Source organism: Ambystoma mexicanum, chromosome 3p (genome assembly GCF_040938575.1).
Source record: "Ambystoma mexicanum isolate Mex_15411 chromosome 3p, UKY_AmexF1_1, whole genome shotgun sequence".
NCBI lineage: Eukaryota > Metazoa > Chordata > Amphibia > Caudata > Ambystomatidae > Ambystoma > Ambystoma mexicanum.
The window spans coordinates 668,389,658-668,461,746 of record NC_090925.1 but is presented as its reverse complement, the minus strand read 5'-3'; positions in this window follow the sequence as shown (position 1 = coordinate 668,461,746).

The window sequence follows — 72,089 nt, the reverse complement described above, 5'->3', positions numbered from 1 at the left end:
ACAGACTTGGGGTTACTTGTGTTTTAGGCTTTCCCCTTGGCGGCCAGGTAGGTGCACCCACACATGTGAGGTACCGTTTTCATCGGGACACCTGTGGGAACGCGGGACGGTAGGCCATGTGTTGTGGGGGGCGTGTTTCGATGGGTGCGGCGAGCGAAATGTGCGGAAAAAGCGTTTTTTTCCCCACATTTCCGAATTTGCAGGGCTGTCTGGGTAAAAAAATCTGGGGCGATGGGCGCAAATCACACCTCTGCGGATTCCCACGGGTGTCCTCTTTTCGAAAATGCATGGGGTTCCCTGTTTTCCTCGGTGGCTTGGACACCCGAGGCCCATATCTGTAAGTTGCGCCGGTCGGCAGAATGGACAACAGACTTGGGGTTACTTGTGTTTTAGGCTTTCCCCTTGGCGGCCAGGTAGGTGCACCCACACATGTGAGGTACCGTTTTCATCGGGACACCCGTGGGAACGCGGGACGGTAGGCCATGTGTTGTGGGGGGCGTGTTTCGATGGGTGCGGCGAACGAAATGTGCGGAAAAAGCGTTTTTTTCCCCACATTTCCGACTTTGCAGGGCTGTCTGGGTAAAAAAATCTGGGGCGATGGGCGCAAATCACACCTCTGCGGATTCCCACGGGTGTCCTCTTTTCGAAAATGCCTGGGGTTCCCTGTTTTCCTCGGTGGCTTGGACACCCGAGGCCCATATCTGTAAGTTGCGCCGGTCGGCAGAATGTCGGAGATTTCCCTCTGACAACAGACTTGGGGTTACTTGTGTTTTAGGCTTTCCCCTTGGCGGCCAGGTAGGTGCACCCACACATGTGAGGTACCGTTTTCATCGGGACACCTGTGGGAACGCGGGACGGTAGGCCATGTGTTGTGGGGGGCGTGTTTCGATGGGTGCGGCGAGCGAAATGTGCGGAAAAAGCGTATTTTTCCCCACATTTCCGACTTTGCAGGGCTGTCTGGGTAAAAAAATCTGGGGCGATGGGCGCAAATCACACCTCTGCGGATTCCCACGGGTGTCCTCTTTTCGAAAATGCCTGGGGTTCCCTGTTTTCCTCTGTGGCTTGGACACCCGAGGCCCATATCTGTAAGTTGCGCCGGTCGGCAGAATATCGGAGATTTCCCTCTGACAACAGACTTGGGGTTACTTGTGTTTTAGGCTTTCCCCTTGGCGGCCAGGTAGGTGCACCCACACATGTGAGGTACCGTTTTCATCGGGACACCTGTGGGAACGCGGGACGGTAGGCCATGTGTTGTGGGGGGCGTGTTTCGATGGGTGCGGCGAGCGAAATGTGCGGAAAAAGCGTTTTTTTCCCCACATTTCCGACTTTGCAGGGCTGTCTGGGTAAAAAAATCTGGGGCGATGGGCGCAAATCACACCTCTGCGGATTCCCACGGGTGTCCTCTTTTCGAAAATGCATGGGGTTCCCTGTTTTCCTCGGTGGCTTGGACACCCGAGGCCCATATCTGTAAGTTGCGCCGGTCGGCAGAATGTCGGAGATTTCCCTCTGACAACAGACTTGGGGTTACTTGTGTTTTAGGCTTTCCCCTTGGCGGCCAGGTAGGTGCACCCACACATGTGAGGTACCGTTTTCATCGGGACACCTGTGGGAACGCGGGACGGTAGGCCATGTGTTGTGGGGGGCGTGTTTCGATGGGTGCGGCGAGCAAAATGTGCGGAAAAAGCGTTTTTTTCCCCACATTTCCGACTTTGCAGGGCTGTCTGGGTAAAAAAATCTGGGGCGATGGGCGCAAATCACACCTCTGCGGATTCCCACGGGTGTCCTCTTTTCGAAAATGCATGGGGTTCCCTGTTTTCCTCGGTGGCTTGGACACCCGAGGCCCATATCTGTAAGTTGCGCCGGTCGGCAGAATGGACAACAGACTTGGGGTTACTTGTGTTTTAGGCTTTCCCCTTGGCGGCCAGGTAGGTGCACCCACACATGTGAGGTACCGTTTTCATCGGGACACCCGTGGGAACGCGGGACGGTAGGCCATGTGTTGTGGGGGGCGTGTTTCGATGGGTGCGGCGAGCGAAATGTGCGGAAAAAGCGTTTTTTTCCCCCACATTTCCGACTTTGCAGGGCTGTCTGGGTAAAAAAATCTGGGGCGATGGGCGCAAATCACACCTCTGCGGATTCCCACGGGTGTCCTCTTTTCGAAAATGCATGGGGTTCCCTGTTTTCCTCGGTGGCTTGGACACCCGAGGCCCATATCTGTAAGTTGCGCCGGTCGGCAGAATGGACAACAGACTTGGGGTTACTTGTGTTTTAGGCTTTCCCCTTGGCGGCCAGGTAGGTGCACCCACACATGTGAGGTACCGTTTTCATCGGGACACCCGTGGGAACGCGGGACGGTAGGCCATGTGTTGTGGGGGGCGTGTTTCGATGGGTGCGGCGAACGAAATGTGCGGAAAAAGCGTTTTTTTCCCCACATTTCCGACTTTGCAGGGCTGTCTGGGTAAAAAAATCTGGGGCGATGGGCGCAAATCACACCTCTGCGGATTCCCACGGGTGTCCTCTTTTCGAAAATGCCTGGGGTTCCCTGTTTTCCTCGGTGGCTTGGACACCCGAGGCCCATATCTGTAAGTTGCGCCGGTCGGCAGAATGTCGGAGATTTCCCTTTGACAACAGACTTGGGGTTACTTGTGTTTTAGGCTTTCCCCTTGGCGGCCAGGTAGGTGCACCCACACATGTGAGGTACCGTTTTCATCGGGACACCTGTGGGAACGCGGGACGGTAGGCCATGTGTTGTGGGGGGCGTGTTTCGATGGGTGCGGCGAGCGAAATGTGCGGAAAAAGCGTATTTTTCCCCACATTTCCGACTTTGCAGGGCTGTCTGGGTAAAAAAATCTGGGGCGATGGGCGCAAATCACACCTCTGCGGATTCCCACGGGTGTCCTCTTTTTGAAAATGCCTGGGGTTCCCTGTTTTCCTCGGTGGCTTGGACACCCGAGGCCCATATCTGTAAGTTGCGCCGGTCGGCAGAATGGACAACAGACTTGGGGTTACTTGTGTTTTAGGCTTTCCCCTTGGCGGCCAGGTAGGTGCACCCACACATGTGAGGTACCGTTTTCATCGGGACACCTGTGGGAACGCGGGACGGTAGGCCATGTGTTGTGGGGGGCGTGTTTCGATGAGTGCGGCGAGCGAAATGTGCGGAAAAAGCGTATTTTTCCCCACATTTCCGACTTTGCAGGGCTGTCTGGGTAAAAAAATCTGGGGCGATGGGCGCAAATCACACCTCTGCGGATTCCCACGGGTGTCCTCTTTTCGAAAATGCCTGGGGTTCCCTGTTTTCCTCGGTGGCTTGGACACCCGAGGCCCATATCTGTAAGTTGCGCCGGTCGGCAGAATGTCGGAGATTTCCCTCTGACAACAGACTTGGGGTTACTTGTGTTTTAGGCTTTCCCCTTGGCGGCCAGGTAGGTGCACCCACACATGTGAGGTACCGTTTTCATCGGGACACCTGTGGGAACGCGGGACGGTAGGCCATGTGTTGTGGGGGGCGTGTTTCGATGGGTGCGGCGAGCGAAATGTGCGGAAAAAGCGTTTTTTTCCCCACATTTCCGACTTTGCAGGGCTGTCTGGGTAAAAAAATCTGGGGCGATGGGCGCAAATCACACCTCTGCGGATTCCCACGGGTGTCCTCTTTTCGAAAATGCATGGGGTTCCCTGTTTTCCTCGGTGGCTTGGACACCTGAGGCCCATATCTGTAAGTTGCGCCGGTCGGCAGAATGTCGGAGATTTCCCTCTGACAACAGACTTGGGGTTACTTGTGTTTTAGGCTTTCCCCTTGGCGGCCAGGTAGGTGCACCCACACATGTGAGGTACCGTTTTCATCAGGACACCTGTGGGAACGCGGGACGGTAGGCCATGTGTTGTGGGGGGCGTGTTTCGATGGATGCGGCGAGCGAAATGTGCGGAAAAAGCGTGTTTTTCCCCACATTTCCGACTTTGCAGGGCTGTCTGGGTAAAAAAATCTGGGGCGATGGGCGCAAATCACACCTCTGCGGATTCCCACGGGTGTCCTCTTTTCGAAAATGCATGGGGTTCCCTGTTTTCCTCGGTGGCTTGGACACCCGAGGCCCATATCTGTAAGTTGCGCCGGTCGGCAGAATGGACAACAGACTTGGGGTTACTTGTGTTTTAGGCTTTCCCCTTGGCGGCCAGGTAGGTGCACCCACACATGTGAGGTACCGTTTTCATCGGGACACCCGTGGGAACGCGGGACGGTAGGCCATGTGTTGTGGGGGGCGTGTTTCGATGGGTGCGGCGAACGAAATGTGCGGAAAAAGCGTTTTTTTCCCCACATTTCCGACTTTGCAGGGCTGTCTGGGTAAAAAAATCTGGGGCGATGGGCGCAAATCACACCTCTGCGGATTCCCACGGGTGTCCTCTTTTCGAAAATGCCTGGGGTTCCCTGTTTTCCTCGGTGGCTTGGACACCCGAGGCCCATATCTGTAAGTTGCGCCGGTCGGCAGAATGTCGGAGATTTCCCTCTGACAACAGACTTGGGGTTACTTGTGTTTTAGGCTTTCCCCTTGGCGGCCAGGTAGGTGCACCCACACATGTGAGGTACCGTTTTCATCGGGACACCTGTGGGAACGCGGGACGGTAGGCCATGTGTTGTGGGGGGCGTGTTTCGATGGGTGCGGCGAGCGAAATGTGCGGAAAAAGCGTATTTTTCCCCACATTTCCGACTTTGCAGGCCTGTCTGGGTAAAAAAATCTGGGGCGATGGGCGCAAATCACACCTCTGCGGATTCCCACGGGTGTCCTCTTTTCGAAAATGCCTGGGGTTCCCTGTTTTCCTCGGTGGCTTGGACACCCGAGGCCCATATCTGTAAGTTGCGCCGGTCGGCAGAATGGACAACAGACTTGGGGTTACTTGTGTTTTAGGCTTTCCCCTTGGCGGCCAGGTAGGTGCACCCACACATGTGAGGTACCGTTTTCATCGGGACACCTGTGGGAACGCGGGACGGTAGGCCATGTGTTGTGGGGGGCGTGTTTCGATGGGTGCGGCGAGCGAAATGTGCGGAAAAAGCGTGTTTTTCCCCACATTTCCGACTTTGCAGGGCTGTCTGGGTAAAAAAATCTGGGGCGATGGGCGCAAATCACACCTCTGCGGATTCCCACGGGTGTCCTCTTTTCGAAAATGCATGGGGTTCCCTGTTTTCCTCGGTGGCTTGGACACCCGAGGCCCATATCTGTAAGTTGCGCCGGTCGGCAGAATGTCGGAGATTTCCCTCTGACAACAGACTTGGGGTTACTTGTGTTTTAGGCTTTCCCCTTGGCGGCCAGGTAGGTGCACCCACACATGTGAGGTACCGTTTTCATCGGGACACCTGTGGGAACGCGGGACGGTAGGCCATGTGTTGTGGGGGGCGTGTTTCGATGGGTGCGGCGAGCGAAATGTGCGGAAAAAGCGTTTTTTCCCCCCACATTTCCGACTTTGCAGGGCTGTCTGGGTAAAAAAATCTGGGGCGATGGGCGCAAATCACACCTCTGCGGATTCCCACGGGTGTCCTCTTTTCGAAAATGCATGGGGTTCCCTGTTTTCCTCGGTGGCTTGGACACCCGAGGCCCATATCTGTAAGTTGCGCCGGTCGGCAGAATGTCGGAGATTTCCCTCTGACAACAGACTTGGGGTTACTTGTGTTTTAGGCTTTCCCCTTGGCGGCCAGGTAGGTGCACCCACACATGTGAGGTACCGTTTTCATCGGGACACCTGTGGGAACGCGGGACGGTAGGCCATGTGTTGTGGGGGGCGTGTTTCGATGGGTGCGGCGAGCGAAATGTGCGGAAAAAGCGTTTTTTTCCCCACATTTCCGACTTTGCAGGGCTGTCTGGGTAAAAAAATCTGGGGCGATGGGCGCAAATCACACCTCTGCGGATTCCCACGGGTGTCCTCTTTTCGAAAATGCATGGGGTTCCCTGTTTTCCTCGGTGGCTTGGACACCCGAGGCCCATATCTGTAAGTTGCGCCGGTCGGCAGAATGGACAACAGACTTGGGGTTACTTGTGTTTTAGGCTTTCCCCTTGGCGGCCAGGTAGGTGCACCCACACATGTGAGGTACCGTTTTCATCGGGACACCTGTGGGAACGCGGGACGGTAGGCCATGTGTTGTGGGGGGCGTGTTTCGATGGGTGCGGCGAGCGAAATGTGCGGAAAAAGCGTGTTTTTCCCCACATTTCCGACTTTGCAGGGCTGTCTGGGTAAAAAAATCTGGGGCGATGGGCGCAAATCACACCTCTGCGGATTCCCACGGGTGTCCTCTTTTCGAAAATGCATGGGGTTCCCTGTTTTCCTCGGTGGCTTGGACACCCGAGGCCCATATCTGTAAGTTGCGCCGGTCGGCAGAATGTCGGAGATTTCCCTCTGACAACAGACTTGGGGTTACTTGTGTTTTAGGCTTTCCCCTTGGCGGCCAGGTAGGTGCACCCACACATGTGAGGTACCGTTTTCATCGGGACACCTGTGGGAACGCGGGACGGTAGGCCATGTGTTGTGGGGGGCGTGTTTCGATGGGTGCGGCGAGCGAAATGTGCGGAAAAAGCGTTTTTTTCCCCACATTTCCGACTTTGCAGGGCTGTCTGGGTAAAAAAATCTGGGGCGATGGGCGCAAATCACACCTCTGCGGATTCCCACGGGTGTCCTCTTTTCGAAAATGCATGGGGTTCCCTGTTTTCCTCGGTGGCTTGGACACCCGAGGCCCATATCTGTAAGTTGCGCCGGTCGGCAGAATGGACAACAGACTTGGGGTTACTTGTGTTTTAGGCTTTCCCCTTGGCGGCCAGGTAGGTGCACCCACACATGTGAGGTACTGTTTTCATCGGGACACCTGTGGGAACGCGGGACGGTAGGCCATGTGTTGTGGGGGGCGTGTTTCGATGGGTGCGGCGAGCGAAATGTGCGGAAAAAGCGTATTTTTCCCCACATTTCCGACTTTGCAGGGCTGTCTGGGTAAAAAAATCTGGGGCGATGGGCGCAAATCACACCTCTGCGGATTCCCACGGGTGTCCTCTTTTCGAAAATGCCTGGGGTTCCCTGTTTTCCTCGGTGGCTTGGACACCCGAGGCCCATATCTGTAAGTTGCGCCGGTCGGCAGAATGTCGGAGATTTCCCTCTGACAACAGACTTGGGGTTACTTGTGTTTTAGGCTTTCCCCTTGGCGGCCAGGTAGGTGCACCCACACATGTGAGGTACCGTTTTCATCGGGACACCTGTGGGAACGCGGGACGGTAGGCCATGTGTTGTGGGGGGCGTGTTTCGATGGGTGCGGCGAGCGAAATGTGCGGAAAAAGCGTATTTTTCCCCACATTTCCGACTTTGCAGGCCTGTCTGGGTAAAAAAATCTGGGGCGATGGGCGCAAATCACACCTCTGCGGATTCCCACGGGTGTCCTCTTTTCGAAAATGCCTGGGGTTCCCTGTTTTCCTCGGTGGCTTGGACACCCGAGGCCCATATCTGTAAGTTGCGCCGGTCGGCAGAATGGACAACAGACTTGGGGTTACTTGTGTTTTAGGCTTTCCCCTTGGCGGCCAGGTAGGTGCACCCACACATGTGAGGTACCGTTTTCATCGGGACACCTGTGGGAACGCGGGACGGTAGGCCATGTGTTGTGGGGGGCGTGTTTCGATGGGTGCGGCGAGCGAAATGTGCGGAAAAAGCGTGTTTTTCCCCACATTTCCGACTTTGCAGGGCTGTCTGGGTAAAAAAATCTGGGGCGATGGGCGCAAATCACACCTCTGCGGATTCCCACGGGTGTCCTCTTTTCGAAAATGCATGGGGTTCCCTGTTTTCCTCGGTGGCTTGGACACCCGAGGCCCATATCTGTAAGTTGCGCCGGTCGGCAGAATGTCGGAGATTTCCCTCTGACAACAGACTTGGGGTTACTTGTGTTTTAGGCTTTCCCCTTGGCGGCCAGGTAGGTGCACCCACACATGTGAGGTACCGTTTTCATCGGGACACCTGTGGGAACGCGGGACGGTAGGCCATGTGTTGTGGGGGGCGTGTTTCGATGGGTGCGGCGAGCGAAATGTGCGGAAAAAGCGTTTTTTCCCCCCACATTTCCGACTTTGCAGGGCTGTCTGGGTAAAAAAATCTGGGGCGATGGGCGCAAATCACACCTCTGCGGATTCCCACGGGTGTCCTCTTTTCGAAAATGCATGGGGTTCCCTGTTTTCCTCGGTGGCTTGGACACCCGAGGCCCATATCTGTAAGTTGCGCCGGTCGGCAGAATGTCGGAGATTTCCCTCTGACAACAGACTTGGGGTTACTTGTGTTTTAGGCTTTCCCCTTGGCGGCCAGGTAGGTGCACCCACACATGTGAGGTACCGTTTTCATCGGGACACCTGTGGGAACGCGGGACGGTAAGCCATGTGTTGTGGGGGGCGTGTTTCGATGGGTGCGGCGAGCGAAATGTGCGGAAAAAGCGTTTTTTTCCCCACATTTCCGACTTTGCAGGGCTGTCTGGGTAAAAAAATCTGGGGCGATGGGCGCAAATCACACCTCTGCGGATTCCCACGGGTGTCCTCTTTTCGAAAATGCATGGGGTTCCCTGTTTTCCTCGGTGGCTTGGACACCCGAGGCCCATATCTGTAAGTTGCGCCGGTCGGCAGAATGGACAACAGACTTGGGGTTACTTGTGTTTTAGGCTTTCCCCTTGGCGGCCAGGTAGGTGCACCCACACATGTGAGGTACCGTTTTCATCGGGACACCTGTGGGAACGCGGGACGGTAGGCCATGTGTTGTGGGGGGCGTGTTTCGATGGGTGCGGCGAGCGAAATGTGCGGAAAAAGCGTGTTTTTCCCCACATTTCCGACTTTGCAGGGCTGTCTGGGTAAAAAAATCTGGGGCGATGGGCGCAAATCACACCTCTGCGGATTCCCACGGGTGTCCTCTTTTCGAAAATGCATGGGGTTCCCTGTTTTCCTCGGTGGCTTGGACACCCGAGGCCCATATCTGTAAGTTGCGCCGGTCGGCAGAATGTCGGAGATTTCCCTCTGACAACAGACTTGGGGTTACTTGTGTTTTAGGCTTTCCCCTTGGCGGCCAGGTAGGTGCACCCACACATGTGAGGTACCGTTTTCATCGGGACACCTGTGGGAACGCGGGACGGTAGGCCATGTGTTGTGGGGGGCGTGTTTCGATGGGTGCGGCGAGCGAAATGTGCGGAAAAAGCGTTTTTTTCCCCACATTTCCGACTTTGCAGGGCTGTCTGGGTAAAAAAATCTGGGGCGATGGGCGCAAATCACACCTCTGCGGATTCCCACGGGTGTCCTCTTTTCGAAAATGCATGGGGTTCCCTGTTTTCCTCGGTGGCTTGGACACCCGAGGCCCATATCTGTAAGTTGCGCCGGTCGGCAGAATGGACAACAGACTTGGGGTTACTTGTGTTTTAGGCTTTCCCCTTGGCGGCCAGGTAGGTGCACCCACACATGTGAGGTACTGTTTTCATCGGGACACCTGTGGGAACGCGGGACGGTAGGCCATGTGTTGTGGGGGGCGTGTTTCGATGGGTGCGGCGAGCGAAATGTGCGGAAAAAGCGTATTTTTCCCCACATTTCCGACTTTGCAGGGCTGTCTGGGTAAAAAAATCTGGGGCGATGGGCGCAAATCACACCTCTGCGGATTCCCACGGGTGTCCTCTTTTCGAAAATGCCTGGGGTTCCCTGTTTTCCTCGGTGGCTTGGACACCCGAGGCCCATATCTGTAAGTTGCGCCGGTCGGCAGAATGTCGGAGATTTCCCTCTGACAACAGACTTGGGGTTACTTGTGTTTTAGGCTTTCCCCTTGGCGGCCAGGTAGGTGCACCCACACATGTGAGGTACCGTTTTCATCGGGACACCTGTGGGAACGCGGGACGGTAGGCCATGTGTTGTGGGGGGCGTGTTTCGATGGGTGCGGCGAGCGAAATGTGCGGAAAAAGCGTTTTTTTCCCCACATTTCCGACTTTGCAGGGCTGTCTGGGTAAAAAAATCTGGGGCGATGGGCGCAAATCACACCTCTGCGGATTCCCACGGGTGTCCTCTTTTCGAAAATGCATGGGGTTCCCTGTTTTCCTCGGTGGCTTGGACACCCGAGGCCCATATCTGTAAGTTGCGCCGGTCGGCAGAATGTCGGAGATTTCCCTCTGACAACAGACTTGGGGTTACTTGTGTTTTAGGCTTTCCCCTTGGCGGCCAGGTAGGTGCACCCACACATGTGAGGTACCGTTTTCATCGGGACACCTGTGGGAACGCGGGACGGTAGGCCATGTGTTGTGGGGGGCGTGTTTCGATGGGTGCGGCGAGCGAAATGTGCGGAAAAAGCGTTTTTTTCCCCACATTTCCGACTTTGCAGGGCTGTCTGGGTAAAAAAATCTGGGGCGATGGGCGCAAATCACACCTCTGCGGATTCCCACGGGTGTCCTCTTTTCGAAAATGCATGGGGTTCCCTGTTTTCCTCGGTGGCTTGGACACCCGAGGCCCATATCTGTAAGTTGCGCCGGTCGGCAGAATGGACAACAGACTTGGGGTTACTTGTGTTTTAGGCTTTCCCCTTGGCGGCCAGGTAGGTGCACCCACACATGTGAGGTACTGTTTTCATCGGGACACCCGTGGGAACGCGGGACGGTAGGCCATGTGTTGTGGGGGGCGTGTTTCGATGGGTGCGGCGAACGAAATGTGCGGAAAAAGCGTTTTTTTCCCCACATTTCCGACTTTGCATGGCAGTCTGGGTAAAAAAATCTGGGGCGATGGGCGCAAATCACACCTCTGCGGATTCCCACGGGTGTCCTCTTTTCGAAAATGCCTGGGGTTCCCTGTTTTCCTCGGTGGCTTGGACACCCGAGGCCCATATCTGTAATTTGCGCCGGTCGGCAGAATGTCGGAGATTTCCCTCTGACAACAGACTTGGGGTTACTTGTGTTTTAGGCTTTCCCCTTGGCGGCCAGGTAGGTGCACCCACACATGTGAGGTACCGTTTTCATCGGGACACCTGTGGGAACGCGGGACGGTAGGCCATGTGTTGTGGGGGGCGTGTTTCGATGGGTGCGGCGAGCGAAATGTGCGGAAAAAGCGTATTTTTCCCCACATTTCCGACTTTGCAGGGCTGTCTGGGTAAAAAAATCTGGGGCGATGGGCGCAAATCACACCTCTGCGGATTCCCACGGGTGTCCTCTTTTCGAAAATGCCTGGGGTTCCCTGTTTTCCTCGGTGGCTTGGACACCCGAGGCCCATATCTGTAAGTTGCGCCGGTCGGCAGAATGGACAACAGACTTGGGGTTACTTGTGTTTTAGGCTTTCCCCTTGGCGGCCAGGTAGGTGCACCCACACATGTGAGGTACCGTTTTCATCGGGACACCTGTGGGAACGCGGGACGGTAGGCCATGTGTTGTGGGGGGCGTGTTTCGATGGGTGCGGCGAGCGAAATGTGCGGGAAAAGCGTTTTTTTCCCCACATTTCCGACTTTGCAGGGCTGTCTGGGTAAAAAAATCTGGGGCGATGGGCGCAAATCACACCTCTGCGGATTCCCACGGGTGTCCTCTTTTCGAAAATGCCTGGGGTTCCCTGTTTTCCTCGGTGGCTTGGACACCCGAGGCCCATATCTGTAAGTTGCGCCGGTCGGCAGAATATCGGAGATTTCCCTCTGACAACAGACTTGGGGTTACTTGTGTTTTAGGCTTTCCCCTTGGCGGCCAGGTAGGTGCACCCACACATGTGAGGTACCGTTTTCATCGGGACACCTGTGGGAACGCGGGACGGTAGGCCATGTGTTGTGGGGGGCGTGTTTCGATGGGTGCGGCGAGCGAAATGTGCGGAAAAAGCGTTTTTTTCCCCACATTTCCGACTTTGCAGGGCTGTCTGGGTAAAAAAATCTGGGGCGATGGGCGCAAATCACACCTCTGCGGATTCCCACGGGTGTCCTCTTTTCGAAAATGCATGGGGTTCCCTGTTTTCCTCGGTGGCTTGGACACCCGAGGCCCATATCTGTAAGTTGCGCCGGTCGGCAGAATGTCGGAGATTTCCCTCTGACAACAGACTTGGGGTTACTTGTGTTTTAGGCTTTCCCCTTGGCGGCCAGGTAGGTGCACCCACACATGTGAGGTACCGTTTTCATCGGGACACCTGTGGGAACGCGGGACGGTAGGCCATGTGTTGTGGGGGGCTTGTTTCGATGGGTGCGGCGAGCAAAATGTGCGGAAAAAGCGTTTTTTTCCCCACATTTCCGACTTTGCAGGGCTGTCTGGGTAAAAAAATCTGGGGCGATGGGCGCAAATCACACCTCTGCGGATTCCCACGGGTGTCCTCTTTTCGAAAATGCATGGGGTTCCCTGTTTTCCTCGGTGGCTTGGACACCCGAGGCCCATATCTGTAAGTTGCGCCGGTCGGCAGAATGGACAACAGACTTGGGGTTACTTGTGTTTTAGGCTTTCCCCTTGGCGGCCAGGTAGGTGCACCCACACATGTGAGGTACCGTTTTCATCGGGACACCTGTGGGAACGCGGGACGGTAGGCCATGTGTTGTGGGGGGCGTGTTTCGATGGGTGCGGCGAGCGAAATGTGCGGAAAAAGCGTTTTTTTCCCCCACATTTCCGACTTTGCAGGGCTGTCTGGGTAAAAAAATCTGGGGCGATGGGCGCAAATCACACCTCTGCGGATTCCCACGGGTGTCCTCTTTTCGAAAATGCATGGGGTTCCCTGTTTTCCTCGGTGGCTTGGACACCCGAGGCCCATATCTGTAAGTTGCGCCGGTCGGCAGAATGGACAACAGACTTGGGGTTACTTGTGTTTTAGGCTTTCCCCTTGGCGGCCAGGTAGGTGCACCCACACATGTGAGGTACCGTTTTCATCGGGACACCTGTGGGAACGCGGGACGGTAGGCCATGTGTTGTGGGGGGCGTGTTTCGATGGGTGCGGCGAGCGAAATGTGCGGAAAAAGCGTATTTTTCCCCACATTTCCGACTTTGCAGGGCTGTCTGGGTAAAAAAATCTGGGGCGATGGGCGCAAATCACACCTCTGCGGATTCCCACGGGTGTCCTCTTTTCGAAAATGCCTGGGGTTCCCTGTTTTCCTCGGTGGCTTGGACACCCGAGGCCCATATCTGTAAGTTGCGCCGGTCGGCAGAATGGACAACAGACTTGGGGTTACTTGTGTTTTAGGCTTTCCCCTTGGCGGCCAGGTAGGTGCACCCACACATGTGAGGTACCGTTTTCATCGGGACACCTGTGGGAACGCGGGACGGTAGGCCATGTGTTGTGGGGGGCGTGTTTCGATGGGTGCGGCGAGCGAAATGTGCGGAAAAAGCGTATTTTTCCCCACATTTCCGACTTTGCAGGGCTGTCTGGGTAAAAAAATCTGGGGCGATGGGCGCAAATCACACCTCTGCGGATTCCCACGGGTGTCCTCTTTTCGAAAATGCCTGGGGTTCCCTGTTTTCCTCGGTGGCTTGGACACCCGAGGCCCATATCTGTAAGTTGCGCCGGTCGGCAGAATGTCGGAGATTTCCCTCTGACAACAGACTTGGGGTTACTTGTGTTTTAGGCTTTCCCCTTGGCGGCCAGGTAGGTGCACCCACACATGTGAGGTACCGTTTTCATCGGGACACCTGTGGGAACGCGGGACGGTAGGCCATGTGTTGTGGGGGGCGTGTTTCGATGGGTGCGGCGAGCGAAATGTGCGGAAAAAGCGTTTTTTTCCCCACATTTCCGACTTTGCAGGGCTGTCTGGGTAAAAAAATCTGGGGCGATGGGCGCAAATCACACCTCTGCGGATTCCCACGGGTGTCCTCTTTTCGAAAATGCATGGGGTTTCCTGTTTTCCTCGGTGGCTTGGACACCCGAGGCCCATATCTGTAAGTTGCGCCGGTCGGCAGAATGTCAGAGATTTCCCTCTGACAACAGACTTGGGGTTACTTGTGTTTTAGGCTTTCCCCTTGGCGGCCAGGTAGGTGCACCCACACATGTGAGGTACCGTTTTCATCAGGACACCTGTGGGAACGCGGGACGGTAGGCCATGTGTTGTGGGGGGCGTGTTTCGATGGGTGCGGCGAGCGAAATGTGCGGAAAAAGCGTGTTTTTCCCCACATTTCCGACTTTGCAGGGCTGTCTGGGTAAAAAAATCTGGGGCGATGGGCGCAAATCACACCTCTGCGGATTCCCACGGGTGTCCTCTTTTCGAAAATGCATGGGGTTCCCTGTTTTCCTCGGTGGCTTGGACACCCGAGGCCCATATCTGTAAGTTGCGCCGGTCGGCAGAATGGACAACAGACTTGGGGTTACTTGTGTTTTAGGTTTCCCCTTGGCGGCCAGGTAGGTGCACCCACACATGTGAGGTACCGTTTTCATCGGGACACCTGTGGGAACGCGGGACGGTAGGCCATGTGTTGTGGGGGGCGTGTTTCGATGGGTGCGGCGAGCGAAATGTGCGGAAAAAGCGTATTTTTCCCCACATTTCCGACTTTGCAGGGCTGTCTGGGTAAAAAAATCTGGGGCGATGGGCGCAAATCACACCTCTGCGGATTCCCACGGGTGTCCTCTTTTCGAAAATGCCTGGGGTTCCCTGTTTTCCTCGGTGGCTTGGACACCCGAGGCCCATATCTGTAAGTTGCGCCGGTCGGCAGAATGTCGGAGATTTCCCTCTGACAACAGACTTGGGGTTACTTGTGTTTTAGGCTTTCCCCTTGGCGGCCAGGTAGGTGCACCCACACATGTGAGGTACCGTTTTCATCGGGACACCTGTGGGAACGCGGGACGGTAGGCCATGTGTTGTGGGGGGCGTGTTTCGATGGGTGCGGCGAGCGAAATGTGCGGAAAAAGCGTTTTTTTCCCCACATTTCCGACTTTGCAGGGCTGTCTGGGTAAAAAAAATCTGGGGCGATGGGCGCAAATCACACCTCTGCGGATTCCCACGGGTGTCCTCTTTTCGAAAATGCATGGGGTTCCCTGTTTTCCTCGGTGGCTTGGACACCCGAGGCCCATATCTGTAAGTTGCGCCGGTCGGCAGAATGGACAACAGACTTGGGGTTACTTGTGTTTTAGGCTTTCCCCTTGGCGGCCAGGTAGGTGCACCCACACATGTGAGGTACTGTTTTCATCGGGACACCTGTGGGAACGCGGGACGGTAGGCCATGTGTTGTGGGGGGCGTGTTTCGATGGGTGCGGCGAGCGAAATGTGCGGAAAAAGCGTGTTTTTCCCCACATTTCCGACTTTGCAGGGCTGTCTGGGTAAAAAAATCTGGGGCGATGGGCGCAAATCACACCTCTGCGGATTCCCACGGGTGTCCTCTTTTCGAAAATGCATGGGGTTCCCTGTTTTCCTCGGTGGCTTGGACACCCGAGGCCCATATCTGTAAGTTGCGCCGGTCGGCAGAATGTCGGAGATTTCCCTCTGACAACAGACTTGGGGTTACTTGTGTTTTAGGCTTTCCCCTTGGCGGCCAGGTAGGTGCACCCACACATGTGAGGTACCGTTTTCATTGGGACACCTGTGGGAACGCGGGACGGTAGCCCATGTGTTGTGGGGGGCGTGTTTCGATGGGTGCGGCGAGCGAAATGTGCGGAAAAAGCGTTTTTTTCCCCACATTTCCGACTTTGCAGGGCTGTCTGGGTAAAAAAATCTGGGGCGATGGGCGCAAATCACACCTCTGCGGATTCCCACGGGTGTCCTCTTTTCGAAAATGCATGGGGTTCCCTGTTTTCCTCGGTGGCTTGGACACCCGAGGCCCATATCTGTAAGTTGCGCCGGTCGGCAGAATGGACAACAGACTTGGGGTTACTTGTGTTTTAGGCTTTCCCCTTGGCGGCCAGGTAGGTGCACCCACACATGTGAGGTACTGTTTTCATCGGGACACCTGTGGGAGCGCGGGACGGTAGGCCATGTGTTGTGGGGGGCGTGTTTCGATGGGTGCGGCGAGCGAAATGTGCGGAAAAAGCGTATTTTTCCCCACATTTCCGACTTTGCAGGGCTGTCTGGGTAAAAAAATCTGGGGCGATGGGCGCAAATCACACCTCTGCGGATTCCCACGGGTGTCCTCTTTTCGAAAATGCCTGGGGTTCCCTGTTTTCCTCGGTGGCTTGGACACCCGAGGCCCATATCTGTAAGTTGCGCCGGTCGGCAGAATGTCGGAGATTTCCCTCTGACAACAGACTTGGGGTTACTTGTGTTTTAGGCTTTCCCCTTGGCGGCCAGGTAGGTGCACCCACACATGTGAGGTACCGTTTTCATCGGGACACCTGTGGGAACGCGGGACGGTAGGCCATGTGTTGTGGGGGGCGTGTTTCGATGGGTGCGGCGAGCGAAATGTGCGGAAAAAGCGTTTTTTTCGCCACATTTCCGACTTTGCAGGGCTGTCTGGGTAAAATAATCTGGGGCGATGGGCGCAAATCACACCTCTTCGGATTCCCACGGGTGTCCTCTTTTCGAAAATGCATGGGGTTCCCTGTTTTCCTCGGTGGCTTGGACACCCGAGGCCCATATCTGTATGATGTGAGAGTGTGACATTTCCGGTGTGAAAACAGACTTGGGGTTACTTGTGTTTTAGGCTTTCCCCTTGGCGGCCAGGTAGGTGCACCCACACATGTGGGGTACCGTTTTCATCGGGACACCTGTGGGAACGCGGGACGGTAGGCCATGTGTTGTGGGGGGCGTGTTTCGATGGGTGCGGCGAGCGAAATGTGCGGAAAAAGCGTTTTTTTCCCCACATTTCGGACTTTGCAGGGGTGTCTGGGTAATAAATTCTGGGGCAATTTGGGCATATCATACCTCTGCGGATTCCCACGGGTGTCCTCTTTTCGGAAATGCATGGGTTTCCCTGTTTTCCTCGGTGGCTTGGACACCCGAGGCCCATATCTGTACATTGTGCCGGTCGGCAGAATGTCTGAGTTTTCCCTCTGAAAACAGACTTGGGGTTACTTGTGTTTTAGGCTTTCCCCTTGGCGGCCAGGTAGATGCACCCACACATGTGAGGTACCGTTTTCATCGGGACACCTGTGGGAACGCGGGACGGTAGGCCATGTGTTGTGGGGGGCGTGTTTCGATGGGTGAGTCGAGCGAAATGTGAGGAAAATGCATATTTTTTCCCACATTTCGGACTTTGCGGAGGTGTCTGGGTAATAAATTCTGGGGCGATTTGGGCATATCATACCTCTGCGGATTCCCACGGATGTCCTCTTTCCGGAAATGCATGGGGTTCCCTGTTTTCCTTGGTGGCTTGGACACCCGAGGCCCATATCTGTATGATGTGAGAGTGTGACATTTCCGGTGTGAAAACAGACTTGGGGTTACTTGTGTTTTAGGCTTTCCCCTTGGCGGCCAGGTAGGTGCACCCACACATGTGAGGTACCGTTTTCATCGGGACACCTGTGGGAACGCGGGACGGTAGGCCATGTGTTGTTGGGGGCGTGTTTCGATGGGTGCATCGAGCGAAATGTGCAGAAAAAGCGTTTTTTTCACCACATTTCGGACTTTGCAGGGGTGTCTGGGTAAAAAATTCTGGGGCAATTTGGGCATATCATACCTCTGCGGATTCCCACGGGTGTCCTCTTTTCGGAAATGCATGGGGTTCCCTGTTTTCCTCGGTGCCTTGGACACCCGAGGCCCATATCTGTACCTTGTGCCGGTCGGCAGAATGTCTGAGTTTTCCCTCTGAAAACAGACTTGGAGTTACTTGTGTTTTAGGCTTTCCCCTTGGCGGCCAGGTAGGTGCACCCACACATGTGAGGTACCGTTTTCATCGGGACACCTGTGGGAACGCGGGACGGTAGGCCATGTGTTGTTGGGGGCGTGTTTCGATGGGTGAGTCGAGCGAAATGTGAGGAAAAAGCGTATTTTTTCCCACATTTCGGACTTTGCGGGGGTGTCTGGGTAATAAATTCTGGGGCGATTTGGGCATATCATACCTCTGCGGATTCCCACGGGTGTCCTCTTTCCGGAAATGCATGGGGTTCCCTGTTTTCCTTGGTGGCTTGGACACCCGAGGCCCATATCTGTATGATGTGAGAGTGTGACATTTCCGGTGTGAAAACAGACTTGGGGTTACTTGTGTTTTAGGCTTTCCCCTTGGCGGCCAGGTAGGTGCACCCACACATGTGAGGTACCGTTTTCATCGGGACACCTGTGGGAACGCGTGACGGTAGGCCATGTGTTGTTGGGGGCGTGTTTCGATGGGTGCGTCGAGCGAAATGTGCGGAAAAAGCGTTTTTTTCCCCACATTTCGGACTTTGCAGGGGTGTCTGGGTAATAAATTCTGGGGCAATTTGGGCATATCATACCTCTGCGGATTCCCACGGGTGTCCTCTTTTCGGAAATGCATGGGGTTCCCTGTTTTCCTCGGTGGCTTGGACACCCGAGGCCCATATCTGTACCTTGTGCCGGTCGGCAGAATGTCTGAGTTTTCCCTCTGAAAACAGACTTGGGGTTACTTGTGTTTTAGGCTTTCCCCTTGGCGGCCAGGTAGGTGCACCCACACATGTGAGGTACCGTTTTCATCGGGACACCTGTGGGAACGCGGGACGGTAGGCCATGTGTTGTTGGGGGCGTGTTTCGATGGGTGAGTCGAGCGAAATGTGAGGAAAAAGCGTATTTTTTCCCACATTTCGGACTTTGCGGGGGTGTCTGGGTAATAAATTCTGGGGCGATTTGGGCATATAATACCTCTGCGGATTCCCACGGGTGTCCTCTTTCCGGAAATGCATGGGGTTCCCTGTTTTCCTTGGTGGCTTGGACACCCGAGGCCCATATCTGTATGATGTGAGAGTGTGACATTTCCGGTGTGAAAACAGACTTGGGGTTACTTGTGTTTTAGGCTTTCCCCTTGGCGGCCAGGTAGGTGCACCCACACATGTGAGGTACCGTTTTCATCGGGACACCTGTGGGAACGCGTGACGGTAGGCCATGTGTTGTGGGGGGCGTGTTTCGATGGGTGCGTCGAGCGAAATGTGCAGAAAAAGTGTTTTTTTCCCCACATTTCGGACTTTGCAGGGGTGTCTGGGTAATAAATTCTGGGGCAATTTGGGCATATCATACCTCTGCGGATTCCCACGGGTGTCCTCTTTTCGGAAATGCATGGGGTTCCCTGTTTTCCTCGGTGGCTTGGACACCCGAGGCCCATATCTGTACCTTGTGCCGGTCGGCAGAATGTCTGAGTTTTCCCTCTGAAAACAGACTTGGGGTTACTTGTGTTTTAGGCTTTCCCCTTGGCGGCCAGGTAGGTGCACCCACACATGTGAGGTACCGTTTTCATCGGGACACCTGTGGGAACGCGGGACGGTAGGCCATGTGTTGTTGGGGGCGTGTTTCGATGGGTGAGTCGAGCGAAATGTGAGGAAAAAGCGTATTTTTTCCCACATTTCGGACTTTGCGGGGGTGTCTGGGTAATAAATTCTGGGGCGATTTGGGCATATCATACCTCTGCGGATTCCCACGGGTGTCCTCTTTCCGGAAATGCATGGGGTTCCCTGTTTTCCTTGGTGGCTTGGACACCCGAGGCCCATATCTGTATGATGTGAGAGTGTGACATTTCCGGTGTGAAAACAGACTTGGGGTTACTTGTGTTTTAGGCTTTCCCCTTGGCGGCCAGGTAGGTGCACCCACACATGTGAGGTACCGTTTTCATCGGGACACCTGTGGGAACGCGTGACGGTAGGCCATGTGTTGTGGGGGGCGTGTTTCGATGGGTGCGTCGAGCGAAATGTGCGGAAAAAGCGTTTTTTTCCCCACATTTCGGACTTTGCAGGGGTGTCTGGGTAATAAATTCTGGGGCAATTTGGGCATATCATACCTCTGCGGATTCCCACGGGTGTCCTCTTTTCGGAAATGCATGGGGTTCCCTGTTTTCCTCGGTGGCTTGGACACCCGAGGCCCATATCTGTACCTTGTGCCGGTCCGCAGAATGTCTGAGTTTTCCCTCTGAAAACAGACTTGGGGTTACTTGTGTTTTAGGCTTTCCCCTTGGCGGCCAGGTAGGTGCACCCACACATGTGAGGTACCGTTTTCATCGGGACACCTGTGGGAACGCGGGACGGTAGGCCATGTGTTGTTGGGGGCGTGTTTCGATGGGTGAGTCGAGCGAAATGTGAGGAAAATGCGTATTTTTTCCCCCATTTCGGACTTTGCGGGGGTGTCTGGGTAATAAATTCTGGGGCGATTTGGGCATATCATACCTCTGCGGATTCCCACGGGTGTCCTCTTTCCGGAAATGCATGGGGTTCCCTGTTTTCCTTGGTGGCTTGGACACCCGAGGCCCATATCTGTATGATGTGAGAGTGTGACATTTCCGGTGTGAAAACAGACTTGGGGTTACTTGTGTTTTAGGCTTTCCCCTTGGCGGCCAGGTAGGTGCACCCACACATGTGAGGTACCGTTTTCATCGGGACACCTGTGGGAACGCGTGACGGTAGGCCATGTGTTGTGGGGGGCGTGTTTCGATGGGTGCGTCGAGCGAAATGTGCAGAAAAAGCGTTTTTTTTCCCCACATTTCGGACTTTGCAGGGGTGTCTGGGTAATAAATTCTGGGGCAATTTGGGCATATCATACCTCTGCGGATTCCCACGGGTGTCCTCTTTTCGGAAATGCATGGGGTTCCCTGTTTTCCTCTGTGGCTTGGACACCCGAGGCCCATATCTGTACCTTGTGCCGGTCGGCAGAATGTCTGAGTTTTCCCTCTGAAAACAGACTTGGGGTTACTTGTGTTTTAGGCTTTCCCCTTGGCGGCCAGGTAGGTGCACCCACACATGTGAGGTACCGTTTTCATCGGGACACCTGTGGGAACGCGGGACGGTAGGCCATGTGTTGTGGGGGGCGTGTTTCGATGGGTGCGGCGAGCAAAATGTGCGGAAAAAGCGTTTTTTTCGCCACATTTCCGACTTTGCAGGGCTGTCTGGGTAAAAAAATCTGGGGCGATGGGCGCAAATCACACCTCTTCGGATTCCCACGGGTGTCCTCTTTTCGAAAATGCCTGGGGTTCCCTGTTTTCCTCGGTGGCTTGGACACCCGAGGCCCATATCTGTATGATGTGATTGAGTGACATTTCCGGTGTGAAAACAGACTTGGGGTTACTTGTGTTTTAGGCTTTCCCCTTGGCGGCCAGGTAGGTGCACCCACACATGTGAGGTACCGTTTTCATCGGGACACCTGTGGGAACGCGGGACGGTAGGCCATGTGTTGTGGGGGGCGTGTTTCGATGGGTGCGGCGAGCGAAATGTGCGGAAAAAGCGTTTTTTCCGCCACATTTCCGACTTTGCAGGGCTGTCTGGGTAAAAAAATCTGGGGCGATGGGCGCAAATCACACCTCTGCGGATTCCCACGGGTGTCCTCTTTTCGAAAATGCATGGGGTTCCCTGTTTTCCCCGGTGGCTTGGACACCCGAGGCCCATATCTGTAAGTTGCGCCGCTCGGCAGAATGTCTGAGATTTCCCTCTGCCAACAGACTTGGGGTTACTTGTGTTTTAGGCTTTCCCCTTGGCGGCCAGGTAGGTGCACCCACACATGTGAGGTACCGTTTTCATCGGGACACCTGTGGGAACGCGGGACGGTAGGCCATGTGTTGTGGGGGGCGTGTTTCGATGGGTGCGGCGAGCGAAATGTGCGGAAAAAGCGTTTTCTTCGCCACATTTCCGACTTTGCAGGGCTGTCTGGGTAAAAAAATCTGGGGCTATGGGCGCAAATCACACCTCTTCGGATTCCCACGGGTGTCCTCTTTTCGAAAATGCATGGGGTTCCCTGTTTTCCTCGGTGGCTTGGACACCCGAGGCCCATATCTGTATGATGTGAGAGTGTGACATTTCCGGTGTGAAAACAGACTTGGGGTTACTTGTGTTTTAGGCTTTCCCCTTGGCGGCCAGGTAGGTGCACCCACACATGTGGGGTACCGTTTTCATCGGGACACCTGTGGGAACGCGGGACGGTAGGCCATGTGTTGTGGGGGGCGTGTTTCGATGGGTGCGGCGAGCGAAATGTGCGGAAAAAGCGTTTTTTTCGCCACATTTCCGACTTTGCAGGGCTGTCTGGGTAAAAAAATCTGGGGCGATGGGCGCAAATCACACCTCTGCGGATTCCCACGGGTGTCCTCTTTTCGAAAATGCATGGGGTTCCCTGTTTTCCTCCGTGGCTTGGACACCCGAGGCCCATATCTGTATGATGTGAGAGTGTGACATTTCCGGTGTGAAAACAGACTTGGGGTTACTTGTGTTTTAGGCTTTCCCCTTGCCGGCCAGGTAGGTGCACCCACACATGTGGGGTACCGTTTTCATCGGGACACCTGTGGGAACGCGGGACGGTAGGCCATGTGTTGTGTTTGTGTGGTTTTCATAACGTTTTGACCCATTTGCTGGAGCCCTTTGTCTCACAACCCTTTCTTTTCCCAAATGTGACCTACATTTAGTCGCTGCTTTAGCCACCATACACTTTTGTAACCTGCACAAGTCACCTACCCTTGAAAAGGTCTGCCTGTGCTCTTTCAAAAAATGTATGGCTGCCGTTCCTCACCACATTGGTTTTCCCAATTTACACATGCTAAGTGCGTCTGGTCAGGCCGTGAGCGTAAAACTCCTGTGTACCATGGCTCAGTGTTTGGCTTGTGGTATTGCTTGTTTTGTACAAACACTACAAAAATGGCATGCTCTCCTAACTGCAAGAGTCGGGGGAATGTAGCGGAGCATTGCTTTTCTCAAAATTCATAGAAGCCATTGCCGTACCAAGCCAACCATGTCCAACACATACCTTTTTTTTCAGTCATTTTCCCGCTTTTCCCCCATTCGATGGCAGTTTCCCCTACCTAGTTGTTGCCTGACCTATACAAATCACCCCTTCCTAAACTTGGAATTTTGTCTACTTTTCAGAAATATATGCCTTTCTGTCCTCCAATTTGGCTTTCCTGCCCTTTTCTTCCATTCCGTCCATGCATGTCCAATTGGCAAAAATGGCAAAAATCGCCTACCTCTCACAAAACGGTTGATATCCCCATCAAAATAATTTTTTTCCATTTCCACTCAACCTGTTCCTGAAAGCCAACACATTGGGGAACTCAGCACAGCAAACCATTTGTTTCTAGCTCTTACAAGGAAAAAACCACAGGCTTCTTTGTACATCATTTTATTGGCATTTTTTGAAAAAACCCAAAATTTTCGCACTTTTTCCTTATTTTCTCTCCCCCCCCTACAGCAACCTGGGATTCCTGGGTGGCGTTACGACCGCCTACATGTGGGAAAAAAAGGAGCCAAATTTGGCCGAGATATCTCATGTAACAAAAAAGTTACAAGCCATTGAATGGCCACATACCAAAATCACCAAAAAAGGCTCTGGCACTGGGGAGAAATACCCATGGCACTTAAAGGGTTAAGGGAACTGGTGGTTTTGGGGGTACCCCAAAATAAAAAAATACAAATCTTTTGCTTGTTTTATTATAAGTGTTTAGATGCAGATGTAATTAGTTATTTTCTATTTGTTAAAATCCCATGTAACCAAAAAGCAGTATTCCAAGGCAGAGGTATGCTCTGTACTCTACTGATCCATAGAACACTTTGGGGGTAAACTGCTGCTGTAGCAAGACCTCACTCTCTGCAGCTACACTTGTCCCCAGGACTCACAGAAGGAGAAGGACTCCTGAATGTGTTAGTCAGTGTCCTGTGGGTTGGGAGAACTATAACAAGGATTTATCTTGTCCACAAGTCTCTCGATTGAGACTCAAAGCAACTGAAGAAGCAAAGCTGCAGGTTTCCTGCATTCTACCACATCTAACTGGATTTTAGTTCATTCAAACCAATGGAAACCATGGTGCTGCCTTTGTCATTCCTTTGAAACTCTTCAAACTGCTGTGGCTGCTCCTCAAACCAGTTCACTGTCACACCGCACCAGCTGAGTGTGTCTATTGCCCTCATGAGAACATGAAGCTTGCTGCTGCGGAAGCCTTCAAACTGCCACATCTTGAAAAGTACCTCAAACTACCAGCATCTTCATCACTGACCACTGCTGGAATGCTGAACTGACCCTGGGGGCTCTATTAACTTGCAGCCTTCCAGCACTTCATCGAACCACAATGAGCTTCACCTCGAAGCCACCTCGACGCACAACAATATGAAGCTGATTAATGTACTGAAGGAAGGCGCAAGCCCATCCGGTCCTTTTGTTGGGATGGACCCTAGAGGCTGTTTAAGCCTCCCTTTACACCTTTGTCCTAAAGACATTGGGCCTCATTACGACTTTGGAGGTAGCTGCCTCCAAAACCATGTCCGGGTTCCCTGAATGGGGAATTACCGGGCCATTCCGAGTTTGGAGGGCCGGTAATTCCACCTTCAGGGAACCCGGGCCTGGACCTTCCCCATTCCCATTTGAGCCCCCATAGGGCTCAATGGAATGGGTGCGGGAGCTAACAACGGCCGATTACGACTGACCTGTTGTTAGCTCCCTGGTCCCCTCGAAGGACCCGCTCTGGACGTCTGGTAAAACCAGATGTCCAGAGCTGGTCCCGCGAGGGAACCTCATGATATTGCAGAATGTGTTTAACGGCGCCAGCACCATTACTGGCTCCGTTAAACGCATTCCACAATAGTTGTAATGAGGCCCATATTTTTATTTACATACTTGAATTGATTTATTGCCTTTTGCTCCCTACTAAGTATCCAGAGAATTTGCCTCCTTACGTTCTGCATTTCTCTGTCTTCCTTTACTGGGATGGGATTCTTTTTTAGTGTCTTCTATGACAGTTTTAATTGCATATGGTGTGTTTAACTGATCATATAGATAAGCATGGAGTGAGATGAGGGGCGCTAGGGGACAGCAACAAGCAGCAATTGTGCAATATATGTTACCCAGCATGCAATCAGAGTTGCTAACTCACTGTGATTGTAAGCAAGGATACAGGAACATTGTGTACCAAATAAGGGGTCTCTGAAGGTTTTCCAGACAATATAGTTTGAACGGCTAGGCGAGTCAATCCTGCATCATCAGGTACTGTGAAAAGCACAGAAATCATGGCAGCAAAGTTGGGGACAGTTCACGAGCAGTGGCACACTGTTAAACTTGATGAGAATTAATAAAGAGAAACCTCAGGACAATACCAGTCAAGTTGGGGCTTCATTTTAAGGCTCAGGAGGTGAAGAGGCACTTATCCTAAGCAGATGCTCCTCACCACCCACTATCGCATTCCTCCATCAGGTAATACATCCTGATGGAGGAATGTCTCTCCCCACACCCCAGGAACTGTATTTCTCTCCCATCCACTCCAGCATCACACTTTATCCAAATAATCAGCTACGATTCAAGGGTACCTGGTAAGATAATGTTGACCCTTTTTGGCCAGGGGATGGCACACCTTGCTCCGTGGGGCACTTTGATTAATCCTTGCCCTTTATATTTCCTGCTCCTCTTCTCATCAACATCTCTGTGAACAGTCCCATGCAGAATCTCAATAACACTCAGACACTGAACATATGGACCTGCCTAAACACAAGTTGACCAGGGAGCTCGTTCTGTAGCTGTGGATGTGTGTGCCATGTAAGAGGAGTTTATGGACTGCTGAAGACACTTGGGTAGAACCCTGAGAGAAATGACCATGGATTCTAGACTCTATTCCAATCACCCGACAAAGGACACCCTTTGCCCAATGGGTGTTACCCTGATGAGAAAAGGTTCAAGCCGCCCCCTGCTAGGCACCTCTACTTAGAAGGTTAGAGTCAGGTGGTTCTCAGGCTGATGTCCAACATACTAAGTAAGGTGAAATAAACATATGGAGATTTGATTTCTCAAACATCTCTTTCTCTGAACCAAATATTTCTTGCCTCACATAACCCGTTGCACTCACCGTAGCACTCCCCTTATGGTAATTCATGGAGTCGCCCTCCCATTATCAACCAATTTCTCTGTTACTCAATCCTTGTTGAACATAGTGTACAATGTATCTCTTTGAGAGAGAGGTAGAGTGTGGTGGGGTGGGTTGGTGGTGACAAAGTCAGAAAGTGAAATGGGAGATGGCTGCAGATGCCAGCGGCATGAGTGTTGGAAGGAGACAATGTTTTGTCATATTGTTTTCTTCCTTGATAAGCTGCCTTATGCCTTGCTATCTGTGTCTTCTTGACTGTTTACACCCTTAAATAGCCTGCTTGCCATTCTACTTTCCCTCTTATTCTACACCCACGACTAGTGACTCACACTCAGTATATGACACCAGCTAGTACACCCCTCCGCTGAAAAGCCTAACACCATCCAACTATGTCATTACAGCCTTCCAGAAACCTTGATCATAGCCTAGCTCATTTGGCAAACCTGGTCGTGCCTAACTGAGCAGAAAGCCTAACCTTTGTTCACGTTTAGCTACAAATATCAAAAGTTCCCTGCTTGCACACCGGAACTGTATCCTTCCGAGCAGCATGGATCAATACAGTAGCAGAGACATCTTTCACTACTTCTACTAACCAAATCAAAACCCATTTTTTGTCAAAAGGTAACACCATGCCATAACAATAGTTCCAGTGTGTTAAATAAACCCCAATATCAAAATATGACACACATTGGCTGGCCTTTGATGATAACTTTTTTTAATAAAGGCAGAATCTAGAATCAGTTTTAAGCTTATGGATAAAAAGATCCGTGTTATGATATGATATGATGTGGCATTCATAAAGGGCCTGTACAGAAGTGTTTCTAGGTGTGACAAGACAGGGAAGGGAAACAAGGGAGGACAAAATAGCAATCTTACTAGGCCTTGAGCCATTCAGATTGTGCAAATGCAGGGAAGAGGGAAGGGGAGAAGTGCCTGGGGGGAGCGAAAGGGAGGTGTGCAGTTAACTCACAAGTGCAGCCAGTGGGTGGCTCATAGGTGCAGAGTGAAGGGACTGTAGGGTTCGAGATACACACCCTTAAGAACTGGGTAGCCTGAAGGTAGTGTGAGGGCAACTGATCATTCAGGAGCCTGGGCGCAAGTTCAGAGTGTGATCCGGTGACCAGTATGCAGAGCAGTCAGGTGCATCAGCAGGGGCGAGGAAGAGAGAAAGAAGTAACTAAAAGGAAGGTCTTGAGTTGCTTCCGGAACCAGAGCTAGCTCTTCTCACATTTGAGAGAGGCACCTAGGCTGTTCCAGAGGGAAGCCCCAGCCGAGTAAATAGATCTGCCCCCAGCTCTCTGCTTGGAGAAGTGTCTGACCCTCAGAGAGTTGGAGGTGGATGAGCAGAGAGCTCGAGAAGGAAGATGTTTTGGAAGAGAAAGTTGGAGGTAGAGCAGTCCCAGGCCGCCCCCGAAATCCTTGTGGATAATGCAGAGGGTCTTGAATTTGATCCTTGCAGCCATGGGGAGCCAGTGAAGAGATTTAAGAGCTGGAGAGATATGATACCTGGGCTTGAGGCCAATGACAATTCTTGCAATCCCGTTCTAGGTAAGTTTTAGAGGTTGAAGAGTAGAGACAGGGAGATTAATGAAGAGGATTTTGCAATAGTCCAGCCTAGAGAGGATCAGGACTTTGGAGACAGTGAACCTCTGGGGGAAAGTTTGAAAAGTCAGAATGACTCTGAGGAGGTGCAGCTGATGAGCCTTCTTAGAGATGTCAGAGATGTAAGGCATGAAGGAGAGGGTGGAATCGAAGATGGCACCAAGATCTCATCCGAGAGTGGGCAGCCAGAGAGAGAGAGGAAAGAAGGAAGCAGGTGTACTGATGAGAAGGATCTCCTTCTTACTGCATTAAGACAGAGATCATTGGCGGCACACCATTCCTGAATTGTAGCAAGGCAGACAGGTATGAGAGAAGGAGCAGAGGTGACTGAGGGGAGCCTGGAGGAAAGCTGGGTGTCATCTGCATAAGACTGAAAGTTAGAGTATAAGTAGTGATGCAGTGGGTAAGAGGCGCCAGGTAGTTGTTGAAAAGCCACTAAGATAGATTAGATCCCTGGGAACTCCAGATGTAGAGAGAGAGAGATAGATGATAGGAAAGACCCAATCTGGACTTGGGAGCCTCGTCAGTGAGAAAGGATGTCAACCAGTCCAGGGCCTTACCAGTGATACCCATGTTGTCGTGGAGGAGATTGAGCAGGATGGCATGGATTACTGTGTCAAAAGCGGAGGATAGATCAAGGAGAATGAGGACAGAAGGAAGGTAAGAGTCAAGATTAGAGAGCAAGTCTTCACAAGTGTTCCAGAGAGCAGTTTTTGTGTTTCTTGCAACTTTGAAGCCATGCTGGTAGTCGTGGATACAATCAAAAGATTCAGTATTAATATTCAGCTGGGAAATGGCCAGATTTTCCAGATGTTTGCCTAGGAAAGGAGTGATGGAGATTGTGCGATAGTTGGCCAGAGAGGAAGGATCTGCAGAGGGCTTCTTGAGAAGGGGGGTGCACAAGGGAGTGCTTAAGAGGGGAGGGGAAGGTTCCAGTGGCAAAAAGAGTGATTGCAGAAATCGACCAGGGCTGTAGCAAGGGTTTCAGAGTGGTCCATGATGGTACTTGATGAGAAGGGGAGAACCTGCGTTGACAAGACTTTCAAAGAGCTGACTTGTCTAGAACATTGTCAGGGGTGAAGAGGGGGAAGGAGGAGAAATGGCCGATGAGTAGCCAGGGATAGTAGAGAAGGAGGAAGAAGAGGTAGAGGAAGAGAGAGTGGACGGGATTTCTAGAGTCTTAGTGGTGAAATGAGAAGGCAGGGCTGTGCAGAGGTAGGTCCTGGATGGGAACCGGAGAGGTAGAGACTGCAACAGGAATGACCAGCTTCTTGCAGATTTTTAAAAGTTTGGTCAAGTTGTTGGATGCCTCAGAGACGCAACTTTGGATGTAGGCTCTCTTCATAGAGAGGACAGCGAGTCTGTACTGCATTTGGAGCAGGCAGCAGGCCTGTTTGTCAAGGGGGTGCCTGATTCCCTCCACTACCTCTCAGTCACCCCACACTTGATATGATATGATCATATTGGTTATTTATAACACGCTTAATACCCAGAGGCTTCTAAGCGCGGACGTGGGGATCAAACCTGTGTTGCTCCGTGTCATCTCGCTTCCAAGGGGAGCATGTTGCCCCTGAGCTATCCTCCGAGACTTGCGTTTAAAGGTGGTGAGGTCAGAATCGGACCAAGAGCTTCACTTGGAAGTGGGCTTCAAGTGGATCATCATGACCAGGGCAAGAAGGTCAAGAGTGTTAGAGATAGAGAGATAAACATTGGAGTGGGCTGTGTCAGAGTGTGAGTCAGCCAAAGGTGTAGGAGGAGGAGAGAAAGTAGCAGCTTCATGGGCCTGATAACCAAGAGGTTGGGTTGCAGTGCTGGGGTTGTCTTGGCCTGAGGGGTGGAGAGGTGGGAGGAAAAAAGAAAGTTTTCACTCCCAGAGAGAGGCACGGTGAGTGGGTTATAGAGGGGAGGTCTGAGGAGATCAGAACATCCAAAGTGCACCCTGCAGGGTAGTCAGGCCAGAGGGAAGAATAGAGAGAGAGTTGCAGAGGTTGCGAAAGAGCCCAGAAGAGGGGCTAGTAGCATCCAGGTGGATGTTCAGGTGGAGAAATTGAGAGGTAGAGGCAAGGAGTGAGGAGGTCAGCCGTCTCAGAGAGGAAGAGGGTCACCTGGCCATGCGGCCTGTAGATGGTGGCCACAGTGAGAGAGAGGCAAATAGATATAGAGGGCCTGTAGAGCAGGCATTCAAAGGAGGAGTAGTCCTGTATTGGTATGACCGAAGCAGGGTTAAACTCTGGGAGAATCAGGGCTACATCCCCACCGGGACAGTTGGTTCTGGGTTCAAAGAGGATCTTGTAGCCATCTGGAAGGAGAGTGTCAAAACCTGTGACAAAGCAGGCCATGAACCAAGTCTCACCGATACAAAGTATATCCAAATCAAGCTCTTATAGACAGCAGATTCCAAAGGAATGTTTGCCAGTGCAGTGAGAGTTGAGAGCACTGATTTGGAACAGGTTTCCACCTTTGAAGGACTTCCGTGGAGGGGTACAGGCCAGAGATATTTCCTGCAGACGTTTTGGAGGAGCCCGAGATTGGGCAGAGGAGGAAGGAAGAGATGACAGGATAGTCAGAGAGAATAAATTGAGAGCCAAAGATGTGATGGGTAAAGGAAGTAGCAGAGGAGGCAGAGAGTGGTAAGTAGGGATAGCAGGAGAAGAAAGGAAGTTGAAAAGGGGCGGGAAGTGTCCATCAAAGATAAGGAGATTGGCCTGAGGGCCCTGGACAAAGACGTTGCCATTTAGGTAAACATTAATGATGGTCTTAGAGGAGAGGAAGGGGGCCAGGAGGGCCTCCCACCAGGTGCCACCATTAATGGGAGATGAGGAAAAAAAGAGAGAGAACAGAGACCATATGGGGGGTCCATAGGCCTGGAGAGAAAGCAACACAGAGGGTGTTGCTAAGGGTCTTTCTGGAGGAAGCACTGGTGTAGGTATCAGCGATAGAGAGGCCTGGGTTGGAAACCAGGATGTCCCTTTTCAGCTTCTTCCTGCCATACTTAGTGAGAGGGATAGGATAGTCGATAGAATAGGGGAAACAGAGGGCACCATAGAGGGTGCGGCCTGAATGAGGGGGAAGAGAGTGGAGCCCAAGCAGGGCTGTAGAGGTAGCGCTGGTGGTGTACATGCGTGAGGTACAGGGGGGACATAACAGGGAGGGGAGCACAGCAAAGAACAAAAGACAACGTACCTGCAACAGATGAAATGCAGAAACCATCAACATAACACAATACGCAACCAAGAAAACCTCAAAAAGAAAAGAAAGCAAGTGATGCAATGGAATGCCAAAAATGGAAGAGGGCAACACAATGTCAAAACCAGATGCAATACAGAAACCATCAACAGCACAATAAACAACCAGGAAACCTAGAAGAAGGGAATGAGGGTAATGCAATCGAATGTCAATACTGGAGAGAGCAACACACTGTCAATACAGCAGGGAAAAACCAACAAATGCACAGTACCCAACTAAGGAAACTAGAATGAAGGGGCAAAGATGGGAGAGGCAGAAGGGAAATACTGAAGGCGAAGCGTAGACAGGATGCAGGGGACTTGGATGCGAAGGAGCGCACACAACCTAGGTTGCGAGGGAGTGCGCTCGGCCTAAGTAGCAAGTGAGCGTATGCTGCCTAAGTTGTGGTGTGGCCAGATGTGAGGGAGGGCACGTGGCCTAAAATGCGAGGGAGCGCATGTGGCCTAAGAAGCAAGGAAACAAGCACATGAGGTGGGGTGAGAGGACCTGGTGCTGGGAGCAACATGTCTGCAGACGGAGAGGGGCACAAGGTCAGGTAGGTGCGTTGAGTGTAGCAGTGCTAACGCTTCCCACACCTTCTTCCCTTGTGGCCGCAGAAAGGAGGGTGAGGTTGTGCATGCTCACAATCTGCACCGCTACCCCATCACCGGCAAACACCTGTGTTACTCAACACTGTGGCCTTGTCCTGTGAGGACTTTGCTGAAGCGCATCCAAACCTCGGTTCTTAAAGGCTCAGAAGCGAGGATGTAGCGATTGCATTCTATGTGTAATCGGGCAGCATCTCCTGTGCACCTGTGTCGTTCAACACCACAGCCTTGTCCTGCAAGGGCTTTGCCACAGAGGGTCCGCACCTCGGTTCTTAAATGCTCAGAAGCGTGGACATAGCGATGGCATGCTAAGTGTATTCGGGCAGCGTATCCTGTGCACCTGCGTTGTTCAACATCATAGCCTTGTACTGCTAGGGCTTTGCCACAGAGGTTCTGAACCTCAGTTCTTAAAGGCTCAGAGCGTGGAAGTAGCAATTGTATGATACGTGTAATCGGGCAGCGTCTTCTGCGCACCTGCTTCGCTCAACACTGTGGCCTTGTCCTGCAAGGGCTTTTGATATAGTATAATGGCCGTTCATACCCAATGCAACTTACCCAAATAGCAGACAGTGGTCATGGCTACCGGGACACTTACAGACAGATTACATTCAGTGGCCAAACCAACCAGATGCCACAGAGCCAGACTGTGTACAGCGGCCAGATCCAACTGCTAACACATAGCCAAATAGTATACATTTGTGCAGACACACCGGATCCCATTCAGCCACACAGCACACAGAGGCCAAACCCACTCTACCCCACATAGCCAGATTTCACACGGAACCCAAACCCACCCAATCCCACATAGTCAGGCACTGTACAGTGGCCGTACCCACCGGATCCCAAAGAGCCAGACAGCGTATGATCAGATTGAGACATTGCACTCCCTGTACAAATCTGAAAGCAAATATTCAAGGATGGAGAGCAGAGAGCGTAACAGTAATAATAATAATAATAATAATAATAATAATAATAATAATAATAATAATAATAATAATAATAATAATAAAAATAGTACCAATGATGATAGTGATATTAATTCTAAATATATTTATTTGGCAGAATCACTGTAGATGCAAGCACAACAAATACACACATACACATTATTGTTCACAACATTGAAACTAACAGAGCTTGAGATGATCATTTATTTGCAAAGCATTCAACCAAGACAACACAAGTTCCTGCTGAAATCAATACAACGTTAAAAACAGTTCCCTTGCTGAAAATTTACGCGCTAATTAACCCTGTATAAATACAAACCTCTTGTAACCAAATTCATCAGCCATTAATCCATAACTGCCGTGCTGCATTAATCTGCTCCAGCATAATTACTGAGGCAGTGTTTGAAAGCATCACAATTACCATCCCACGCACAAGTGGACCTGGAATTATGAATAAGATTAATGCGTTTAGCCGCGATGTTATCGTGTGTTTCCTTCATGCAGGCTTTTAAAAGGTCACCCTGGGAACTGCAAGTCGGGGATAGCACATGCAAAAGAGTGCCCCGCTTTCACCACTTGCAACTATACAGGATCTTTATCCTGAGCCTTTGGGACCATTAGAGTTAGATTAACGTTTTCAGTGCTGGGCATTCAATGCTTTCCTGTGGACATTCGGACGTTCACATAGGCCCTGAGGGCCACGCGTCGGCGAGCTCAGTGCTCAGTTGCACCGATTTGTGTTGCTTCCGTTTCTGTTGTTTTGTTATAGCAATAATTAAAACCGCGATAACAATGTTGTTACTCAAGAAAGTGTATACAGGGTCGGACTGGGAAAAGAAATAGGTCCCGTCACCCAAAAAAAAGTAGCCCACCCCTCGCCTCAAAAATGTGACCCACCTCTCATCTCACAACCCTTGACCTCTGATGACATCACCGGAAGTGATGTCATTTGACCCCACCCCAAAGCGGCATCCCGGGAAGTGATGAACCATGACCTTTCACGCCTTGACAAAACAGGAAATGGCATCAAATAGCATTGTTCCTAAGTACACTTTCGACAAATATGATTATGATTTCACTAATGTGATAAACATTTCATACAGGAATGGATCACCATATGTATCATTAATATCTGTGTGTATAGATCAATGTGTCAAATTACTGTGAATGCAAGCAGACGTCCAAGGCCAAATGATAATATGTTATACATTAACAAATATGCATACAATATGTGTTGGTGCTCATTTGAACGACCTAAGCAGGATGAAAGGCTTTTTGAAGAAAAAAAAAAAGAAATAAAAAAAAATATAATAATAATCTTTTTTTTTTCCAAACCGGCCCAGGCGTGGCCAGAAACCGGCCCTCACTCCCAAGGGACGATTTCGGCCTAAATCAGCCTAAATCTGCGAGAAGGGTACTGATTTTCTGATCACGATAGAGGCTCTATTGCGAAGGCCATACGAACATAAATCCTTTTGCTGGCAATTTTTTCATGCAAGAAGCTGAGTGATGTGCTGCTCAGATTCCAGTAAATAAATAAGTTCCAATAAAATCTATTGTTTTATTGTGTTTGAATTTTTGTGTAGCATTTCATAGAGTTTGTTACACTTCTATGCTATCTATGTTATCATCACATGTGTGTAACTTCTCTGTAACTGAGGCTGCCACAAGTAACAGTGCCGCAATGCCTTTGGGATGTATGTGCGCTATACAAATGCAAAAATAAATAAATAAACAAATATGCACTTACACTTCTGGTAAACAAGGCATATTCAACACACTTGTTAGGCAACCTGCGGCTCTCCAGATGTGCTGGCCCTCAATTCCCATTCTCCTAGGTCATTTAGTCAATAATGAGTGAACGCATGAGTAGAAGGCCAAAACATCTGGAGAGTGCAAGCTGCCTACCTTCCAGGATGACGGTGCTTGATCTAGTATTGTACATTTGTTCAAATGAGCAAGCAGGATTGTGAAGTATGGTCCCTTTCTCCACCGTTGATATTTCAGACAATACATCTTATCCATCTTCAGTTCTTAGTCAGCCTTAAATCAGCACAATATTCTCCCTGTAACCTCTCTACCCCAAGCCACCTCACTATTTGATAACACTATACAAGTTACACTCTTCGCTATAGTTCCTTTACATATGCGGAATAATTCCCTTGCACCGTGCCTGTACAATTGCACAAAGATGAGAACAAGCATAGAGCCATTTTATGAGGGTGTAAGAAAGTGAAAATATACATAAGAACCCAGGTGACTTACAAAGGTAACATTTACCTAAGGGGGAAGTTGCAATATCAGTGTCACTTGAGGCAGTGGTGGGCCAGGTTAGGAGGATGGGGGAGAGGGCAGGAGAGCTCTTTAGCAAGCAGGGGAAGTTTAAGCTGAGCTTTGAAGAGATCCACACTTGGACAGGCTTTGATTGCGATGGACAATGGGTTCCAGTGGAGCCGGGGGATTAGGGGGAAAGATCGGAAGTGAGTTGAGACACAGAAAGGATATGGGACAGTGAGGTTGAGTGTAGAGGAGGATCAGAGGGAGCAAGATGGTGAGTAAACTGACATGCAATCAGACAGGTACTGATGAGCAAGACCATTGCTAGCTTTGTAGACTAGGAGAAGGATCTTGAAAAGAGATTGTCCGTGCACGAAGAGCTAACTAGCATGTTGTAGGTTTGTAGAAGTGGGCAGGGATCTGGGAACGTTGTATAGAGTGCAGGTAACAGCAACATTGAGGACTTTGTCTAGAGGGAGGAAAGAGAAGATAAGAAGGCCAACACGTAGGCACAGAGAGATTTGTCAAGTTTGCAGAGCATGAGAGTGGGGATTAAAGTTTTTGATGAGTGGTTAGTAAGAAACAATGATTATATTAGGAGCAGTAAAGCAGTGGTAGGTCACTATCAAAGAGGATCCTAAGATTGTGATACATGGGTGAGGGAGCAAAAAGTTCAAGCGGGAAGCAGATGTGAGTAGGGAGTGTAGGGATAGCATTGGAAGAAGGAAAAAGAGTTCAGCAGGGAACCCTATAGTGACAAATTGCAGCAAGACAGTTTGTTATCCACTCCGAGATGGAGAAAAATCTGTGAGTGTCATCAGCTAAATGGGTACAGTGTAAAGCCAATGGTTGAGATAAGTGTTCGTAGCACAGGGTGTAGAGGATGAGGAGCAGAGTTCCAAGGACTGATTCTTCGAAGACGCCAATGGAGAGAGATTTGCGAGTTACGCAAGATCCAGACAAGAGCATATTTGCAAAACCCAAGGTCCTGGAGAGTGACAATGAGTAGTCAAAAGTGTCTAAAGTGGCAGAAAGTTCCAAAAGGATGAGTATAGAAGAGAGTTTAGAGTGGTGAGCATTAGAGCTAAGGTTGGAGTCATGCATGAGTGCAGGCTCGTGGAGTGTTTATTACACAGGCCATATTCAAATGGATCTCCAAATGCCATTATCCTCGAAGTACTTAATGATCCACTCAAAGACCAACCCCTCAATGGCTATTGAATAATGGGAAAGCGATAAACTAGATGATAGCTTGCTTTGACTTTTGGGTCAGTCAAGCGTTTTTTAATAGAGGTAAGAAAGCTGCACATTTGAAAGAGGCAGAGAAGACAAGCAGAAAGGGAGAGGTTAAAGAGCTCAGAGAGATACGGATACATGTTTGAGACTAAGTATTTAACCATTTGGGGAGCAAACAAATCGATAGGTGTGAAAGATGGGTTGGCACTGCAAAGTATGTGTGCTAATTCAATAGGGAAGGTAGGGGAGAAGTAATCAAGACTAGAAGAGGTAGGGTGAGAGGTGTTGGACAGAAGGGGGTCGGACAGGGAGAGAGAGGAGGGTTTTGAGAGTCATGAATTTTAGAAATTTGAGTGGAAATGTAACGAGCAAATTCATTAGCAGAGTGGGAGTAGGCAATAGAAATTGGCTTCGGAATTGTGAGAAAAGGTTAATAAAAGTTTGCAGGTTTGATGGCAAAGGGGGGAGATTAGGTTTGTGAAGTAGGATGATTTTGCGGAGTACAAGGTAGAGGTTAGGGCCAAGATCATGATGTACTGACCGTTCTCAATTCACAATTTCCAGGCTGACTTTCTATGTATATATTTTGAGAGTGCAGAGATTAGTGCTGCAAGGGGATTTGTAGGCTAGGAAATTAGTAGGTGCCTGTAATGCAGCAGCACCATAGGACACAGCACATGTTGTATATCGTCTCAAAATTTCAGAGATGATCCAAGGCTGAAGATGGGGATGGGAATGTTGAATGTGTCAGCAGAGAAGTATTGGTCAAATGGAGTCAAAAGTGCATAGTGAAAGTCAGAAAAGGCATGACCAATGAAAGAGGCATGAAAAGGGGCAACACACAGGAAAGACATCCTCACATCATTAAGGTAAGGGGCAAGAAAGTCCTATTTGGCTTTCCACTTACTCATTGATGAGGGGAGATGAGGAGAAGAAGGTTGTCACGCAGGGATGTTAAAGTCTTAATGTTTAAATCAATTATTGGAAGACATTTTGCTTATAAATCAAGTGTTCTAAAGAAAACTTGATACAGACATTTTTATTAGATCAGGAGCTGGTTTACAACTGCAATGAAGCACTTCCCTTTGAGAATACTGCTTACCAATAACAATTGCAGCCCCATAACAGCACATAATTTAAAGATATTGCACAATAGAGTTAGCTCAAATAGATTGTTGGGGGAGCTCGGCATCCAGTGGGTGAATAAAGGGTCAAGCACATCCACAGGTCCTGTGTTCTTCCTCTCATCAGGTGTCCATGCTAGCCGTACTCCCATGCCAATAGTTCTGGCTGTAGAGCACCACCTAATAGTTAAAACTGAAAACAGGTAATTAATTTTCCAACACCAAAAATAAACCTGCACATTACACTAAACCAAAAAGATTATATAATTGCATAGCCTTTTGTCAATGCTTAGAGGATGCACAATAGCCCTATCATAGATTCTTTCAAGCATTTAATGACATTATATGTCTGCAGACGTAACAATATCAAGTCAGCCTATACTCAAAAAGAAGGCCTTAATTCAAAAATATGCTACAGAATACAATTGCTCTGAAAATAATGATGTCAATATCAGCAGTAAGGATTGGCAAATTGACCCAAGTGGTCACAGTGCTAGTTATTGGGCAATGGGTCTGGTGAAAAAAATGCACAAGTCTCACAAATGGCTCTTGTCGTTTTACTCCCCTAAACATCTGACTACAAACACTCTTGTTTTCTGAAACACAACTATATAAAAGGGGACATTGGTGCATGACTACCTGTTTCTCTTTTTATTTGTTACACACCTAATGTTTTTACATTTTTTATTTAAGAATGGGAAAAAAGAATGGATTGCAAAGACAGTATATGGCATAAAGAAATAATAAAGAATAAGGTGGTTTCACATTTTGTAAAAAAAAAAAAAAAAAAAAGTTAAAAGACATTCCAAGGTCAAGCACAAATTGTAGTAAGAAGACCTATAGAAATGTGGTGTTATCTTATGCATTATTTTGTTGTTATGTTACTTTCACCAGCACTTATAACTGATCCATCCACACCACAGCAGAGAACTTGTAGGGGATACCTTTTTTGTCAATGTTAAATTTGACATGTGGTCTTTTGCTTTCCCCACCAATAACCATGCCCCCTTAACCGCTATAAATTTGATTGACCCCAAATCATTTTTATCGACATTTTATTGACCCCCCCAGCATTTTTATACAAATTGTATTTAAAATGATAAGAGCCCTGATCATTTTCAATATACATTTGATATACATTTTATATATATTTGATCTGAACCCCAAACATGTTTATATAGATTTTATTTAAAAAAGCAAATATATATACATTTTATATAAATGGCATATAAACTGCATTGGCTATACATAGGCACAGGACTAGGGGCAGTTCTAAGGTGATGATACTGTTGGGGGCGACCTTAAAACACAGATATATAGCTGTTATTGTAGGTCTTGGAAACACAAGGGCTCTTCCAAATTCCCATGGGTTATTCAGTGTGGTGCAGAAGAAATCGCTATTATGAACTGCTACAATTACGATGAGGGGAAAAACCCCTCCAGAAGTTCTGGTGATTCCAATGATAGTTATACACCTGTTAGTCTTATGAATCTTGATGAGATGGAAGACTCTCAGGATATGAAGGCAGATCGTGAAGCTGGGGAGCTGTGTGAGAACATGGATATGCTTTCTGTTATCAATGAGCCATCGATCATCTTCATCGCTATGGGGCAGTCCGTTGGAGATTTTATTCAAAACATTAAAGATGACATGGCAGTAGCCTTTGATAATTTGAAAATGGCCTCCTGGGGTGATGATGTGGTTCTTGAGCAACTCCTGGCCATAGAACCCGGCAATCATGTGCAAAGTGGAGTATGAAGACAGTTCACACTGTCCATGATCATGCAGAAGGATACAGCTAATACCATGGAGAATGACACCCACCCAACACCTAGGGCTTTATGAAAAGTGAGGGCCCAAGAAGACTGGATATTGGATGAACTTTTATCCGGTGGTTATATTTTTAAAGTTAACATTTGTATTTTTTAGGGTGTGACAACTAGCCCTGTGTTAAAATGATAGTGTTAAAGATGATGCAGACACATCGACTGTGATCTGGGTTGATATCCCAGCCATTCAGGGGTTCACAGCAATAGTGTTGGTGCCACCACAGCAAGAGACTCATGAATGTTTGGAAATATCTCATATATATATATATAAAATTAGCTAGGTAAAATATTTCACATGTTGAACCCTAAAAGTCTTGTAGAAATGATGCACCTAATACAGTTTTTAACCAAGGCTGTGGGTTGGGAAAAGGGCACAGTAATGGGTGTCTAAAACGCTCTGGCCTATACAATTGACGATAATCCCATTTTGAAAATGAAGCAGTTTAGACTGGGGTGTCCAATAGTGTTCAAAGTATCACTGAAATAAAAGTTTGCAAGGTGGAGTATAAAGTATAACTGAGACAGTACGGCAGAGCAACATGGGTTAACTGACCTAAGAAGATTGAGAATGTAGATAATGTATATGTATTTACGCTTATTTACAGGAAATAAACAATGAGTACCTGATGGGAAGCGATCAAATTAATGTTAAAATCGTCATTGGATGTGTACAGCAATTATTGTTGGATTTACTTAAAGTGGATCTAGGCACTGTGCCTCCAAGGATGTTGTGGTTTCTGGAAAGACTGTTGCAGGTATACAGTCATGAATGTAGCAATCTTTTATGTATCAAAGACATATTCTCCAACAGCAGCCACTCCCTATAGAACTACTGGAGAAAGCACTATGGAGGGGGGCTTCAGCGATTTACCGTTTGTGGGCTCCTCATTGAGACGGATAGTGGGCAACATGCAACATGGCTCTTTGACAGGGAACTTTATGAATTTCTGTCAGCATCTCACTATTGTGCATGTCTGCTTATCGATGCAGTGAGCGCTAGTCTGTGAACATAGTAATTGCTGATACTGCACAATTTGTAGCCAAACGGACCACTGAACAGCATCTGACAACACAAACTATTTACTGTGAATGCAAATTTTGATGGAGTTAATGTTAATAGAAAAGTGTGTCTTAATCCGATTAAGAATCTATATAAAACCTAGTTGTGTCTTTATTTTCAGCGGTTATGGGGTGAGCGTGTCCGGCATAATGCTGTCGAAAATATATTGCGATGAAGTTGGTAGTTATGGAAAGGTTGAAAGCCTGTATCGTAAACTGTGAACTGATGGTGAGAGTGTGCCAAGGGGAGCTGTCAACACAAGGCTTTCGGAGCAGGAGGCCTTCACGCTGCAAAAGTCTCCCTGAAAACATTTTAAACAGCGAATGACCGTGGAATCTGATATCGAACAACAATGGCCGGCAGAAATGAGAGATCTGTGCCAGTTCTGAAGAGACAACAATTGTTTTTGTTGTGTTGTAGCTGTCATCAAGGTCCTATCAAAATATACCTATGCTGAGGCTTTAATAAAACAAGACGGGCCACAGTGTAGTGATGCCTTTTAAATGCTTATTTAACAACGTGTGTGTACCCGCTAAACTACAGACAGATGTTGCTAAGGAGTTTTTATATGAACTGCTACAGAGCCTTTTAAAACAACACGAGGTACACCACTTCATAACACACACTGCAGTATTGTAGAACCTTATATGCACCTTTAAAACATGGCTCTGGTGTTTCTTTGCAGCTTAACAAACTCGTAGATACATGGACACCTTACACGCATTTATAAATGTGGATAACAACATGCATCATAGATCTATTCAAGCTACCCACGCAGCTGTAAAACCCCACAATTCCTTGGAGGTCTGCAAAAAACTGAATGCCGAGTGACCTTTTAAAAAGGAGATATAAACTCCACTTAAAAATGGGGATATTGTGCGGATATCAAAACTCAAGGCCATCTTTATAAAGGAGCATGAGCAAAACTACACCAATCCGGCGTCCACCCAACTGTTGAATTTGTCAGGCTGCTCCTTCTGAAAGACTAATAAAACAGTGGAACAATAGTGTAAAGAACTATGGTGACCCCAGGGTCTATCTGTAATATTATAGGAACCAGACTGGCTACGGTGATTAGCTGTATTTTAGTGGAAGCCCCATAATGAACGGCGTGGGCTTGGTGGTATCTTTAGAAGTCTCTTCAGACATGAAATGCCCTTCTTACATACAGCTTCCAATTTGCTAAACCGCACATGAAAACAGCAGTCACCAATATTGCAAAAGATGTAATGGTGAGTGTGACAATGGTGGTTGACACTCATCTTGCCAAACAGAAAAATGAGGCCCAGGACGTATCAAGCTTCATTTATAGACCACATAGGAGTGTATCCTCAGCTATTCCATATTGGCCTTCGATCTAAGACCGTACAATGCATTAGTGGGTCATTTCAAACTCTTGAGGGGTGGGAACCTAAGTGCTGAGATAAAGTTTGAAAAATACCTAACAGCTATGCACTCACCGCTATTGGGGAGCATTCATTATAGTGTTCTCGAGATCAATGTGCAAAGAAACATACTTAATGGATAGTCTACAGATAAAATGATTTCTGCGTAACCATAGACATGCTCAAAAAACATTTCACTGTGTTTATGCTAGCTTTCAGAAATCGCCATGTTAGTCTGGTGGTGAACATTGATCCACAAGCCCGGGGCGGGACGCACTGGATAGCTCTGTGGTTGGAAGGTCCTAGGCTTATAGTGTTTGTTAGTTTGTCAGACTTCCCACAACACCCTATATATACCGGAGTTTAACATAATATGTGAAAAGCATTGCAAAGTATTTACGATAAATTACCGTGCAGACTATAAAGCTACTCCAAATAGGAGATTTAATTGTATTTTTTTTTGGTCGAATCACCCATTACTGAGAATTTGCCCATTGAGATTTTGTCACATAATAATTTCATCAGGCCTTAACCGTGTTTCATTTGTGCGCTTGTCATCTGATACTAGGGATAAGGAGTGCAGAAGTCAGGGGGGATTGGGGGTTGCGGGTGTAAAAAAAGACGCGATGCAAACAACACATTTTGATTCACTTTTACATCAGGAAAGGCTATCAGCCCAAGTGTAAGGGGGTGATGAAAACCCCTGTTGTCGCCCAAAAATGCATTGCATGGCACATTAATATTACAGTGCCTGCGGTAGTGGCCCTGTAGTTATGGTTAAGTTGCCAAACCCATAGGAAGAACACTATTTTGGCAGCTTATAACTTCGCCCCCCCACCCCCAAATGAATTCTCATGAAACTTTGCAAGAAGAGTATATGGCCCGATAAGATTGATCTTCCAGAGTTTGGTGAGGTTTCATCAATTGGGGGGGAGGGGGGCAAAGTTACAGAGGGGATTGAAAAATGTGTGTTTTTTTCACATAGATGCAATGGAAAAACATTTTTGCTCACGTCTACAGCCCAAACCGCGGGACAGATTTTCACCAAATTTGAGGCTTTTGTAAATTTGGTGTAAATTCTTCCAGTAGTTTTTATTTTAAAACAACCAAAAATTTGGTAAAAAGAAATTAGTGATATCTGTGTTAGGCCTTTTGACTCACTTCCCTACTCGGTCTGCGGGCGGGCCTGCGATCAGCTCAGAGGCTGACGTGAGGTCCGCGGACATTGGGAACAGCTCGTGATAGGAAAGGGAAAAGCATGAAGTGCATCAGATTTTTGGAAACACCCGCCATGTTGGATTTGCTGACAACATCCATTGTCCGCAAACTTTGCACTGAAAACACATTAAAAAACACAACATTGCACTTGTCAAACTTATCAAACAATCTCTGGAGAGGTGAGGGGTGATGAGGATGGGATTGTGAAAACAGAGAGTTTGTGAAGGGAGCTCGCCACACTAGGACCAGTAGAATATTTTATTCACAAGGATAGCTACGTGGAGAGTGTATAATCCAGGATGAACTATTGATCAACAGAGTTCATTTTAAAGTGAAACTATCCCTGGCCTAGTTGACCTCCTTTCTCACCGACTGAACCTCTCAGGTCCAAATGGGGTCTTTCCTCTCTTCTATCTCTTTCTCTACTTGTGGTGTTCCCCAGGGCTCTACACTACCTAGCACCTCTTGCCCACCTCATCGATTCTTTCTGCTCCAATTTTATATGTTATGCAGATGGCACTCAGCTCTCTTTCAGGCTCAACTCAGTCACCTCTGCTTCTTCTCTCATACCAGACTGCCTGGCCGCAATTCTGGAATGGTGTGCCACCAATGATCTCTGCCTTAATGCCAGTGATATTGAGATCCTCCTCATTGGGACACCCGCTCTCTCCTTCATTAAACGTGTGAGCAACTCCCTGACCATTAGCAATGCACATGCAGAGGCGTTACAAATATTACCTTAAAAGATCTGGTTGGGAGGGAAGCCTGTAAAGTCTTTAGAATTTCTACCAGTATCTGGCATACCAGTCAAGATAACCTGTTCCTGGGCCAGCTCCCAAAAATAATCATCATGGGGATTGTTGAAATAGTGGCGCTCACCGTCGCATAATATAGAAATACCTTTGAAACACTTGAACATAAACTATGCAGCTCTGAATAAAGGATGGTGCCTTGATCTCACCAAAAGCATACGCTCATAAATCTGGAGCTCTGAACATAATCAGGGCAAACATGGGCACAGTGTCTAAAACGGCGAAGCACATGCGTGATGCACCAGTTGCACTCCCACACAATGACTATGTCCTTGGTTACACCGTATTAGCCTTCGATCTAAAGCCTGACAATGCATTAGTGGGTCACTTCAAACTCTTGAGGGGTGGGAACTTAAGTGCTGAGATAACGTTTGAAAGAAACCTAACAGCTATGCACTCACTGTTAGCATGGAGAATTTTTGATAGTGTTCTCGGGATCAACGTGCAAAGAAACATACTCTTTGATATTTAATGGATAATGTGAAGATTAAAGGATATCTGCATAACCATAGGCATTAGTTTAGTTTAGTTTCTTTATTTGTACCGTGGACCGAACCTTCATTTAACTGGGCGCCAAAACATATGCAAGAGTTACAGACAGTTTAGAACAACAACAAAAACAACAACAATAAGTGCAGGTCGACCAAGGTTACATAGGGGTCCAAAGTTGAGAAAATCAGTGATAATACCAGGCTGCTAGAGTTACAAAAGACATAAAGAGATTAAGCAGGCAAAGTATTTTGAAGGGTGAGAAAGCCGATCACTCATGTTTCTTACTGAAGAGCCAGCTCTTTACTTTGGCTCTGAATGTCCAAAATGAAGGTTCCATTCTGAGGGTGAGGGTTAAGGCATTCCATTGTTTGGTGGCTAACACAGGGAAGCTTGCTCTCCCCGCTCTTTTTAGGTGGAATCTAGGAACAGTAAGTCAATGCACATTGTCTGAAAACCTTCATGATGTGTATGCTAGCTTCCCAGAAATTGCCATGTTAGCCTGGTGGCGAACACTGAGCTACAGGCCCGGGGTGGGACGCACTGGATAGCTCTGTGGTCGGATGGTGGTACGCTAACAGTGTTTGATAGTTTGCCAGACTTCCCAGAAGACCCCATATATGCTTGAGTTTAACATAATATGAGAAAAGCATTTCAAAGTATTTATGATAAACTGCTGTGCAGACTCTAAAGCTATTTGGAATAGGATATTTTATTGTATTTTTTTTGGTCGAATCACCAATTACTGAGAATTTTCCCTTTTTGATTTTGTCTATCATGATTTCAACGGGCCTTAGCCGTGTTTCGTTTGTGTGCTTGTCATCTGATGCCAGGGATAAGGGGTGCAGAAGTCAGTCTAGTTAGTACTTAAAGAAGGGGTTAACATAGGGTGTATCTGCAATACTGCAGTCTTGTGAGTTTTTGAGTGAAAGACACGACGCAGACAACACATTCAGTTTCACTTTTATATCAGAAGAGGCTGTCACCCCCAAAGTAAGGGGGTGATGAAAGCCCCTGTTATGGGCCAAAAATGCATTGCACAGCACATTCATAGTATTACAGGGCCTGCGGTAGTGGCCCTGTAGTTATGGTTAAGTTGCTCAACACATTTGGCTTATAACTTAACCCCCCACTGAATGAATCCTCATGAAACTTTGCCAAAAAAAGTATATGGCCCCATAAAATTGATCCTCTGAGGTTTGGTGAGGTTTCGTCAAGGAGGGAAAAAGTTATAAGGGGGTCTGAAAATGTGTGTTTTTTCCAATATACGCAATGGAAAAAAATGTGATTTTAGATGTTCTGGTGCATCTTTGCTTATTAATGCATTGCAGGGTTGGTGAAAAGCAGTTTTTGGCTAGCTAATAACTTTGGCGGCACCACTCAATGAAATGGCATGACATTTTGGGATTTCATTCCAGACCAGATTCTGAATGGTTTTAGAAAGTGTGGTGCTGTTTTGTCAAGAGTGAAAAAAATTCAAAGCAGGGCCCAAAATATTGTAAGGGCATATAAATGTGGTGTCATTTGAGGAATGTGCACAGAAGTTTGCAAAAAGATTTTAGATCTACATATAAATGCTTTAGAAAAGTTTGGGTGAGTATTGTCAAAAGGGGACTAAATTAGAGGGGGTTCTCAACATTTTCAGATGGCGTGTAACTTTGTTGCCGTTTGACAAATGTAGACAAACGTTTTCAGACTATGTCCACCAGGGACTGGCTCTGGGATAATGTTTTAAAAAAAAACAAAAATGATAGATTTGAAAGGGAAAAAAATGTGTTTGTGGTAATATGGTCATAGGGTTCTCTCTTCGCCTCTGCAGGCTACCATGTAAAGGGAAGAGGAGCTCTGTATGGAGCGCCGCCTTCCGTTTCCATGGTGGCCTATTTTTAGATTGCTTATAACTTTGTTGCCATTTTACGAATGTAGACATACGTTTTCAGAAAGATTAGAGACCCAACCTTGAATGTTTGTGCAAAGTCTGAATGGATTTTGTCAAGTAGGGGCTAAGTTATATGACTATTGTATGCACATACATTTTGACACTTTTTAAAAAATAAAGCATGGGTGGATTTCCAGCAAATTCGTGTTAGGAGCATCGGCAAGGAGCTGAAAGCATGGTTTTGCAAATGTGTGCGTTTAAAAAAAATATTTTTCAACACATGTCATGATGTAGGTACAAAAGATAGTGATATGCCTTTGGTGAGTGAGATATAGCCTGTGTCAGGGGCAGTGGCCAGATTGCCTGGGTCATGGCATAAAGTCCTGACCCGGACAATCTGGCTACTGGCCATGACAACGAGGGACGGCCAATGGGGAAAAAGTGGTCATGTCCACCAGTGACCGGCTATGTGTTTTTGAAATTGGGATAGCTTGAAAAGGAATAAAAAATGAGATTGTGGTAATATGGTCATAGGGTTCTCCGTTCACCTTCTGCAGGTCGCTAGCGAAAGGGAAGAGGGGCTCTGTAAGGAGCCCCACCTTCCCTTTCTATGGTGGCCATCTTGGAAAATGATTTTCCTTCCTACAGCGGGAGGCCATGCGCGTTCTGGTGTATGAAAAAATTCCTTTTTTTGGCACCCTGAGTTACTGTTTTGGCAACCTAGGGTGGTAATGTCCTTCATCCCACATTGCAGGGGCTGGAACAGGAGATAACAGTCTAGGGCCCTCGTTATCCGCCCTAGCTTCAGCTGGGGTGATAACTTGGGCTGGCGGGCCATTATCCCATGTTCCAGTCCCTAGAACAGGGGGTGAACGGCACATTATTCCCATTAGCATAACACAAAATGCTAATGGAAATGTTGGAAAATATTATTGATTCCATGTACTTTACAGAGAAATGTAAAGTAAATGGAGTATATAAGATTTTATTAGCTCTATTTTTTAACTTTGAGGAGGTGTTTCCTAAAGGTATTTCTTTGTTTGTTCTTGTTTTATTTTATTTTTTGCAAGAGAGGTCAGAACATAAGGTGGGGAGGGAAATGAGGCACTAATATGGAGGGGCAGGTGGACAGGGGAAGTTGTTGCACGTGTGTTACATATAAGGCAGGGGCAGTGTTTCTGATGCTTCTTGATTACAGCTTCAGAAGCACTTCGAAATTGCTCACCCCTGCAGACTGTTGTCTTCAAAAGATATGGATCAATAGTCTCTTTTATTGCTTGCAAGGTAGCTGGTGGGATTCTGTGTCCCACAGAAGTAGGCTGGTTGTATGGTTACAGGATTGGTAGGGGAAGATGAGGAGGAGGAATACAGACTACTACTTGCTAGGAAAGGAACATTCTTTCTGAGAGCATTGCAGTGGTTGGAATGGATGTGGTGGCACATGGAGGTGGTCCCCTAGGAGTACTGTCTAGGTAGTCCGCGACTGAGTACAATGTTGCACTTAGTGCATTTCACTTCGGTAGCTTTAGTCTTTGGTACATTCCCAACAGTGGTAAAGAACTGCCACACCCATGATTCTCTCTTGTTGCAAGAGGTGGGTACTTCCTCTGCCTCATCCTCTTGGACTTCTTTATTGTTTTTGGAAGTACTATTTTTTTTGTTGTCCTCCAGCTGGTGGTGGTGGTGGTGGCTCTTGGGGAGGAGGATGGCAATAGCTGATGACAATTTTAAGATGAATAGCGGCTTTGTTAATATTCTTCCAAGTATGATCTGTACTAGATTGTTAATGGATAATGAGCAAACACAGGTGTAGGAGCTGTGCGAGGGGAACAATTTGAGCTTGAATGTTCCTAGATCAGTAGAAAATGCAGTTCCAAACTGTCAGCGAAACAAAGACCTGATCTCAAAGTGTGGACACATTTGTGGACACATCATCATGCCATGCAATCGCAGGGTCACTTGACACTGTGTGGAAGGTCTGCGATGACATCAGACGTTTTCAGATGTCGACAAACTCAAACACAATGGAAAAGGTTGCAAAAAAGTATATAGAAGTGTTAAAAATGATTCTAGAAGGTGGAAAATGGCAGTGATGTAAGGCAGAACTTGGTTAATTGGACAAAAATGTTGCTAGATTGGGGTAAGTGTGATATTAGTAAGCTGTGGGAAATTAGAATGCACTGGTAAAAACCCATGAAATTCACTGAAAAAAACTTTGTTAAAGGGACATTATGGTTAAGTTGCACTAATAAAAACCTATGAAAGGGACGTTATGGTTACAAGTAAAACCGAAAAACCTCATAAATTCAGCAGTTATGGTAAACTAAGCAACCATACCTCACGCCACAACTGTGCACTGCTAAGACTAACATCCAGGACATCAAAGATGACATCACATCTGGCCACTCTGGTCACCGTCTGTCATCAAATAATCGATGATAACCATATTCACCATGCTCAGTGGTAGTAAGTGATCATCGTTGAGACTTTCAGGCATACCCTCTACAAATTAAAGGTGCTTACACTGTTGTTGCAATGTTGTATAAAGAGTTTCTCAAAAGCTGTACAGCCAGAAAAAGTTGGTGGGGATTTGGGAATGGCCATGTGGTCATTTTCTATATGTTTCCTTAAAAATAAAAAATAAAAAACTCTTGCCACAGCTTGAAGGGCCAGTCTATATATATGCAAAGGGATGTTGTAGCTTGGTATCCCAAAAACCAAATGCTTAATAGCGTAGGGGTACATGAAGCTGCCCAGTACCAGTGTCCTTTTCTCAAACACCATGTGGAGACTTGTCTGCATATTATCTGTGATAATTTCCCATTGTTTTTTATTGAGCAAGATACACAGTGGTGTAACAGTGATAGACCTTGCGGTGTTACATGCATCTCCCTGTACAAATGACTGTACCATAGCTTTAAAACTGTCAAAATGTATCTTACATGTATTGTTAACATTCAGCTTTATGTTGTTTACTTTCATACTGACGGTGCCTAGAGATTTGCGATAGGCCTATGTTTTGGGGCCTGCAGATACAAGCCATGTACTTGCCAGGGGCTATCTATGAAGTTTGATCCCTTAAATCTCTCTGGTGGGCAGGCAAATTGACATCCCTGGGATGGCTGACAAAAATAACGCTTTCAGTGTTGTGATGCAGAACCTGCTCTTGCAATTGCCTCATCAAGGCGTACAGCGCCACGTGTCCATGAGCAGTCGTGACCGCGGCTATAAATATATTGGTATTGTTGGAATTTGTTGGATATTCTATGGTGTACCACCAGCATAAACAAGCTGTTTCATCATCCGTGAACATACAATTGCCAGCATCATAAGATTTATACAATAGAGAAGCACGAAGCATGTCAGGGTGTGTGATGATGGTTGTGTTTGGCAAATAAAATCTTGCTCCACAGCGAAATTTGGCATAATTTTGCCAGCAGCCAGCAAGTGGGGATGTCCTTGATGTGTTCCATATGCAAGCATATGCCCTGATGTTTAAAATAATCACCTATGTAGGTCTGTTTAGTGGCCTCATCCACACCCAGGGTCGGGAAGGGTCGGGAAGGTTCGGGAAGCCAGAGACTATGTGTTTTTGTTTGAACAATAAAGCCACAGAATGTTATTGTTTTAAAATGCCATAGCTTGTGCCCCAGTCAGTAGCCGTGTTTCAAAGTTGCCGGTAAATTGATTGTACACCAAGCACCTGTCAGCCATCGCTCTTCATCTGTGTGCCTGCACCCTGCCACCTTTGTCTCGATGCATGTCCGGCAAAGCAGAAACTTATATAGGGTAACATGGGTAATTAAAGTCCTCGGGTTGGGTAGACCCCACACCTCAAATATTGTTCTGCACCCCAAAAATTGTCACAGATGATCTCAGCAAGTCCTACAGCATATGGTTTGTCATTTTTCACACCGGGGTATAGACTGGTACCATCTAAGTAGTGTATGTCCTCATCCTTTGAGATGCGCTGGTGTAACTTCAAAGCATTCAAACGACCACCGTACAGCACATCTCAGGGCTGTAGGGGTTTGGGCAGATTCTTCTCTTTAAGAAAACAACCCACTTCTGGATAGGTTTGCACCATCACACACCACTCATGTTCCTAGATACTGGTGAGGTGAACACCCTGACTGGCTAGAAACGTTTTCTTCAACAGGGTGCACTATGCAGCTGTTCATAGTAGTACCTATCAAAGTATTGAACCCCCCGGCTGGATACCACTAGGGATATCTGTGATAAAAGCAGCCGTTGAAATTGTAATTTTTTTTCCACCCCTTGTACCAGACCAGAGCCATCCAACCAGCATTTGCCATAGCATTTCTCACCACAGCCAGTTGGGGCATGTTGTATAGCAGCACAAATGTTTCAGCTTTTAGCTACAGTTGTATGTTGATCTGCATACAACAATTAGCCAGCATGATACTTTTAAAAGGATCGACATATCACATGTGTAAACTGCCCTGTACCATAAACACCTGACATAAGCTTAGCACCCTGTGTGATAAAATTCAATTTATTTTGCATCTTCACCAGTTGACAGTGTATGAAATACCTGTCGTACCCTTTGGCATTATGTACTAAAACCGTTTAGTCCATGAATTGGCTTGCTACAAAGGTGCTAACAAAATCACTTACACATGAATCATCCTCAAATTTCCAACAGCTGTCACCTGTTAGGTGCCGGACATAAATATATAGTTTGTCTGGTGGTTTACATATGTCATACATGATATAATGCTCACTTTTATTCTGCGGTCTACCGACCATCATATAACACCGGTGTTCATCTGTGTTGACAGTGGGTACTTTACATACCTGACAGATTATCACGTTACACTTGTGACTCTCGGGGAGAAAATTCTAGCACAGGGAGCAGTCAAAGCATGGCCTGCACAAGAGCGCCCCCACAGCCGCTTTCTGAATGTGCGTATCTAGACACACCTGCAACCTCACAAAGGTGTAACATTGCAGACATTTTGAAGATTTTTGCTTAAGCGCTTGACAATTGTCTCTTAAACACAAGTGACAGTGATACTGGCAGCCATCCATGTTTATGTTTGTTATTGAGAATGTGGTGGAAGTGCTTACAGAGGTTTTTAGCACTCAAGTGTTTCTGGATGTTTTATCCGTTAACGGGAAATACCACCAGATGTCTCTGCTAAAGTACAGTATTTTGATGGGTGCATCAAAATACTCCTCAAAGAGAGCCAGCTATCCTCACCATACAGGTGTGTCCATCAGAATACCCAGCTCATCATGAGCTTTCAAAGCTTTCTCACATATATCGGCGTCAGTTATGCTCTGCATCTCGATTAAACCTATCAGAATAGACACCAGATACAGATTTAAGGCCCTGTGGTCGACATTTAACAGCCATCTGTTTTTCAATTTAATAAATGGCTGTTAATAACTTTGCTTAAAGGCTTAAAAGCACTACTGTAGCATGGCCTGACAACTAACGCCACAATTCTTAGCAATGCAAACCACATTATCTCAGTCCTACTCTCCAGGAGCCTCCACAGATTCTCCAAAAACTAAAACATGCAGAAGACATCTCATGGGGACCACATTGTAAAGAAGGGCCTGGTTAAACTCAGCCTCCATAAATATTTGGAGGAATTTGTTGGGGCCAGCAGTTTCCAGTATATGTCAGACCAGTGTTTCCAGGGCTTCTGTTATGATCACTAGTAAAGGTCCTAAGTAGAGTGATTGGTCAAAGTTCACAAATCTAAATTCTTTATATTGCTCCATGGCTGAGAATGTTTTTTTAAACCTTTCATAAGTCATCAACCTTCCTAAGTACACAGGAGCCTCTGTGACCTGGGGGGTCTGCTAGGTTGATCACATCTGGATATAACCAGCCTGGCCTTTTTAAAGCTGTTAATTAACTGACATTGCTGGGATCAAGATCTGTACTATTTTACTACTTGTATTTAGGGCCTCTCTGAAGTGGATATCCACCCTGTGCTGCAAAATCAACCCACTTGTAACAACTCCTCTGTTTCTAATTTTCCTTGCACTACCACTACAGAAGACACTGGTGAAATCAGATAGCTAGAGCTTTAGTGGATTGCTGATTGTTTAAAAGATGCCTCTGGTTTCCACTGATGTATTTGGTTTTCTATGGCTCCCTAGTCGCTAGTCATAAGCATTAACCGGCATATGTCAGGTGATTTTAATATTTCTGACATGGGTATTGTTGGGGTTGGATGTACTCAGGAAGCTATCACTGTGCTAGGACCATGGGATATCTGTGGGGTAGGAGCAGTGTTGTAATGTTCCGATTGGCAGGAGAACTCAGGGGCTAGCTTGTTCGGTTTAACATTTGAGTCAGTGTCTATCGAGGTATTGCACTGCACTGCACCCCAGTGGATGTTCTGAAAGGCTCCTCACAAGGTCCCTCAGGGGCTAGTGTAGTATCTGCCACATTCGGAACAGTGTCTAGCATGGTATTGGGCTACACCTCCATGGATGCCCCATAGGGCCTTGCCGTTAAGGTTGTAGTACCCTCAAGAAACTGTTTTATTAACATAGACACCGCCCTTCCACATGTTCAAATGCACCCCTGATAACAGATTGACCCATTTTGTTGTTACAGCAACACTTCAGACTTTTAACCAATGCTACCATTGTTTATACATTTTATTTTAAATTGGGGTGGGGGCACTTTGACACTCTTATAGGGTAATTTTTTTCTCCTTTTTAATAACTGATGTAAACCTGCATGTACCCTCGGCATCGTCGCTTATAATTATAATATTTGTAGTTAGGTCATTTGATAAGTAGTCTAGTACTAGGGAGTGTCTAGTATTACACACTTCACTTGCCTCATTCACACCCCCTTCTGAGTGTCAGCAGTGGCATCAATGCATGCAACTGTTTCACTTACACCAGCAATGTTAATGTTGCCAGATTCTTGAGCTCCAACAGGACCTGCCTATTGGGTATCAAACACATGAAAGGGAATACTGTCACCTTCACTTGCAATATGGTCATTATTATGTACATTGTAATGGAATCATTAAGAAATGCCTCAAGGGGTGTATCACTGCAAGTGTGTGCTCTGTCTTAAAGCACCTGAGGGGGTGTAACCCAGCAGCCTCCATAGCAGCCAGTACTGAATTTATTTCATCCAGCCTGTCAATCTCATTGACAGGCCTATCACATGGACCCACATCTCTGAGAGCCCCCTAATCTCCCTCATCAGCTTTAATGTCTTCAAACTAAGGCAGTGCAGTCTCAAACTGTTGGCTAGACTCTACATGTACAGGCAAGCTGTTGATTGTGTTCAGTGCGACATTAACCCCTTAACAACCAATGGTTTTCTCTCCCAGTGTCAAGTCCTTTTTTGGTGATTTCGGTATGTCGTCATTGAATCCCTTGCAACCTTTTTGGTACATGTGTTATCCCTTTTCTTCTCACATGTAGCCAGTCATAATGCCAGCAAGGAATTCTAGTTTGCTGTATGGGGTGAGCGAAAATAACCAAAAAGGGAGCAAATGCTGTGTTGTTTAAGAAAAGGCCAATATAATGATGTACAAAAAAGCCAGTGGTTTTTTCGTTTTAAGAGCTAGCAACAAATGGTTTGCTGTTCTGTATTCACCATTTACAGGCTTTCAAGAACAGGTTGAGTGGAAACCAAATAAACATATTTTTATACTGTTACCATTAGTTTTGTTAGAAACAGGTGATTTGACCCTTTTTTCAAATAGGACATGCGTGGGTGGAATGGAAGAGGAGGGTAGGACAGCTCAATGGGAAGACAGAAAGGCATTCATTTCTGAAAAGTAGACAAAATTCCAGGTTTAGGAAAGGTGATTTGTGCAGTTCAGGCTAAAAGCGGCATGGCTACCTCCAAACTCGCAATGAGGCCCAATGTCTCTTACATTAATTCAAATACAGTGTAAAAATGAAAATCAATAACATATACACTTCATACAATTTACACAATAAACAGGATACAACATTTTCACAATTCATACAGTTTAACAACGTCAAAAAGATCCACCAGGTAAAACTATACATCAATTAATTACCCAACAACAATATTCGAGAAAAAAATGATTAAAAGACAATATTACAGCTATTTTTTTTATAAATTAAAATGTCACTTCTCACACCACAAGAGTCACATCCAGGTTTAGTGCTTGAATAAAATTGGTTATTCCTATTATAGCTCACATAGTTCTTTCTGCCAGGCATCTGTAGCAATACTCTTACCTGTCAAACAATACAGATATACAGACCAGTTTGAACAAATACAGATTGCTCAGATAGCTCAAACCAAGGCAGTCCATCACCCAATATTTTGTTGTCTCTATCAATTCTTTGTTTTTACAGAATCTGCAGAAACCTAGATTTCTTGGAACCTTACCATATCTGATCAGGATGTGTTTAGATTTTGTCAGGCTCCAGCAAAAGTGGGTAAAGACTACTCAAGTCAACTTATTTGGATATATGCCAAGAAATGGAGCTAAAACGCCTTTTCTTTTGTGATCCACCCCCAGATGTATCAGTGAGGGATATGAATTAAATTGTTCTGTTGTCATTACCCAGTTGTGCTGATAAAGCAAGATATTACCGTCCCAGGATGTTCAATCGCGTTCTGGTTCGAGCAGCAGATATTTTCCACTTTTTTCTGCCTTGCATTGTGCCTGTTACATTTCCCAAATCTCCCACAACTATCTGTACTCTATCCTTGCTTCCTATCTTCTTTTCCCTGTGTACTTCTTTCCCTGCCACCCTTCCTTCCTTCCTTGCTGCCAACTACTTTGGAGTCACCGCCAAATACACACCAACTTGTCCCCACCACCACTCTAACCTTATGCCTCACTGCCAAAAGTAACAGCATACATTCCTCAGGCCACGGAGCCACGGGTGCTTGGAAGCAATGTCAGAGTACATGTTCAAGATTAAAATGTTTTACCACATCCAAAAAAGGAGGGGGAATTCTTAGCACTTGGGCGCAGGTTTTAGGGCCATTCCTGGCTAAGCCCGCCAGAGTATAGAACCATTAACTTTATTAGTACTCAAGGCCTACAACCAGGGAGCTATTAGCATTTGTGTATTCTTTTTTTTATTGTGAATTGGTTTTAAACAAACCTTACACACATCAATTTTTTATTTTAAACAAAAATGTTCATGTGAAATTGGCTTCAAGAGATTGCAGATTTCCCTTATAGACACCTACAGACAAAAATGGTGGCCAGTGTTGTGGGCTGCCTCCGGTCCCTGGGGCAGCCCACCGATGTAGGCGGGATCAGCCGACAAGGAAGAGACGCCGGGGCAGCCGGCGAACCCTTGGTAGGGGGACACCCTACGGTGCCCGGATCTGGACGCAGTGTTAGCAGTATGGGGGTTCACCCCCTGTCACCAGCAGCCGCGGCTCCGAGGACACTCGGGCCGCGCTGCACACAAGGCCACGAACACGTGGCAATTCCCCAGACACAAGAACACAGACACGAGTTGCCACTTCCTGGGGCTCTGCTGCTCTGCCCCTGCAGCGCCAGCAGAGCCCCTTTTATTAGGTGAGCGTCATGACACAGTCATGACGCTCACACCGGAACATCCACTAGACCGCCACACAACATCCCTCCTTTATTATAAACAAACAAAATTAAAGAAACCCACCGCAAACATCAAGCACTCTACTGGGTTCCATTTGGTGCCTTCTAGTCCACGCACCAAGTGTGCCCCTACATCATCACAGCAAACATTGGGTGCATTCCAGTCCACGCACCACCTAAGAGCTCCTTGAAACTCAAACATTATAACACTGCAAAACAAAACAGGTGTGTTCCAGTCCGCACACCACGGGGCCCGACGACAGGCTCCTCTGACTCAGAAGATTCCTGGGTCAAACTGGCCACCGGCGCCGCTGCAGGACAAGAAGAATATATTCTCTTCATACTCCTCCTCCCCCATGTCATGCAGTACTTCTCGGGGGCCCTTCCGCCACCTGGACCGCCGCCACCTTGGGGTTCCTTCTCCCCTTTTCTGCGTCCCCCCCGATGTCCCCACCATGCTGGCTGCTGCTGGGGCTAGGCACACCCGTGCGAAGTGATCTCCTTTCCCGCACATTCCACAGATCTGCCCTATCGCCAGGCAGTCCTGTGGGTGCGGAAGATCCCACCCACACTGATGGCATATTGTGGCATTGCGGTCTCTCTTCGGCTAGTCTCCCCTCCTCATCACTCTTCCTCCTGGCCACCTGCCGACAGCGGCCACCTCCTCCACCTTCACTCGCTGCATGGGGACCTCCATCTTGAGGTGGTGTCTGGAGGAGTCCATGATGAGGCTCGCACCTCTGCCAGTTCCTGGGCCCCGCCAAGCTCCAATATGCGATAGAGGGTCAGCGCTGGATCCCTCAGCACCTGCTTGCGCAGCTTGGAGGAACTGCAGCCATAGATGATCTGCGCCCGGTTCTCTTCCTCCTCGAAATTCCCCAGGGCACAGGACAGTGCAATGCCGCGCAGCTTTCCATGGAATGCATCAAGGCTTTCCCCCTCCTCTTGCCTTGCGCACCTCTTCCGGAACAATTCATAATCCCTGTTGACCATGCGTCGAAAATATTCATTTAGGGCTGCTATGACCGCATCATAAGACTGATCCCGGGGCTGTCTTTAACAGCCTCTGGACTGCAAATCCAGCTGAGTACAGGAGGGTTGGACATTTGGCTTTGTCCTTCATCTCCACTGCGTCAAAGTATAATTCTAGGTTCTCAACCCAGGCAGTCCACCGGGGGCCCACACTGGCAGGCGCACCCACGACATCAAAAGGGGTTATCGATGCCAGTTGTCCCCGACAGGTCCCTTCGTCATCCGACATGCTTAGTGCTGGGCAGGATGTCAGATGTGGCCACTAAGGTGGAACGTTACGGGGCCTCTGAGGGCTTGACCCTTTGTGGGGAGGTCTTTTGAAAGCACCCCCCTGCTCCCGAGGCAGTTGCTACTTTTGATGGTAGGGGTGCCATACAAACGTGCCTTTGCTGAAAATACTCCCTGGCGTGGGCCCACCACTTCTTCCCCGTGAAGGCCACGCCCTTGGCACCCACCGGTCACTTCAACGGGGTCGCCCAGTTCCTCCTGCCCAGGCGCACTAGCACTCCAGGAGGAGCTGCAACCCCTAGGGCCCGATCAGGTACAACTGCGTGGTTTGGATGACACCCCAGATGCCACCCCTTTTTCTGTCTCTGGGCTACCACTGTCCAAGCCAGGCCACTTTCTGGCTGTTCTGCTGGCCTCCGAATGCATTTTTGGAATAAAGCCCTTATTGTTCCCTTCCCGGCTCAGGTGTTGACAGGCCTTCCGTTCCTGTGGCCCGGGCCTACTCAGGCTGCTCACCGCCACAACCCGGGTACGGTAATGTTCTCGTCCTCTCCGCAGGCGAGGTGGAGGATTGGCTCCACCCCTATCCTTTGTCTTGGGGCTAGCAGTGATGACGAATGAGGAAGAACGAGAGAAAAAGGAAACCGATGAGGGGTGTTCCTTTCCCTCCTCCCCCGTCCAGCTCCTTCACCGTTGTGCACCCCGGGCAGTCTGGGGGTTCGCTGATTCCCTGCCCCGCTCCCAGCAGGGCCTGTTCAGCCGATCACCACTGCAGGCCTGGTCGCTTAGGCCCTGCCCCTTTTCCGTGTAGGGCTGCGGCTCTGCCTCCCCATGCGGCCGGCCCCTCCTTCACGCACCGCGAGGAAATGAAAAGCCTGTTCCTGGCTTTTCTCTTCTTTTTTTTTTTTCTAAATGCAAACGTTTTCACCCGACGGCAGCCCGGGGCTTACCGTGTGTGCTCCCCACCCAGACGAGCCGTGCCAATGCGGGCCGAATACCAGGCCCCGCCCCTTTCTTTGTTCTCAGGCAGGGCGGCGCGCGGATCCTTCCACCCGCCCGCCGCGAACACCAGCAGGCGGGCGCGACTTCCTCTTTGCCAGTGTTGTGGGCTGCCTCCGGTCCCCGGGGTAGCCCACCGATGTAGCCGGGATCACCCAACAAGGAAGAGACGCCGGGAAAGCCGGAGAACCCTTGGTATGGGGGACACCCTACGGCGCCCGGGCGCAGTGTTAGCAGCATGGGGGTTCACACCTTGTCACCAGCAGCCGCGGCTCCGAGGACACTCGGGCCGCGCTGCACACAAGGCCACGACCACGTGGCAATTCCCCAGACACAAGAACACAGACACGAGTTGCCACTTCCTGGGGCTCTGCTGCTCTGCCCTTGCAGCGCCAGCAGAGCCCCTTTTGTTAGTTGAGCGTCATGACACAGTCATGACGCTCATGCCGGAACAACCACTAGACCGCCACACAACAGCCAGGGCACAGTAAAGGGTCGGAGTCCCTTTACTATTTCCTCTATGGAATGGAAACGCAGAGAGACGTGGGTCATGCACCAGGTAAGTGGGGGAATTGGGTTGGGCTCGGGTCTGCTGAGTGGTTAAGTGTAGAAGTAGTTGGTGGTAGGGAAAACGATCTACACGGGGTGGGGATGCCAGTGTACAGGAGGCTTGGGGTGCCAGCATAAATAAAATACATGTCATCTCGGGAGAGTGTTGCAGGAGACAGGAATAGAACAGAAAACTGGCTTTTGCTGGCAGTACAAGCCTGCTGGTGCTAAGGAGCTAATGTTTACTTTCACAAGCCACGAATGAAAGGGAAAAGGTAACTGACAATGACATTAATAACACAACATTATGAAGGCGCAGTAACAAGAAAAATGTCAAGCACTTAAACATTTGGACAAAGATGCTTTTGTTCTTTTGGGTTAAAATACATGCACTGCGCTTTTGTGCCATGTGTACAATAGTTTATTTAATGCCACACAGAGCAAACCTCTCATCAGTGTTCTGAGCCAATAATGCAAAGTACAGAAATAGATGTGATTACAGCTGTTAAATATTAAGCCACAGGCTTGGACTCTCCCTGTTAGGATCCTTACAGTTAAAAATACTTACCATATTGTTTTCTGTGACTCATCTACGAGAAGCAAACTTATCCGGTTCCCGCTTGGAGCAGGAGTTCTTCTAGCTGTTCATTGCTACATAGCATTGTTAAGAGGATGCATCAAGAACACAGTTAACATTATTTATGAAATGAGTGCATTTCTGAAATTTGTTGCATGCCTCAGTGACGGCTATCAATGGTGTCAATCACGGTCAAATACCCTCCTGAGGCTTCTTCCTGCAATTGACCTGTCATGAGAAGACATGGGATACTTGAGAATTAGAATATTCCTAATAAACATGATGCAGTTGTGCTCTAGCACCTTGAAGCGTTGCTCGTGATAGATGGAATTACCAATAAAGATCTCAGAACAAATAACCGGACAGACTCAGAATATATGGCACAATACTATTTATTCTCAATTTTAATAAAGCAGGGCAAACTGGCGAACAAGGGAATGATGTTTGCACACTCACACAGAACCTTGATTATACAGAGGTTATATACCCCAATATAGTCATCTATGATGTCATTCTACCTGGCAAACTGCATAACCTATTGAAGGGAAAGATTGGTCTTCATTGGCTGCCCCTCATCTGAAAGGCATGCATTGAACTGCCATTAAATACGTATAATACTGATTATAGCAGATAAAATGGCAGCAGGCTGATCTATGCAACATTGTATAGCATTTTGCATTTATTAATTGTTTGCTTTTTCAGCGCTTATACAGCAAGTAAAATAATGTTTTAAAACACCCACAGCGCGAGGGGAGGGAACAAGGGAGTGAAATACATTACAAAACACAATATTTAATAAGAGACAGTGGAGGGGGAAAAGGAAGACAGGACAATCCTACTATGCCTTGTAAGTATTCAGAAGGTGCAGCAAGGAAGAGGGCAGAAGGAGTAAGTGCGGGGGGATCTGAGCTCATGGGTGAACCACAGATTAAGTGCTTGAGTTGTTGAGTGCTACACAGCCTGGAGCCACGCTAGGTGTAAGGGTTGTGCCAAGGGAGAATTCCTTTGAGAAGGAAGAGCTGAAAGTGGGACTTCTTGGCAATGTCCTGGATGTGAGCGAGCAAGGAGAGAGAGGAGTTGAAAATGACGCCTAGGTTTCTGGCTTCAGAAGAAGGAGCAGGGGGAGAGCCCAATGAAGAAGGCCACAAATCGAAAGGAAGAAGGAGGGATCAGGGGTCCCGATGGATGGCAGATAGGCAGTCAGAGATGATGGAGAGTGCAAGAGGGTCAGTACGAAGGCTCAAAAAGAGCTGTGTGTCGTCTGTGTAACACTGGAAATTGGGGGAGAAGAAGGAGATGAGGTGTGCAAGCTGAGCAATGTAGATATTAAAGAGCCAAGAGCAGTGGATAGAACCCTGGGGGATACCACAGGTAGAGAAGGAAATAGGAGAGGAGAAGGTGCCCAGGATGACTTGGGAATAGTGGTAGTTAGGAAGGATGTCAGCCAGTCCAGTGCCCGTTCCGAGATACTAAGGGTATCATGGAGCCTTTTTATGAGGTTTGAAGGGTTGAATCTGTCAAAGGCAGAGGAGTGATCGAGAAGGATGAGGACAGCTGAGGAGTTGGATTCCATAGATGCAAGAACTTCTTTGCAGGTGTTCAGAAAAGCAATTTCCGTGCCTCTAGATGTTCAAATACAGATTAATGGTCGTGGAGACCACCAACAAGTTCAGTGTTTGAGTTGAGTTGCAGGAATGCTAGCTTCTCCAACAGCTTCCACAGGAAGTGGGTGATGGAAATAGGATGGTAGTTGGCAGGGCAGGTATGGTCTGCTAAAGGATTTTTTCAGGACTGCGCACACATGGGAGTGCTTAAGGGAGGAAGGGAATGATCCAGTGATAAAAGAGTGATTACCTTAAATCAGCGAGTTCAGGGGAAAGAGAGCCAGCAATATCCTTGATGGTTCTGGATGAGCAAGGGGAACCCTGTCTAGAAGAGACCTTCATGGAGCGGACAACTCTGGTAACTTCTTCAGATGTGACAGGGGAAAAGGAGGAGAGGGAGGAAGGAGGAGTGTGAGGGTCCAAGTGAAGCAAGGGGGTGTGCAATGGGTTAGGAGGGTGGGTAACAAGATTATCCAAGATGTCCTGAATTTTGGTGGCAAAGTGAGTGGCCAATATGCTGCAGAGGGCCTGGGAAGGAGACAGGGCGTTGGAGACTGCGGAAGGGTTGGCTAGTTGCTTGCAGATCTTGAAAGGTTCAGCCACCTGAAAATAAAAATAGACAAACCTCTAAACATCGTGAACTGTGAATCCACGGTCATACACCTGTCAGTGAATCCAAAAACAAACATTACATTCATACTGGTTTACAGACCACCGACATACGATGCAACCTTAGTCGACATCTTCATAGAAGCCATCCACAACATAGCCATTCAACAAGAGCATCTGATAGTCATGGGGGACTTCAAAATTTGGTTCACAGAAAAACACGCCAACTCTCAAAACTCACTAATCGGACAGTTGACAACCATGAAACTACAACAGTTGGTCAAAAAGGCAACAGACTCGGCAGGACATACCCTTGGTGCAATCTTCACCAAGAAAAACCTATCACCACTGCACCACCGGCAAAACTTCCTGGAAATATCAGTAGAAACATTCGTAAAACACAGCAAAAAAGCTGGATCACCCATTGATCCCTGCCCCCTTGACAGCTAAAAATCAATCCTTGCACAAGGAACTCCATCAGAATATTACAAAAATATCTTAAATCTGTTGCTCGCAACAGAGACTGTACCACGATCCTTCAAATCAGCATATATTAAACCACTTCTAAAAAACACAAGTGGCAATGTGGAAGACCTCTCCAACAACAGATAGATTTCAAACATTCTCTACCCGGCAAAACACCTAGAAACATACCTATACAAACTAACCCAAGAGCACGTAGAAAAAAAACAGTTTCTGGACCAAGCACAAGTCGGCGTCAGACCTGCAAGAGGAACAGAATAGGCACTAGTATCCATCTTGGACGACCTTAAACAAATGCAGACTCCTACAAAACCTCGGCCCTGATTCTGCTCGCCCTCTCGGGAGCTTTTGACACAGTAAGCTATGACACGGTAATCAAAAGATTAGAAGATATAGGTATAACAGACATGGCACTACTCTGGATTAAATCATTCCTAGTAAACAGAACAGAACCTGTATGGATAAAGACCTCCAAATCTACTCCAGGAGTTAACAACTGTGGAGTGCCAATAAGGATCGTCACTATCACCACTATACTTCAAAATCTACCAGACTCTGTTAATCAGGATTTTCAAAAACTACATTACATGCTACAACTACGCAATAGACACTCAAATTATCTACCAAATCGAAAATACACAAGCCGATCACTCAATCCTAGTAGAATGTCTAAAAGAAATCTATGACTGGATGAACGCCAACAACTTAAAAATCAACCCAGTAAAGACATAAATCATGATTATATCCAAAAACCAAGAGAACAACACCTACATTCCCTGGCCGACGGAACTGGGTACCGTGCCCACCTGATCTAAGGTAGTAAAAAATCTTAGAGTCCTAATGGACAATGCTTTAACCTTAGAACCACAAGTAAACGTGATAATTAAGAAATGCTTCTTCCTCCTTCACTTCACAAGAACGGTGACACTGTACCCAAACACAACCAAACCTCTTAAAACCACAGCAACCCGCACACACTTCACCATCCCGCAACAAGAAACACACCACACAGACCCCCACACAACAGCACACGACTGAATCAGAACCGAATATCACACCAATAAGCTTGGCGAATGGTTTTAATCGCACTGAAGCTGCCAACAGACCTTCACAGCTGCCTTGCACTTCTCCAATATTTGTCCTACTAACATGCCCTATCCTACCCCCCTTTTGTTTCAGATCCGCCACAGCGCCATGGGACCACTCCAGTGGTGATAGTGCATGGTACAAATAGCCTTTAACATTGACATTAAAATGTTGTTGGATGCACTGGAAACATGTGACTGTAGGTGGGCTCTTTTCTTGGCACAGATGGAGAGTCTGTAAGGCCTTTGGAGCAGGCACAGGCCAGTTTGTCAGAGGATAGGCCCGAGGTTTGCCACTTTTGTGACACCCTGCACTTTCGTTGCAGAGATGCACGTTCAGAGTCGTACCAGGAGTTCCACTTAGAGGCACATTTCAGGCAGAACCTCATGACTGGGGCAAGAAAGTCAAGAGTATTGGTAGTAGACAGGTTGAGGTTGCTGAGAGCAAAGTCAGGGGTAGAATCATAGGTAGGGAGTTTGGGGGGATGAAGGTAGAAGTGAAGGCAGCTGCTGACACTCATTTCATTGGCGTATGTTAATGAATGAGGTTGGTGGGGCTTTAGGAGGTGGTCAGAGGCCCAAAGGGACCCAAGTGGGAGTAGAGGAGAGAATGGTATGACCAGGAGAGAGGGGTGAGTAGTGGCTGGTAGAGAGGTCAGAGTGTATGAGGGCATCCAGAGTGTGTCCAGCTGAGTGGGTTTGCACAGAAGGGAGAATGGAGAGGGAACAAGAGGTGCAGAGGTCAGTGAAGGGAGTGGATGCAGAGTCAGGGGAGTCCAGTTGGATGTTGAAATTGCCCAGGAGGAGGAGGTTGGTGGTGGATGAAAGTAAGGAAGACGAGAAATCAGCCCATTCAGAGCGGTACAGGGTGGTGGCACCTAGAGGCCGGTAAATGGTAGCAATGGTCAGGGTGTAGGTTGGAGAGATGACCAACTTGCAAACCAGATTTTGACAGGAAGAGTAGAGCTGGGTGGGTACGATGGAATCAGGAACCCACTCAGGGAAGATTAGGGCAAACCCCCACCAGTGGGGTGAAGTCGAAGCTTGGAAATGATCTTGAAGCCGTCAGGGAGGAAGGAGTCAAAAGCAGTGACTGAGCTGGCATTGAAACATGTCTCGGTAAGAGCGAGAGTGTTGAGGTCAATATCTTCAAGAAGGAGCCCGATGTCAGCAGAGTCTTTATTGGCTGAGCAGTTGTTAAGGGTCACCAGATGGAGGAGGTCACTGCTTTTGAAGGTTTTCTGCATTGGGGTACAGGGGTGTGTACACCAGTTAGAGGAGGGAGAGAGAGCGTAGTAGGGGGAGAGACAGGAGAAATAAGGAAGTTGATGAGAGAAGGCAAGATCCGGTCAAAGAGAAGCAGGTTGGGTTAAGGACCCTGAACCAGGGTAGTGCCTGTGTGATAGACATTAACAAAGCAACATGAAGATGAGAAGCCGGCCAAGAGGACTTTCCACTTAGTGCCACCGTTAATGGTAGAGGATGTTGAGAAAGTAGATATGAGATGGGGTGTCCATAGATCTGAAAAGGGGAGGATATCTGTGAAGACCTATCTGGAGGTAGAGCTGAAATAGGTGTCTGTGATGGTAAGTCCAGTGTTTGCACTTAGGAGGTCTTGTTCGTGCTTTTTCCTACTGGACTTCATGAGAAAGAGGTGTTGTTGATAATGCAGCAGATAGAGAAGATGGGTAAGATGGAGAGAACCATGGGGGCAGCAAAGGTTAGAGGAAGAATGAAAGAAGAGTGGTTGGACAGCACTGTTCTATCTAAACTCACCAAGTGGCCTAGTAGAAGTAGTCACAATGTCATAAATGCAATCCAGAAAGCAATTCAATTTCAGGAGAGGAGATAAGAGGTGCACAGATGTAAAAGTAGACTCAACCTGAATTTGATGTTTAAATCTATGCACAAATGCAATGCAAGAGAGGTGCACAGATGGAAAGGAAGACAACACACATTTGATTATTAAAAAGGAGGCACAAATGCAATGCAACAGAGGTGCACAGATGTAAAAGTACATACAACCTAAATGTGACTTTTAAAAGGAGGCACAAATGCAATACAAGAGAGGTGCACAGATGTAAAAGTACACACAAGCTACATTCGATTTTAAAAGGAGGCACAAATGAAGAGAGAGGAGATGTAGATTAGTAGAGACAAGGAAGGCAGAGTACAAATGCACATTAGAAAGGTTCTGGAAGACTGGTGAAGGCGGCAATGGAAGTTCAGCCATAACTACTTTTGGTAATGCAGGAAGCGTAGATGTCCAAGGATCAAGTCTGGAGGCCGAGACATAGTTTGTCGAAGGGCCCTCAAGACGCAGACAGGTACAGACAGGGCCATAGCTGTGGGTCTTTGCTTGAAGGAACGGCTTCAGCCTGCTGACACCTCTTCTTGGCTGAAGAAAGAAAGTGGCAGCCAGTCAAAATGGGGGAGCTGGCAGGCAGACAATGGCTTCAGACCCTAGAGAGGGGCGGCCATCTTGGAAGGTGTCCCTGGTTGCAGTGGTGGATGATGTTGGGTGTCAAAGACCACATAAGAATGGATTGCAGCACTCGGAAATTGCCCCCAAAAGAGAATGCTATATTTTACAACAAATTAGAGACCTAACAGGCGTTTCTGAGCGTGATACTTGCTCTGTCCAACAATGCAAATATAAACGATTTTCAGACTCCCCAACCAGCTAGCTACTCAGCCCCACAGGACCTACCTTCAGTGCAGACAGCAGCAAAACGCTGTTGCAGAAGCCTCAGGTCCATCAGGTGGTAGTGGCAGCTCAAGGACTGTCCTTCGATTATCTCAACGTTGCCCCATAGACCCTCTGATTGGTTGGCATTATCACCCAACCTTGAATGTTCTGTACACTAGCAGCACAGAAGTGAAACGAAACACAGGTGCTTGAGACATGTCATATTATTCCACACTTTCCAAATTAATCAATCATCTCTCCTCTGTCTGGCCATAAACCAAAGTTTCCTCTCTGTAGTTGACATTATAGTCTTCTCTGTGTTTTGGGACATTTGAGGGAGTGTAAACACAACACTATCTTCATACAAAGCTTAATGAATAGCCCTTGTTTTTGACTTCCGGATCACATGTGAGGAGACTGTAAATATGGGAATTTCAACCTCTTATTTACTGCTATTTTATTTACTTATACTGGGGGTTCTTGCTCCTTTTGGCCTCTAGAGACTTGCTTGCTCCAACTTGTATAGACCTTATCTATTGTTAATTTTCCAATACTTGGCTCTTGCAAATGTTTTCTTCTTCTTTAATCTAAGAGAAATATGGTTTATGTACATAGCTCACCCGTCTGCCTACCCGTGTGCCTTTCAATTATTTCTTAAAATAGCACACTTGATACCAGGCCATCACAGACTCCTCTCTATGACTCTGCATCCCTGGTCTGTCTCCAAGGTAGCTGAATTAAGTATTAACACAAGCCGAAATCCATCTTCCTTTCATGGCCATCCTCGCCACAATATATTTTTCTCTATAGCAAGATTCTAAATGTTTCATTTGCCTTGCGTTGCTGCTTATTTACAATTATTGGTTAGCAAGTTACTTCATCTTCTTTGTATATATGATTACTTTATCGTCAGTTACATTGTTACTCTTAAGGTCTTTAAACCTCTATTTGTGAAAAGCACCCCACTGAGAATAGCTATAGAAGAATTGGAACAAGTCAATGTTTTTACTACCTGGGGATCAGGTTCCACGAATCTGGGGGATGGTCGAAGCAACTTGCCATTCCAAGCTTAGTATGGGGAAATACAGCGGGGGTATATATAATGTTTTCACTATTCATGGCAGTGGGGCAATTACACCACCTTTGAACTTATATGATAAACAAACTCTGCCAACAGCCATCTATGGGTCAGAACTGTGGGATTTTATTAACTCGACACTTCTGTTCAGTGTTGAGAACAGGTTAATAACAAAAATACTTTTCTTGCATAGTGCCCCCACTTTGCTGGTTCTAATGGACCTTGATGTTTCCCTATAGCCGACCAGATTGCCCTTGGGCCCATACTATATTGGGTTAGACTCTGGATCATGCCAGGCTTAGCAGTAAAATGGGAGGCTCTAAGGAACTTTCTGGCATTAGAGCGGGCAACAAATTGTCGTGGGCTGGCCCATGTAAAATATCTACTGTATATGTGGGACGCAGGCCCCCTGTGGGATAATCCTCTAGATTGTAAGAAGACCTCAAAAGCGGATGTTAAAGCAATTGCCAAGAGGAAATCCATAGAAAGGGGATCTTTGAAGAATGCCCCAGAGTTTTTGCATAATGAAATGATGTGAAATATAAAGAGCCTTCTGGATGAAATTCATGAGCGTTCTTTGTATGTGCAAATGAGGTTGGGGAGACTGAATACTGCATGGTATACATGCTCATGATCACACACAAGGTCAGGTTTCCGTCCACTGTGTGGTCCCGATAAGGAAACACTTACGCACTACATGCTAATTTGGCCTTTTACATTGGAATTAAGGTGGTTGTATTTGAAAATGTTTCTAATTAAACAAAGGATACAAAGTGCTGACAAACCTATTCAATTTTTTATATGCCAAATTGCCAGGAAAGTTGTTTTTGCGTCTGCAAGCTATGTGCATTGGGTACAGCTATTTAGACAAAGTTGAATGGGAACTGACCCGCACTAATAGCCAACAACTGAAAAATACTATCATGAGGCTGCAAGCGTGCTCTCCTCAAAAGATGTGCTAGCAGATATAGATGACATCATATCTGTAATAGGGTTCTTCTATGTTTTATTGAAATATTATGGTCTGTTTTATTGTATTCATTCCATTTTACCCTGTTCTAGGTATATATTGTTAAAATGTGTTTATGCTAAAGGTTTTTCTATCGAATAAAGCTTTTGCATACTCTTAAGTATTTCCAGATCATTTCAGTATGTCCTCTTATAACTTCTTTAAGACATCACTCAGTGCCCCATGATGTCCAATGGTGCGTGTTGACATCTTTCCACTATTTATTTATTTATTTATTTTTTAAAGCACACATACAACCCTGAGTCATTGAGGTGCTGTTGCCGGTACAAATCAGGAAGCATAAAAGTCCTACAGATAGGAGTTTACAGCTATAGTAGGTAACAAGACAGGATCAAGCAAAAATCAAAGAGACAGGAGGGCAGAAAAATAACCATCAAGTAGAAGAGAAGAAAGCTGAGTATATTTGCAGTACTATAGGGAGTGTGGTATTTTACAAGAAAAGCTGTGATTTGAGAACCCTGTGAAAGATCCAATAGGATTTCTCAGCCCTTAGGGTGGGGTGGAGGTCCTTCCACAATTTTGCAGCAAGTAAAGGGAAGCTTGAGCCTCCTGCTGAACTTCTTTTGGATTTGGGCAAGACTAGGCGGTTGGTGTAAGGGGACCTAGTGGGTCTGGAAGAGCTTGCCTTGGTGATTCCGTGTGTGAGGTATGTGGGGGGCAGTGTTTGATAGGCATTTGTGCATGATGGGGAGTGCTTTAAATCTAATGCAGCCAGTGGGCTTCTCATCTAGCGTTGGTGATATGTTCTTTTTTAGAGATGTGGAGTGCTGCTCTCTAGGCATTGTTCTGGACCACTTGTAATCTTTTTATGTTTCTTGCTGAGGTGCCTGTGAAAAAGACATTACAGTAATCTAGCTTTGATGTAATGATAGCGCGGCCGATTGAGAGGCAATTGTTTTTGGTGGGAAGGGTCTGGCTGCATTAAGGACCTTGGAGGAGTAGGCTGCTGAGGATAAACCCCTAAGGTTTTCACGCTCGAGGAAACATAAATAATGCAATTGTCTATGTTAACAGTTAAGTACTTTATGTAAAGTGATCTCAGTGCATTTGGAAGGCCGAAGTTAGCTGTTATACAAGCCTGGATGGTTGAGTAGATGTTGATTAGTGTGTTAGAGTCAGTTATGTAATTGTCAGAAAATGGGATGGGGATTTGTGTATCATTAGCATAATTGGTGTAGACTATGCTGAGTGAGTCAAGGATGTTGAAGAAAGGAGTCATGAAAATAATATAGAGGGTTGGGACTGTGCAGGACCCCTGGGGTACTCCAGAGGTAATGGGAGAGGGTGGACTGTTTGCAGTGTCTGAGAAGACACTCATGACCCTGCCTTTCAGAAATGAGGCAATCCACGCTGTGGCATGCAGGGAGAAGTTGGCATGTGTGGTGAGGTGTTGGCAGAGAATGTGGTGGTTAACCAAGTAAAATGCTGCAGATAGATCTAATAGGAGGAGTATGGAGACTTTCCTGTATCTCTGATTTTGCCAAGTTGAATCTTTAGGTCGAGCAGGGCAGATTCAGTCTTGTGACCAGGGTGGAAACCAGATTGGCGCATTCCTAAAACGTGTTTGTCTTCCAAGTAGTGCTGAACCTGCAAGTAGGCTGTGTGGTCAAGAATTTTTAAGAGGAAATGGACTGTGGTGATGGGCCTGTAATTTGAGGGAATTACAGGGTCGAGGATGTTTTTATTTAGTAGAGGGAGGACCCATGATTCTTTGAGGCTGACTGGGACAGTGTTCATTGCGAAGAATGCATTTATAAAGGCAGTGATGATTGGGGCAAGTGTGTCTGCGCAATCTTTGATGAGAGTTGCCGGGCAGATGTCGCCTTTAGATTTGGAAGGTTTGAGGTTATTAATCTGTTTAAGGACTTCGCTTTCTGAGAGATCACTGAAGCTAAACTGTGTAGAGGTGGCTTTAGGGGGTGGAGTAGTGCAGCTGATATTGGTGGTTATGGGGATGGTGCTGATAAGGGTTTGTTGAGCGATAATTTGTGTGTTATGGGTGTTGATTTTGCCAAGTAAAGCTGCCTTTATATCTGTGCACCATAATGCATTTGATGAGTGAAGTGGGTGGTGGGGCTGGAGTTTCTAGATCTCTATAGATGTTAAAAAATGTCTTTTGCATCAGATTTGGCATTGCAGATTCTTGAGTTGAAAGAATTAGATTTGGCTGCGATAATGGCAGATTTGTAGCATTTGGCTATCAATTTAAAGTTATTTTTAAGAGAGTCGGTTGGGTCCTTAAACCAGGTTAGCTGGGCTTGTCATTTCTGGGAGCGCAGTTCTAGTAAGTTGGGGGTGAACCACAAATTAGAGTGTCTAACTTTTTTAGGTTTATGATATGCTAAAGGGGCTATGGTGTTCACAGCGTTAGAGTGGGTAAAGGTGAAGGGATCCAGTATTTCATTGGGGTTAGCTGAGAACGGGGGTTTAAGGGTTGGGATGATTAGAAAGGGCATGAGGCATTCTCTGGTGAGTTTCCAAGAGCTTCTTGTCATGGATGATGGTATTGGGTTTGATGCAATTTTTGGTAGTGTGGGTTGAGGAATAGCGAAATGGACAATGTAATGGTCTGACCAGGGGCATGGTGTTGTGAGACTGGAGGAGACGGGACAGTTGAGATCAGCGATCCAATCTAATATACGTCTGTTGCAATGGATGGGCTTGGTTCTCCACTGACAGAAGCCTAGGATGTCTAGGGCGCTGGGAAGCAAAGAGTCTTGTGAGTCGCTTGGGTCAAGTAGGCCTAGGTTGAGATCACCTAAGAGAATGATTCTGGAAGAGACTTTGAGATTATCTAGGAGAGTGTGAAGGAGGCGAGGCTGGAAGTTTTGGCTGCGTCCAGGTGGTCGGTATATGAGGTGGATAGTGATGGTGCAGGTGGGTAATGGAGTGAGTTTAAGGTTTAAGATGTCAGAATTGCCTTTGATGATTTTGTTACATTGTCTTAAGGGAAGTGAGTCTCTGGCTTTCACGGCAGTGCCACCTCCTCGAGAGGATGGTCTGCCATTCCGGAAGATGGTATAAACCTGGGGGATTGCTAGGGAAAGTGCGGATCCTGAAGATTTGTGAAGCCAGGTCTCAGTGATGGCTAGGATGTCAAGGTTGTGTGTAGAGATGAGGTCATAAATGTCTAGTGAATGGGCTGTAAGTGAGCGTGCATTAATGAGAGCACTGGACAGAGGGGGGAGTGAGGCTGTGCTGGGGGTAGGGGGCTGATGCAGTCGATTAGTGGAGGAATGGCTGTGCATGGGTCTGGGAGGGGGACTGGCTTTTGGGAAGAAGATTGTTTTCCGGGATAGTATCTGGTAGATCTGTAATCTTGGTTGTGTTGGTTGGTGTATTGTGTTTACCGTGTGAGGTTATGAACTTGGAAGGAGGGGTTGGGAGTGGGGTGGTTAGGTGTGGTTTGAGAGTTGCACCTTAACTGATGTCTGCATAATTCAATTCAAAGGGGGTGTCGAGAGGGTGGTGGTATGCTGTTGTGTATTACTGAAGGGGGGGCACTTTAATTGTGGGGTTGGAAGGTGTGGATTGAGTTGTAGTGCTTGTGCAAAGAAAGGAGATTCTTGTGTGCAGTTTAGGAGGTGCGGATGGATGAGGAGTGCTATGGAAGCAAGATCGGAGGTGCAGATTTCTCAGCATGATTTGCGCAGGTATCACAGGAGCTGGCTGGAAGGCCGAATTCTGGGGCATGCTCGTGATTAGGAGTGACAGTTGTGCCTGTGAGCTAAGTGTTCGATGTTGCGAGCACAACTGAAGAAAGGACCTATGAAAAGGGGATGGCATGTCCTTTACAGTGTGGTAGCATTTCCCATATGATGAGGAGGTGGAAACGTCCATAGGTGGATGCTGAGAGTGGTGAAAAGGGAAGGCACTGGTTACGGGAGTTGTGGCATCAATAAGGCGTGGGTGTGCTGCATAAAGTGTAGTGGGGAGTGTAATCCCAGAGAAATGAAGCGAGGGCAGGCCGTGAGGGTGGAATTACGATTCTCCTGATGGGTAGAGAGCTGTGTAGGGGTGTGTCCCTGTTGGCTAGGAAAATTAGTGATACAGCCCTTAATAACAGGAGATTAGCATGAGAAGCAAGCCTCGCAGCTGTGGTCAGATGGGATTTTGAATGAATAATGTTTCCTAGTGAGGAGCGCGCCTGTGATTCTTTCAGTACGAAGGTACATTCGGTATGGTTGCAGGATTGCATATTGTCTCTAATACACTCGGTATAGGGACAACAGATGGGGTCCCACATAGAGCTCTTCTCCTTCTGTTCGAATATGACAGCGGTGATGGGGCGGGAGCTAGGGAAACACATGCACCTGCTCCTCTACACAATATCAAGCGCCTACATGTTCTTTTCAATTTGCTTCTTGTGTCAAATAAAGTCCTGGGAGCGAGTGAAGTTAGTGGTCCTACCAGCATGTAACTTCCTCCCAAATTCATATTATAGTGTGGGCACCTCTGAAAAGATATGGATCCCTAAACAATTATATACAACCTAGGTTGTAAAATGTGGGGAATTGAGTTTTTCTTTGCCTAACCATATAGGGTTTCATTCTCTAACATGAAATGTTTCCTAATTCAAACAGATTTATTCTAAGCAAATGACACTCCATTGAAGCCAAACGGCCACCAGCTATTCAATGACAGATATTTACGGGAGCAAATCAGTGTCCCAAAGTGAAGTATACTTTGGGGGTAAACACTTTCTTGTTTCTTTTTTTTATTGATTTAGCTGATTTACAACAACTTTACAATTGTTAATAACATCTTTCTTTTTAATACAAAACTGACATTTTAAGAATTTAAAATATCATAGAAAATCTCAAAGAAATAAAAATGAAACAAACAATAAAAATTAAACACACTACAATTTACATTCCTCATAACAGACATCCCAGAAATATGACAGATTAATAACTACAGTTCAACACTACCATTTTTCATTTATGTAAACACAATAACCATGTAGATGTAGATGCTGACTCCAGACCATATTTCTTAGGGTCATTATTAGAAGGTTGGTAGTATGTTTCAGGAAAAGAAAAATGATTAGTTGACATTATTATTACTCTA